This window comes from Parasteatoda tepidariorum, chromosome 10, assembly GCF_043381705.1.
Source record: "Parasteatoda tepidariorum isolate YZ-2023 chromosome 10, CAS_Ptep_4.0, whole genome shotgun sequence".
NCBI classification, from domain to species: Eukaryota; Metazoa; Arthropoda; class Arachnida; order Araneae; family Theridiidae; genus Parasteatoda; species Parasteatoda tepidariorum.
In genome coordinates this window covers 64,327,444-64,397,204 of record NC_092213.1, presented here as the reverse complement: position 1 = coordinate 64,397,204, position 69,761 = coordinate 64,327,444, and the positions used below count along the sequence as shown (strand labels likewise).

General features: G+C 28.1%; 2 protein-coding genes across 3 annotated transcripts in view; one reads left to right on the top strand and one right to left on the bottom strand.

Annotated features, from left to right (window-relative positions):
* Positions 1 to 13,828: 13,828 nt before the first annotated feature.
* LOC107436511 (paired amphipathic helix protein Sin3b) lies at positions 13,829 to 56,324 on the bottom strand. The gene is made up of 25 exons (XM_043050337.2): positions 56,003 to 56,324; positions 55,340 to 55,412; positions 52,764 to 52,912; positions 50,279 to 50,483; positions 47,376 to 47,477; positions 47,180 to 47,251; positions 46,949 to 47,074; positions 44,824 to 44,877; positions 44,368 to 44,457; positions 44,114 to 44,232; positions 42,424 to 42,560; positions 39,933 to 40,030; positions 39,233 to 39,349; positions 38,680 to 38,837; positions 38,079 to 38,159; positions 36,906 to 37,089; positions 32,990 to 33,107; positions 28,565 to 28,690; positions 27,765 to 27,985; positions 27,003 to 27,159; positions 24,981 to 25,147; positions 22,977 to 23,156; positions 20,424 to 20,602; positions 18,176 to 19,397; positions 13,829 to 14,183 (listed from the first exon to the last, which is right to left on the bottom strand). Exons 2-25 carry the CDS (start codon positions 55,400 to 55,402, stop codon positions 13,950 to 13,952), a joined length of 4,359 nt encoding a protein of 1,452 aa, XP_042906271.1. The 5' UTR covers positions 55,403 to 55,412; positions 56,003 to 56,324; the 3' UTR covers positions 13,829 to 13,949.
* A 3,240-nt stretch (positions 56,325 to 59,564) lies between these two features.
* Positions 59,565 to 69,761, top strand: part of LOC107436506 (uncharacterized) — a 13,583-nt gene continuing 3,386 nt past the window's right edge. The window contains exons 1-4 of one of the 2 annotated variants that reach the window (XM_071186826.1): positions 59,565 to 59,682; positions 63,369 to 63,440; positions 65,748 to 65,891; positions 67,947 to 69,350. In XM_071186826.1, coding sequence (XP_071042927.1) covers positions 63,416 to 63,440; positions 65,748 to 65,891; positions 67,947 to 69,350 — 1,573 coding nt within the window. In that variant the 5' untranslated portion in view covers positions 59,565 to 59,682; positions 63,369 to 63,415. Of the gene's footprint in view, positions 59,683 to 63,253; positions 63,441 to 65,747; positions 65,892 to 67,946; positions 69,351 to 69,761 lie in introns of both variants that reach the window. The other variant, XM_016048251.3, reaches the window with a different exon arrangement.

Below are 69,761 nucleotides of genomic sequence, written 5' to 3'. Positions count from 1 at the left end.
GTATATATATATATATATATATATATATATATATATATACTTTAAATAAATGCATCGTTTTGTTTTTTTAATATTATAATCTTTGCATTACTGTTTGAATAATTAGTAATGAAATTATTTGATTTTAAACTACATCTACACTAGGACACTTATTAATTTGATTATAAGTAGTATACTAGTAATAGCGTTAAACAAACTTATATATTTTTTATAACAGAAATTATGAACACATTTAACCATTAACTTCTTTTTATAGAGTTAATACGTTTTGTAAAACTTGTGTAGCTAATTCAAAAAGAAACATTTTAAGGTTTTTTGTAATAAAAACAGTAATTGTTATTCTCTGTTGAAAGTATATTTTATTCTATTCCAATTTTTTCTACTCTATTCATATTTTTTTCTACTCATATTCATTCAGTACATTTGCATTTGTAAGAAACAGTTTTTTTTATTTATGTACGTAAAAGCAAAGTTATTTTATTTTATAACCGTCTTTGAACAGCCGACCCAATTTTTCTAATTTACGACAACTAATGTTCAACTCCGTAGACTTGTAATTTTGAACAAAATCCAGAAGACAAGGGAACTTCTGGATCAAGTATTGGGAGAAATTTGCATACTGGGAGGACTTTTTGATGGAACTAACCCACATTTGCGTTACAGGGAGGGAAAAACTACGAAACCTCCCAGAGTCAGACTGACGGCAAGGGGACTCTAACTCATGATCCGCCTACCACTGAGGATATTCTATGTCAGCACTGTGGTCGGTGCAAGCCGGGTGCGGAATTCGTATGGACCAGTCATCGCTGGGATTCGAACCCAGTTCACTTCATTGAAAGCTCTATCCCCTGAGCCATCACGGCTCCAGCAAAGTCATTAACATTAGCAACAGTGTTTCGTTAAAGCAAAACAAAAATAATTACAAAAAACAAATTCGGAAACGCGGTTTGTTGCAACGTAGTGCCCAATAAATTTAACTGATTTGTTTAAAATTAAAAGCTTGACAAAACTAAAAAATGAAGGAAGCACAAAAAATATTTTAAGTTTAAAAACAAGTGTTTTCAGTGAACAACGTTTGTCGATAGCTTTGAAGCAGTTTTATGTCTTAACTACTTATTTTGTTTTAGAGCTCATAACGTTTTAATTTAACACATCTGATCCATGCAATTATTTTTCAAATTTTGCATGTCTAGGAATTTTAAATTATCCTACACAAAGTCTTGAAGCTAAAACACTGTTTTCTCAAAACATACCACTGGGTAAGCCTGTGAAAATTTTTAAAGAGTTCTGAACGCTCAATCGGAACTTTATACATTTCAGTAGGCTAGTTTTTATTTACTGTTAAAATATAAAACAGAAACACTGTATCAACAGAAATAAAGCATATGCGCTCATTATATCAAAGTAAAATATCATAATATTTTAATTTCATTTATTTACGTATATAAATAATAATAATACACAAATATATATAAAATATAGAACAATGGCAAACTAAGAATAAATTCACAAAATGGTATTAAGATAAAATACTATTACAACAACGTTAAAAAGTAAATCACAACACTTACCTTATGATATTTTTCAACATCAGCTGGAAAAGCTGTCCTGTACTTCAGCAACAAAATTAAGCAATTATATAAATTGTTTTAAAATCGTGCTAGTCATAGTATTATAAATTTTGTAGAAGTCATTATTAATTGATAAAAACGATCCTTTGATTATTTGCTTCTTTGAGGTAAAGGCAACTAAAGTACATCAACAGCAATCAATTTATTTCTTAGATAAATAAAAATCATGCGAAATCAAGTTGCTTAGTTGTTGTAGTTCATTTACGTCACACTAGAGCTGCACAATGGGCTGTTGTTGTTGTTGTTACTTTACGTCGCACTAGAGCTGCACAATGGGCTATTGGCGACGGTCTGGGAAACATCCCGGAGGATGATCCGAAGACATGCCATCACAATTTTGATCCTCTGCGGAAGGGATGGCACCCCCGCTTCGGTAGCCCAACGACCTGCGCGCGAGGTCGAGCACTTTACGGTAGCACAGTTTAACGAGGACCAATACCGCACACCCTCGGTCCCTACGCAGACTGATCCAAGTGGTCACCCACCCGCACACTGACCGTAGTCAGTGATGCTTGACTTCGGTGATCTGCTGGGAACCGTGTCTTAACGATCAGTCCACTGCGGGACTCAAGTTGCTTAGATTAAATTGGAGGTGAGAAGAGGTCTAAGCTATATACTATGTTTATAAATTCACGAGAGCCCTCATGGCCCGAGAGGTATTGTCTTTCCACTGAACACTTTGAGGCATGGAGTTAACAGGTTCGAATGTCGCCATATCTTTGTATGCATCTTTAGGATGTACTTTTATGATTTATATACATTTGAAGGCTCGTGTGCTTAATTTAAGCTTATAAACCTTTTGACAAATCGAAGGACAGATAGCGCAATACAGAGAGGGACAGCACGAAGATACATCCAGGGTAACAGCGGGATTCGAACCCGCCACCTCCATGCGTTGCACAGCGTTTGGCAAGTTGTCCTTTTATTAGTGCTATCCGTTTTCTATTTATTAACTGTTACACACAATCGCAGGCTTGTGCGCGCATTACAAAGATCGGTTTTTAAGCCCTTGTTAAATAGAAGAACAGATAGCACAAGTTTGAGAAGGATATCACAAAGATACATTTAGGGTTAAGGTGGGATTCGAACCCGCTACTCTACGCTACAGAGCTTTTGGTGGAAACACGAGAACGCTCAGCCAGGGAGGCCCCTAAACGTTATTCAACTTATCAGACGTTTATAAATGATTGTGTTATCTGTTTCTTTAATTTTTATAAGGGCTTCCAAGCTGTTCTTTGTAATGAGCCCGCATATGATTATGATTACAGTAATTATAAAAGTACTAACCGCATTCAGTGACCAGCTTAGTCACCTTCCCAAATTAGCTTGTCCAACATATAAACTTTAGTGATAACCAAGATGGCCGTACAGCAAAACAGTATTCAAATATACCAATTCTTCAATTCCTACCACAATGCTAACTAGTTTTAAACAGTATATTAAGTAAATTTTTTCACTGTTGTCTGCACGGAAGTACTTAAATTTCAATTTTAACAATTTTCAAGATTATAAAAGTTCCTTATGATTAAATTTTAATAATTATTAAAAATCTGTCCGGTAGTAATGAAATCACCAGAGTTTGAGAAATTTTAACATAAAGGGCAGAAGCATTTAAATTATTTCCATTTCTGTTAGGGGATAAGGTAGAGAAGTCCTCCTAATCCTCTATTACAGTATTATTTCAAAATCGGATATCAAAAATCGATTATTTGAATTAAATATTTTTTAACTTTCGAATAATTGTATAAGCAGGGTATCTGCTACATTTTATATTTTCAAATTCATGACTTTCCATGACTAATTCCAAGAATTTTTCATGACTTTACGAAGTTACTATTTCAGGGTGGCCACTCAAAACAGATTTCAAATTTCCCTGATTTTTCCAGGTAAAAATCTTAAAATTTCCAGGTTTGTGTTTTTTTCCTTTTTTCTTATAAAGTGTAGGATGTGTACAAGAAAAGTGTCTGTATTATAAAATATCTTATTCAAAATGTCATTTTTTTAAACATATCTTGAAAAAAAAAATTTTTTTTTACAAGATATTTTTTTATTATTTTTTAATGTTCTGGTACAACATTAATTTTTAAAAAATTAAGACGTGGAGAAAATAATATGTTTAGCTTGCAGAATATATTGTTTTTATTGAATAATTTTAATTGTTTTTATTGAATTTAATGTGTTACTTTAAGTAGTATTTGCTCAAAGTGTACCTACAAAATGACAAAATCAGAATAACCAATAAAACCTTGTATAAGTATTGTTTAATATATTTTCATTAAGGAAAAGAAAACCGTTTCAGGTGATTATATATCAATAATTTTTAATAATTACAGTGGCTCCCAAAAGTGCTCACTCACTTATAACTTATATTGAAATAGGAAATAAAAATTCAATAATTAAAATGAATATTTCACAATGGGTATTTGATAATAAGATGTATAATCTATTCTTAGCAAAACTGCACGGAATATTTTAAAAACAAAGCAAAAGTTAATTTTTTAATCAAATAGTAACAAAAATGTTACCCCACGAAAGTCATCGTACATTTAAATGTTTTGGATCTCAGAATTAAAATTATCGTCAATTGCTTTTTTTATTTAATTATTTTTCATTTAATTTTTTATTTCTTTATTAGCAATTTAGTATCAAACCTATAATAGCAAAATTATATTTTAATTTTTGCTTGCTAACTCCGTAATATTTTATTTTATCATTTAAAAATGACTTGTGGTCGTAATAAAATAGACCAAATTTGATTATTTGTCTTCATAAGAGGTAAATCAGTAATGAATATGTTAAATTAGTTTACTGTATTCAATTGAACTGTGCAATATGTGATAAAATGCTTAAAAGAAGGACTTCATATCAGAGATTAAAATTATAAATTTTGTGGAAAAATTCATAAATTTGCAATTGAGTGTTGTAAAAGTTTCTGTAAAAATTTTAAAAAAATATTCTGCACGAATTTCACCTGAAAAAAAAAAAACTAGTTACACGTATTTTCAACCTTTAAAAGCTATTGTAGATGCTAAAGGAAACTCCACTAAATGTTAATTTAACGAAAAATTAGATTTACTAATAGACTGAGTTTTTTCTTTAAAAGTGTATGATGACTTTTGTGGGATAAAGTTTTTGTCACTTTTTGATGATTGATTCCTTAAAAATAAACTTTTCCTTTGTTTTTAAAATATTTCATATTGTCATTTAAAATATTTCAGTTTTGTTAAGATTAGAACACATTTTTTATCATTAAATATACATTCTGAAACATTCATTTTAATTAATGGATAGTCTTATTTCATTGAAAGTCATAAGTGTATCAACACTTTTGTGAATCACTGTAATTACATTTCAATATAAAGCTGTACTGTATACTGCATTATACTGTATTTCATCTTACCAGTGCTTTTTATAAAATTCACTGATCATATTTTCCTTAAACCAATATCTCAAGTCAAATTTTTAAATAATGGTATTTTGAAATAGCATTTTTATTTTAAGAGATTCAGTATAAAAAAATAAATGTCAGAAATGTAAAATTGTCTAATTTTTAGTTCTATACTCTATAGAAGAAAAAAAATAGATAAAATTCCTTAAAATTTATACTTTTTTGATTTTTTTTCTTATTTGAAATTAAAACATTTAAAGAATTCCAATCTAAACACACAGTTTTTTAGTTTAGCATAGTTAATTGTTTTTGTTTGAACAACTGGAATCTTGTACAGTGCAGAACTAAAACACTAAGTTTCGTTTTCCTTCTCCTGACTAAACACATATGAATAAAAAAAATTATATTTTATGTATATACATCATTTAATATGTTTCCTATATATTCCTTAGTCATTGTCAGCTTTTTTAGGTAAAAAGAGGAATAGTTTTGAAATATCATCTCTGGAATGCAAGCAACATTTACGAACTTTCGATATTGTGATAACTATACAATTCGAATTTTGAATCAAAAAACTAATATTTACCAACAAAACCGTAAAATTTGATATTAATATATTGTTAGTTCTAAAAAAAACTTTTTTCAAAATAAAAATATACTATAAAAGGTTAAAATGAAATAGAAAAAATTAGCATTAATGCAAGAATTGTAACAATTTGTCGACAAACATTGCTGTTAGTGATGGGGAAAAATGCGTGATTGGTACGTTTACTTAGAAAAAATAATTTACAGATTTCTTTGAGTTCAAAAGCTTTCAGAAAAAGAGTGCAATATAAAATCTATTATTATTAAATTATAATTTTTAGAGAATTTAATAAAATTAAAAATACAAAAACATTTTGACTCATTTTGTCAAAATAGAAAAAAATTACCACTCTCAATTGCGAACAAACTTGAATCATTGTGTGAACACGGACAGAATTTAAAAACCGAATCCTAACCCTGTCTTCCACCATAATCTTTGCCTTTCCTAAATTGCACAGTCTGCATAGAGATCAAAGACAAGCATGGGAGAATTTTATGTTGTATTCTAGTTTAACAGGGTTATAATGGAGCAAATTTTGATGAAAGCAAAGTAAGTTGATGATATTTTAACTGTTTGGAGATACATTTCCGTCTAAAAAATGTGGGTATAATGGATGAAACAATTTAAATTAAGAAAATTAGCAAATAATTTAAATTAGTGAAATTAAAAAAATATATAAGAAAAAATTTCCAGTTTTTCTTTAAAATTTCCAGGTTTTTATCCATATTTCCCTGATTTTTCCAGTATAAAAAAAATTCCCTGATAATTCCAGGTTTTCAAGGTGGGTGGCCACCCTGTATTTTCTCCGACAAAAACACAACAGTAGATTTAAAAAAGCATCATAACAACATTATTTGAAATTATAGGTGTAACCAAAACTGTTATACGTTGCATCTTCATATTTATAGATTTTTAATTTAAAAAACAGAGAAAATAAAGATTTAAAGCAATAAAATAGCTGAAAAGTAATTTTTTTTCTTCTTTTTTCCGCAGAATTATATTCTAAAGATACTTTTCTTGTTCAAGGGAAAGGAAAGAAATACTTCTGATTTTTCTGTTCTCATTTCGGAATAAAAATAATTCGCCAATCACTGGCTTGCTTCAGCTAGAATTTCAAATCGATAAAATAAAAAAATAAATAATAAAAATTCTGAAATCACAGAAGTTTAAAAGATAAGTTGCTCTAGAAATGACGTTTTTCTTTTTTTTTTCTTTTTCTGAAAGAACACAATTTTTAAAGAACATGATAAAAACATTTTATATTTTAATAAAATATGGCTATGAGTGGGGAATTTGTTACAAATTCAGATATTCGGAACACCAAGAAATTGGGGGAGCGGTAAATTCCAGTTTAATAATTAGATTTTTTGGCGACCTAAATTCATGACTTTCCATGACTTTTTTTAATAAAATAGTTACAATCATGACAAATTTTGTTCAATACCAAAATTCATAACTTACCATGATTTTTCATGACTTTCCAGGTGCGCGGATGTATAAGTAGTAACTGTACTGACATTTTAAAAGTTATATATCAAATACTTAAAAAAATCAACTTATTTGTAACAATGTCAGTATCTTTGCTTTTTCATCTAAAGTTACATTTTGCTGAAATTCTTCTCTTTATCTTCCCTCTTCAATTTATTTCAAGATGCTTGACCTTGTAATATTTATGATTCTTGTCAACCTCCACACAATCTAAAATATCACTGTCCATAGTAACTGCTTCCTATTATGAAGATAGATAGTTATTTCCCATTTTAAGAGCAGAAAATATTATTTACTCACACACATCACTTTTTTAGGAATGGATAATTCAGTCAATTTCTTTTCAAACTATTCTATATTATTAGGGTTTCAAGAAATGATTCATAAAACTGTTTAAGTGAAGTTTTAGGCCGGGATAGAATGGTTGGCAGGGTGCTGGACTCACGTCGAATCCAGCCGGCCAGACTCCCCGTGTAGTAGATGGTGACTGGTGCACGTTAAATCTGTCGAGTCACAAAGTCCTCCATATTCTCATAACAAATCAATACTTCTGTGGGTACTGAAATGGAGATTGATCGTTTTAAGGTCAAAACTACGATCGGTGGAAGAATGAATGAATGAGTCCGTCTATAAACAGGTGTGGCAGAGAGGTCGAATTCTTGGCTATAGATGGCGCCACTGGAAAACAAAGAACAATGACACCCCCTCTGCCTTAATGGCCTAAGAGAGTGTTTCCCAAACTTATGACTTTTGTGTACCCTTTCTAAATTTTTCATAACGCTGTGTACCACTAATAAAAAAATGAACATACTTTTTACTATAAAAAAATTGCAATAAAGTTAAAAATCACAACTGGCTGTTGATACTACTAATTATTAACTGCTAACTCTGCTAAAAAAATAGCTAATAGAAAAATCCGTAATCATAAATTTTCATTGTTAAGTTTATTTTAAAATAAAATTTTTTGAAATTTTCGTTTGTTGCAAGGTATTTCGCATAAGAACGCGTACCCCGCTAAACTGTTCCCGTACCCCTGGGGGTACGCATACCTCACTTTGGGAAACACTGGCCTACGACAACAATAACAACAGTTACGTTCTTAAGAGCTGTATTTCAAAAATCATTTTAAATTCTTCTGAAACCAGAAAAAAATTTTGGAGCTCAAAACTATTTTGTAAAATTGAAGGTCACTGAGAAATGAATTTGGAGAAAAGAGTTTTTTTTCTTCTTCTATTAGCAACATAGAAAAGGTTAACTTTTTTGTGACATGAAAAAATTTGTTATTGAAGTTTCTGAAATCAAGGTTTGGCGGTATTTTGGAACAAACTTATTATTTTTATTTAACTTTGACGTGAAAAATAATCGAATCTTGTTATTCAAATGAGAAATATATTTATCAAGTACAGTAAATGCTAAAATTTAATAATATGACAAAAATATAATACAAAAAATTTAATTCCAACAAATTGTGAATAACAAAAATGAAAAATCTTGTTAAGGTGTGACCAAAGGAGATTCATTAAGGTTACATTGCGGTACATATGTATAACTAAATATTTTAAACAAATGAGTTCTCCTTAAATTTTTATATTTAACTAAAAATATTCTAAAATAACTAATCAGCAAAAATGAATATTATTTGAAACAATTCATAGTAATGATTACCAAATACAGTTTTTTATTTGTAAAGATATACAAAAGTGACACAAATTTAAACCAGTGGTTAGTGTATTACTTCATAGTTTTTTCTTCTTTTTAAGATTATTTCCAAATATTTATTTTTTTTAGTTTGGTTTAACAATAAAAAAAACGGCTTTTTGTAGCGATTCAGAAAACCGAAAAAATCAGTTATCCGGAATAGCGATGGTCCCGATCGTTCCGGATAATCGGTTCCCTACTGTAGTTAGTTTATTTTAAACTAGATACTAGCACTAATCAAATAAGTGTATTTGGCAAAATAGACACTTTTTACTTTTATGACCATTTTCTTGAAAATTAACCGATTGTTAAGGGGATAAAACGAACTAAAACCAATTTATTTAACTAAGGAATTTTTTTTTGCTCTCTCAATGTTGACACTTGATGATTACAGAACCATTCTAATCTGCTCCAGCATCTTGTTAAATTCAAATTTTTAGTTTTTTTAAAAAAAAAAATTTAAACTCTTTAAAAATGTATAAATACAAAAAATTTTAAATATTTTTTAATATAAACTTTCATAAAACATTACAGCTGTATATTCCAGTCAACTTTTCAAACTATTAAAATGTTAAGTCAAACAGGGGGTCGACTTATACGCCAGTTGTAAGGTTGGACATTTGTTGATTGTGATTATAAGCAACGAGATAGATATGAATAACCCTGTTTCAGTTTAAACCTTTCAAAAACTATTTTTAATATAATACACACAGTCAATTTTGCATTTTTTTTTCATCATACTTTCTTTTGATCTAAAGGTTTCTTAGAAACGATTCTTTAAATTATGCTCAGAAAAAATTATTTTGCTTTATTTAAGGGGTGCTTCATAGCATCTTAATTTGAGATTATCCAGAGAGAACAATGTGAAATATGTTTAGCTTGAGAAAATTTTGTAAATTTAATAAATTTTTTTTCTAATTTTAATATTTGGTATTTTCAACTGTCTATTTCTACAACCGACGTACCACAAATTTGCTATCTCATATTCAAAAATAGGGAATTGACTTCTACATTGGGATATACAGGGTTAACTTTTAAATTATTAAAGTTTTTCTACTAGCCCTTTGCAATTACATGTTGAGCAATTCTAATATAAAATAACTAACCTGTTAAATTCAAATTTTTATTAACTTATTTTTCAAATTATATTTTCTTTTTACATTTTTAAAACATGCATACATACAAAAAAGGTTTTGTAAATAAAAATGAAAAAAAAAATACTAAAAAGTTTCAGAAAATATTATTAATATTTATTTTAAAGGATTTTTCATTTTCAAAAGCAAGACTCTGGAACAATTCTACTTCAAGAGGTGTGATGTGCTTTTTCAGGGACTCTGAGGCATGACACACTGCAAAGTTAACAAATCTTTATCTTATCTTTTATCTCACCTCAATTTGATGAAACTGAAGCAGACCTGGCACATGCACAAAAGTGCAGAAGGTCTTTGGATATGAAAATATACAATAGTCATAAAATTTTGATGTTTTTGTTGTAATTTTTTTAAGTTGTATGGGTTTTAGAGCTATTTAAATTCAGCCATGTTAAACACAGTTTGAGGAAAATACTATAGCTCACATATAAAGTAATCTTAATAATAAAAACTATTTTTAAACAATTATATGCCCAGCTTTTCTTTATAAAAAAAAATTTAAAAAAAAAAAAAAAAAACATCTTTCAACCAAGTTCAAATACCTAAATCAAATTTTTTTTTGTCTATGCCATAAAACTTCTGAAAATTGATAAAGCTGAATTATAATTACAAATACTTGAGATTACTAATGATCTGTATAGGGAAAATAAGCAATAAGCACAACAATGAAAAAGATAATTAATTTGAAGATAAAACAAAATTTAATATTTTGCTAACAGCCTCTTGATGTTTCTTAAATTCTAAAGCCATTTTTTTCCAATTCCACAAAAATGCCATCGAATATGTCGATACACATGGCAGTCACTCTCAAGAAAAACCTAAATTTTTCTGAGATTTGTACAATATAATTTGAAAACTTTTACAACTTAAAATAGCATATTTTTAATATCAACAGAAAAATTTATGTATAATATGTGCATACATATATTAATCTATATTAAATATTTACATATTAATTCAGATATTTTTCTTAAAATTCCAATTTTTAATTATTCTATCAAAAATTTTCAATTTAAATGAAAAGAAATGCTTGCTAAGTAAGAAGTTAACGTAATAAAAATATTACTTATGAATATTTATACAAATAGAATTGATGACAAGAAAAATAAATTATAATACTCTAAGATTTAACTTTTTAGAAGAAATAATTGACTGTATAAAAAGAGCTCAATAATAGATTGAAACACTTGTGAAGTAAAGTTGTGTGTGGTCATTATAAAGCACACACTCCAAAAACTTCAAGAGTTGATTGTGATTTACCTTGAGAGTTTCAGATTTTGCTACTTTAATATTCTTTGAGAATTTTATGTTCAAATAAAAATGCCCCCTTCCAAAAAATAAATAAATAAATAAAAATAATTAAAGCTACCATATTAAAACATATATCAAGGTTTAAAATTAACAAGATCTGTACAGGGTATCTGCTACATTTTAGCTTTTCAAATCCATAACTTTTTATGACTAATTCCAAGATCTGTACAGGGTATCTGCTACATTTTAGATTTTCAAATCCATAACTTTTAATGACTAATTCCAAGATCTGTACAGGCTATCTGTTACATTTTATATTTTCAAATCCATAACATTTTATGACTAATTCCAAGATCTGTACAGAGTATCTGCTACACTTTAGATTTTCAAATCCATAACTTTTTATGACTAATTCCAAGAATTTTTCATGACTTAACATACTATTTTCTCTGACAAAAACACAACAATAAATTTAGAAAAGCATTATAATAACATTAATTGAAATGATAGGTATAATCAAAACTGTTATACTCTGCATCTTCATATTTATAGATTTTAAATTTAAAAAAACAGAGTAAAATTGAAGCAATAATAAAGCTGGAAAAAAAATACAAAAGCAAATAATTTTTTTTTCTTTTTTTTCTGCCAAATTATATTTTAAAGATGCTTTTCTTGTTGATCCGAGAGGAAAAAAATACTCCTGATTTTTCTGTTCTCATTCCGGAATAAAAAAAAATTCACCAATGACTGGCTTGCTTCAGCTAGAATTTTAAATTGTTAAATTAAGAAAAATAAATAGTAATAAAAATTGTGAAATCACAGAGGTTTACAAGATAATTCGCTCTAGAAATGGTGTTTTTTTCTTTCATTTTTTAAAAAACAATTCATATTTTAATAAAATATGACTGTGAGTGGGGATTTTGATATAAATTCAGCTTCTTGGAAGACATGAAATGGGGGGGGGGGGAAANGGGGGGGGGGGGTAAATACCATTTTAAAAATTTGATATTTTGACGACCTAAATCCATGACTTTCCTTGATTTTTTTTTTAAATAGTTAAAATCATAACAAATTTTGTTCAATACCAAAATTCATGACTTTCCAGGTGTGTAGGTAGCAGATACCCTGTCTGTAGGTCCGAGACCGCTAAATTTGATTTGGACCATCATAAAAAAAATATGAGTGATAATAATCAGTCAATATATATGGATGGTATGCTGTTTTGGTACTTTTGATTTGTATGAAACTTTGCGATTTTGCCACAAAATTGAATATTTAGTGATAATTGTGACAGTACACATTTACCTGCATCATAATTTTCATTTGCATTTAATTTATTATTTTTCCTTTCAATAAAATCTAATGGAAAAATGCAAACACAAAAGTGTAAATATGTGTATAAACCAGTAATACTTTTCAGTTACCAATCCTTTGGGCCAGCGAATTTTTTTTAAAAATTTCTACCATTGTATAAGGAAAATAGAATCTGAAATACTTTTATTTTTACATTTTGCTTAATATCCCTATGGTAGAATTTTTTCTGGCTTTCTGTGACAAATCTCCATAGCACTAATAATAATAAGAAATATATCTGTAACTTATAAAAAAGGAGCGCTTATAATAGAATGTATCTATATGTGCTATGTTCTATATCAGGGGTTTCCAACTTACATGAGGCCGGGGGCCAGAATTAAAAACACAAATCAAATGGGGGGCCGCAACTTTATCAAAAGTTTTTGTAGGACTTATGTTTGAAGAAACAATAAATATTACTGTGAGAGTTTTACCAAGTTGTACAAACAAAAGTATTGAATTACAAATTAAAATAAGAAGTAGATTTTTAAAAATATTCAATTGCTATTAATAATAATTTTAAAGACATAAATAAATAATAAAAATTCGGACTACAATAACTTTAATGTGCACCTATGTATTAAACAATTAATGTGCAACAGATATCTAATTGTTAAGGCATTAAAACTTACATAGCAGCACACAAAATATTCAATGAGAAAATTGAGCTTTGTCTGCTGCAACCACCAGAGAATCGATATTTACATTTTAAATTTAAAAACGTGTGTGTAAATATTTTCGCCCAAAATGAGTGGTTTCAAGAAGTTAAATTGGAGAATTTCTTCGAGAAAATTTTTGATACGCACGTGCTAAATTATATTCACAAAACAAAAAAAAATGAAATAAAAAAAAGCAACATACACGATTATTTTTGTATTTGAATGGAAAATTTTTATTTTCTTGGATGGAAAACCTGAAAAATAAATTTTTTTGCACCGCTGGTATGCTAAATTTTACAGAAACGAAGAAATTAGGTTTTTATTAACGAGAAAAGTATTTTAAACCCATATAGAATTTTTACGAAAATTGTCCGCAGAAAAATGACAACTGATATATTTTATTTGAACTAATATATTTTATACCCGCCAGTTGGAAACCCCTGTTCTATATGAAGTTTCAACTTTTGTTTCTGTAAACATTAAACTTTAAAAAAAAAATTCAAATTGAAAATTTTTCTAAGATAACTCTAGAAGGTTCTGCAACTATGTAACCACAATTCAGCCACAAGGTTTATTATTAAATATCATTATCCTGTTATTATGTATTAAAAAAAAAGACAGAATATTGTGAATTTCATTTATTCCAATCTACTAAATGATATTATGATTGTGTCACTGGTAATTGTAGGGGAAAAATTTGGTACAAATTATAATTTTGGAAACCACTGATTAATACAATTTTACTCAGTCAATTGTGATAACCTTGTAATACTTCAGTTTATATTTATTATAAGGAATATAGGGAGTTTTGTTACAGTCACTTATGGTCAGGCAAACAACTTTGTATTTATCTTGATCGCTTTTGAGAAACCATGAATTACAAGATTTAACCATGTCCGGTGTAAGATATCGATCCACCCAAATCCTATGCCAAGCATTGAAATTTGAAGTTTTTATTTCTGAAATTTGTTGATGAATCTAGAAAAAGAAAGTATAATTTAGTTAGAAATAAAAAGATATTTTGTGGAAGTTTTTTCGTTGGAAATATTATTGATTTGCTGAGAAAGTACAGATTGAAATTACACACCATTACATGCATATTAGGTTTAAACTAGTGGGTTGCACCCCCTGCTCGCTAACGCTCGCCAACCCCCGAAAATTGCTACGCAATCTTATATGGTTTGCTTAGAAAACCAAGCTTGCTTCGTTCGCTACTAACTTAGGTACATTGCAAATGCACAAAATTCCAAGAATTTAAAACAATAATTCAAATCCATATAAAAACTTTTTTTTTTTTTTAAATTACATCTTTTTAGTAAAAACTAAGTCAATAAAATAAATTTGAATTCAAATAAAGACTCATTGACTGAGACTCATTTCTCAATGAATAACTAATAACAATAATAAAACAAATAAATTTGTGATATAAATAAAAAATCGTCAAATAAATTCGTAATATATAAATTCGTGAAAAAAAGCGCTTTCGACAATACTAAAATAGAGATCTATCAACAAAGACTACTCACTTCTGCCTAGCTTAATAGTATGAGATTGCCGCAGCTGAATTGTTATTTCAGTTTCCGTTTTTAAAAGCGCTTTATGTTGAGCCACCTCAGCTAGATTTGGCATGTGACATTTTTAGCGGGAATCATTGGTCGATTTTCTAGCATTGCCATTCGGGGAGTTGTTTTTTTGTCGCCGTGTAAGAGAAATATATATATAGATAAACTTGCAAGATAAGTTAATTAAGTTGAATAAAATATGGACTTAATAATGGATATAATATGGATATATAAACTTTTAAATACATATTTTAAAAGTTTATTTTTCCAAGGGGAAAAATTCACAGTTTGCATACCTTAAAACAAATCTTTAATTACAAACTATTCAATGCTGAAAAGAATTGCCTGGACAAATTAATATCTTCGAAAAAAAAAAAATTTCGTAATTTAAAATTATATAGTTAAAAACTGTGTAAAAATTTGAATACACTACAATTTAAAATGTCTTCAACCAATTTCTAAATAAATAATTACTAAAAAGTTTTTTCAGATGGAAGTATTTTTTAAAAAGTGAATTTTAAATTGTTCTAAAATTCTTTAAATTTTGCAAAAAAAATTTTGATTTTCTGAAATAATTTCAGAAATCTAATGAAAAATGCAAAAACAAAATTAAAATAAAGGGGTATAAACTTTAAACTGTTCCTTGAGTAAACTATTTGAACCATATTTTACAAATTACAGTTACATCCCTTATTTGGAGGAACGAAAATCAAATTCACTAGGAAAAAGGAATGTAGGAGGTAGGGCAAGAAGCAAAAAAGCAAATCTTTGTTAACTGGCAAATTTCTTACATCTCCTTAATTTAAAGTCATAGTTTACCGGACAACTTAGACCAGGAACAGAGTTATATCTTATGTTCAATAACAAAGATATTTGATATTTACAAATAATCTGTGGGCATCACTAAAAAATAAACAAGCAAATCTCATTATCTAAATTATTACTATTATTTTAAAACGACACATACCTTTATTTAGCAAATAAATAAAGGGACATTGAATAACGTGAACTTAAATAATGGAACATTAATTAATTAATACCAACTTATACATAAATGCCTACAGAATTTTAAAAAAAATATTAACAAAATGTAATGAAGCTCAGACATAAATTGTTCCGCAATGTATATTATTGTTTTGGTTAAAAAAAAGGAAATAAAATAAAGTAATTTAGTATAATTTAAGGTATGGTTTCAGATATTAAAATGCAATCTAATCATCATCAATCATGATATTTGTCAATGTCTAAAACAAATTTCATTGTGTTGACATAAAATTTATGACTGATGTTCAATCTATTACAAATTTAAAAAAGTATTACCGTCATTGATATGCTACTCTTTATCATACCTCTTTCATTTTAAGTCAGCTAATTACTGTTACTAAAATGACAATTATCATGAAGAATATTAGATTGTTTATTTTAAAACATTTATGAAACCCATAAATTTCGATTCGTAAATGTTTTATAAATAAAAGTATACAAATGAGCCCAGACATCAGAAAAGCTTGATAAGCAAGTGATCTCTGGTTTTCTTTTACTTTAAGTGAAAATAATTTTTACAGAAGTTATTTTAATTTCCTGAAAGCAAGTTACCATTTGTCTGCATCTGATAACATTTTTGCTGTAGGTAAATAAGTAAAAATAAAAAATAAAAAAAATCTGGGAAAGGATATAGAGCTATGTAAAAAGACTCAGAATAGGATTACAAGTAATGGAAATTTTAATGAGAAACTGTATCAAGATTTGTAGATATTTCAAAAGTTCAAAATGAGACAATGTTACTTCTTACTTATTTTCAGCAATGTAAAAATTTGTTCTCCCATTTAAGAAATTAACTTGAAATGGTAAAAACTAAATTCATACTTTTAAAAAACAGCTATTCAAAAAGGAACAATGGCAGTTAATAAACTCATTCTATTAAACTCAGCGGCGCGACAGCCCATAGAGGGCCAAGGCCTACTGTGCCCATCTCAGTTTTCTTGACCTTGGGCTCTGGGGTGCAGAAGCAGATGTTCCGGTCAGGTGGTCAGCCGAGCGCGGAACCCCCAGTGTTTAGTTCCCAAGCATGCTTGGTACTCATTTATCGAACCACTGAAGGGATGAAAGGTTGAGTGAACCTTGCCCGGCCCGAGGATCGAACCAGGGACCTGTGGCACAACAGCGCAAAGCGCTACCACTCAGCCACCAGGCGTCAACTCATTCTATTGCAAATACATTATTCATATTGACATAATAATACATCTTTGAGCAACAACTTAATTAAATCATCAGAAATAATTTTTAAACCTGAGAAATTTTCCTATGTCTGGAATAGCAATTTTATAATAAAACTAAAAATAAATAATCAAAGGGATGCCATTACAAAATCATGACTATTAGATTTTTTACAAAAAATATGAATAATGCAAATAAGAATCAGAAACTAGGTACTAAGATTTATGAATTACATAGACATTTAGATTTTGAAACTAGCCATTTTGCTCGTCATTCCAAGTTGAGCTTTAAACATTTATTGTGTCTGCTTAGATTAAATTCTCGTTGATATTAATACTGCATTCACACCAAAGTAGAAATTTATTTTCTGTTTTAAAATGAAAATTGTGAAATTGAATTAATATCTTAAGTAATTAGTTGCTATAAAAGCATAATGCTCTCTAACAGTTATTAGCTTTCTTGCAAATACATAGTAGCTGTTTATTCTAACCCTTTGAAGCAGGTGGGACATCAGTGTCCATTTTATATATTTTTATTCTGATGCTCTAATTACAAGTAAAAATATTTTGTGGCATTTTTTAATTATATAGAACAGTTTAATAGTTAATAAAAAAAATCCGTTTGATTACCTGAATTATAATTGTACTAAAATAAAATTTCCAAAAAAAGCAGTTTGAAATTTCCCCCTTTCATATTCAAATATTCAACAATAATTGATTTTATAATTTAAAGACATTTCAATGATGAATAACTGTTTCTCTTAAAACTGAATAACAGCAAATTATTTCTAATTAAATTTCTAAAAAAATTATTTCTTGGAAGTGAGGCGAGTTTGGAAAATTTTACCTCTAACGCAGAGAGAGACACCTGCTGTATTTCATAACCATAAATTATTAAAATGCTATATATAATAATTTTTTTTACTTATTTTGACCTAAATTAATACAAAATAATGAAAAAAAAGTAGGAAAAGTATGTCTAATAAAAATTCTGTGCCAATAGGCTAATATGCTAATTAATATGGTCGTAGCAAGAGCTTTATTTAATGAAAACAGTGTAGAAATCTAGAGAAGTGGCTAACGTGGGGAATAGTTGCATTAAACAATTAAAAATTAAAACAAGATAATTGATTTCAACTCAAGAAATTAACAGATCTTGATATAATGAAAAAGACTAAAGTGCTAAGCTTACCTCCTTTGATTTGGTCAAAGAATTCTTGCGATAGAGAAACGAATCTTTATTGTGAAGAAATTGCATTTTATAGCTCCCCTTTACAAAAGAAACCTCAGTCTCATCAACAACTATTACAGATTTCAGAGCCAAATATCTATATTTATCTTCAGCAGATAGGGTAGAAAAATGTGCATACTCAAAGAGCACTTCATCAAACTCTGACTCTAACATTTGTCGCTTCTTTTTCTCTCTCATCAATTGAGCAGTTCTTGCTTTCTTTGTTCTCCTTCTAATATAACTGCTAGCAAGTCTTCTTCTTGACCTAGGTGTCCCCCCAGACACTCGCCGCTCTTTCGACCTTGAAGGTTGTTCTTCGATCCTAACTTCAGAATCTGTTTTAATTTCACTACTGGTATCCATTTCTTCATCTTTTTGCATCGCTGATTTGTCAGAATCTTCAGCAACGATTTCTTCAGCAACTTCTTCAACGTTGATTGTTTCTAGAGCAGCTTCTAGAATATGAGATGCTCGTTCGCTTTCTAGGTGAATCTGAGCGTTTACATCATCTTCAACAACATCAGGTGGGGGAGTTATTGGCTCTTGTTTTATTTCAATATTTTCAGGAAGTGCACATTCTTCTTCGGGATTATTCTTAGATTCTAAATAATCATTGGCAACAGTGCTATTTTCACTTACAACTTCTTCTTTAAGCTTTTGTTCATTATTCAAATCAACTAATAATACTTGATCTTTGGAATTATTTTCCTCTTCATTAGCTTCTTCATTTTTATTTTCATTAGCTTCTTCATTTATAATTTCATTTACTTCTTTATTAATAATTTCATTTGCTTCTTCATTTCTAACTTCATTTTGGTCTTGATTGCTTTTTTCATTTTTGTCTTCATTCGTTGCATTATTTTTAGCAACGTCGGTTTCTTCATCTTTATCTTCATTGATTCCTTTCTTTCCCTCATTAGATTTATCTGTTTCAAGTTCTGATGTAGGTTCATCAATGATTTCATTTGTTGTTTCCATTGGTTCAGATTCCTGGACATCGTCTAAAGGCTTGTCAGAGAGTCGCCTCATTTTATTCTGTAAAGATTTTGCAAGGATGGCAGCTTTTCTCTTTAAGGAATAAGGAAGATTTTTCTTTAAGAAAGAAGACGAGTGCCGAGTTTTCCACAGTCTTTCAACAATGTCCACTTTCCTCTTCCAATATTCTTGCTGACGTTTAAGATTTCTGCAAAAAGGAGATTTTCTCAGATAAATTTCAAAGTAAAATATGCCAAATAAATCTTTTCCGCAAAATACAATTTATAAAACTTATAATATTTTTTTTTTGTTATACCACAAATTAGGTAGATATTTAGTTCAGGAATATAAAGTAATAACCTGCTTAGCAAAATTTTAAAAATTTCATAAAAAAAAAACATATACTGTGTAACAGTTTGTATAAAACGAGTTCAAAGTTTATTTTTCATTTGTTACGAAACTGAAGTTTTAATAATGAGCAAGAAATAGTGTATCATTGAGCATTAATTAGTTTTCTTCACATGCATTGATTACTTTTTTCTAATTAAAAAAAGTTAAGCTCAAAAAAGTTTAAGTTATTATGAAAACAAAAATTTTGAGCAAAAGGAAGCAAGTTGTATTTTAAGGGTGAAGTTGTTTTGTGGATTTCACCCAAAAGAGTTACAAAATAAAATGTTGAGCATGAAAAAAAATTTTTTTTTCATTAAAAATCAAACTCATTCTTTCATAAAAAATTTAAAAAAAAAAACTTTTTTTTGTTGTAATTTTATGGTTTTTGATCAGAATAATTACATATTTTTCATTATTGATATTTAAGCTAAGACACATTTATTTCAAGAAAACAAGCAACAATATTTTATAAACCATATATAAACCATAACCATATATATATCAAATAAACCATATATATATCAAATCGCGAGTAAAAATTTTAGAATGAAATAGATAATAATAAAAATGATAATTAATAAAAGTATATATAATTTGATGAACAAAACAAAAAATTCACAGTAAGCATAAAGCATTTAAATATGTTCTGAAATGCCAGAATAAAATTCAATATTAATTTAAAAATTTTATGAGATTTATTTTTCAATATTTTATGCATAATTTGATATTATATAAGAGCCTAAAAAAGTCTTGAATAAGTACCTATCCCTTCAGAGCAAAACACAGTTTGAGAAATTTTATGTTAAAATAAATAAACGAAATATATATAAAAAAAAGATTTTACCTAGGTAGAAATACTGGTAACCCTGCAGTCTCAGCTAATATTTCTTCTGAAACAGTGTCAACTGAAACATAAGATTCAAGGTATTGAGACCATCTTTCTGTCTCGCAAGGATCAGGAATGCTTTCATCACATTCATCCTTTTCAATCAATTGAATGGTGAGGGTCAGGTGTTTCTTATGCTAAAAACAAATATATCAAGGCTAAATTAAATAATTGATTTTAAAAGTAAATTAAACATAACATATTCATTGTATTTCGAAACATAAAATTTTGTTTATGAAAACTTATTACATTGAAAAATCATAGTTAAATTTATTGAAAAATCCTTAAAGCTTCAACAAATGGTATCATTTTAATCAATGACAAATTTTTACTACTTAAAATAAAGCAAAGAGATTTAAAGTTTGGTTTGAAAAATTATCCTCTAATTTGCTGTGAAATAAATATTGAAATGGAATAAAGAATAATTAATGCCAAATTTTTACTATTTAAAATAAAGCAAAGAGATTTAAAGTTTGGTTTGAAAAATTATCCTCTAATTTGCTGTGAAATAAACATTGAAATGGAATAAAGAATAATTAATTTCCTGAGAATACGAGGTTTTACAAAGTAATTTTAAGAACAAATATTTTTTCTAAAAGGGAATGGCTGTCTTGTAAAGATATTTTACTAAAGAAATTAGCACATAAATTTTTTCAGTTTCATTACAGTTGATTCTTTTTGATTCTAACATAGAAAATTCAAAATATTGGGTAATTCAAAGTAGTGTTAATTCCCTTGAACTTTGTTTCTAACCGCTTCCCTGATTATCCCGAGTTAACTCGGGTATGTATATCTCTCAAATATTCATTATCATGAGTTAACTCGGGTATGTATATCTCTCAAATATTTATTATACCGAGTTAAACCGGGTATGTATATCTTGCAAATATTTATTATCCTGAGTAAACTCGGGCATAGCAGAATTCATCAATACTTTTAGTTTTATCACATTTTTTTTTTGGCCAGAAGGAAAACAAAAAATAATAATAATCTGCTTTGACTGGAAGTTTGCCAACATTTGTTTGGGAGTTTTGTTATTTGTGGGACTGAAGAAGTGTTTTGGACAATTGTATATATAATGTTTGATGAATTTACATAGAAAAAAAAGTAAAAAAATGGCGCTTGTGAGCGAAAGTAAGGCAGATAATAGTTTAGATTATGAAGATGTGAACATATACAAAGACTAATATTTAACTTTTTTTCATTTGCCTGTGATAGTTTGGGATAATAAACTGATGATAAATTAAATATTTTTTACGCATAAAAAATTTTAAATTTCAACTTAGAACTTGTGTATTATGTTTTGTTTCAGTTCCTTGCATTTATTAATAAAAAAAAATGTTGATATTCTGCATCTTTTTTTGAAAAAATTTGGTAACGGAAGAGGTTAGGACTAATGTTAAAATTTCCTACATATTTAGAATATGATATATATATATATTTTAACCATTTGGTTAATTCGAAATTGAACTAAGCAAAAATCAAAACATTTAACCAATTTCTTAAGTTCTTTTCCCTATGCAACTGTCAACAATCTTATTTAATCAAAAGAAGAAGAAAAACTAGTATTAATCTGCTAAATGCCAGTAGAATGGTTAGCAAAGCATGGAAAGAAGTGATTTGCAGCATAATTGATAATTGTTTCTGCTAAGTAAATTTTATTTTTAAAGATATCTTTGAACCAAAGATCTCTCGGTTTCCAAGGAATTAGATCAACATTTATTTAAAATATAGCAAGAAGTTTCTTCCGTAATTGATTATGATGAAATTCCAGGTTAGAACATAGATGATCCAATAGGTGTCCTTTCTGAAGCCATAAAAATGATTAATAATCTAAAAAAGTTTGTGGAAACTCAAACAAACTTTAAAAATAACTTATTTAGTGCTATTGATGATATTGAACATTTTGTTAATAATGTAAAATTGAATCAACTGAAATCGTTATTATGGAATATTTTAAGTGAATCCATTAAGATTAATGCGCAAGTAAATTATGTGTTAAATTTCCAATCTTTCCACTATTTAATAAAATTTATTATAAATATACAATTTGTAGGTCATCATTAAAATTTAAGAAGATTTTAAGGTAATTTTATTATTTTTTTAATCAGTTCTTATTTTCGATTTTTGGAAAATTTGAATGACGTTAATTGGAACTCTTTCCTCTACCCTACTGAGTTTAAATTAAAAAGAAATCTATTGTGCTTCTGTATTTTCTTTCTTTCTTCTGTTTTTCTTCACTTATTTACAGCTACTGATTTGAATTCGACAGCCATATGGCATTATTTTAATGAAATCCCTAAGTCAATTTTAAAGAGACATAAAAAAAGCTAAGGTGATATTAGCTTCTTTAATAAATTAATAAGAAGAGGAGCAAGATGAACCGTTATAGAATGTAACAAAAATAACTAGATAATAAAAACTGCAGTAAAACAATGCATTTTAAATATTTTTAAGAATACTTTTAAATATCATTTGTCAAACATCAATATCAAAAGTACTAACACATACCCATACAACTTGAAAACAATTTTCGTCACATAATTCAGCTTCCACTTTCTTTAAGTAATCAGATCCCATGTGAGATTGTTCAAGCAGTGATATGTAAGGAGATTCAGATATGTTTTTCATGTGCGTAAAGAACAATGATGTACACACTTTACAAAGTTCGTCACTTACCACAAGCTGCAGCTGAAATTGCATAAATAACATTACAGGAAAACTTTTCTGATCAATTGAAGCTAAACATTAATTTTTTTTACAGAACTTTTAAAGTAAGGTTCAAAAATAATGAGAAGACATACAACAGCATTAATGCAAAGATATTGAAAAATGCTATTAGTACTTAGAACTAAAGAAACAAGAAATGAAGAGTAAAAAAATTACATTTAGAGTTCATAGGTAGAAAAACAATTCCCAAAAATATGCTGTTATTGCTCATTTGTAAGTACTAGTCAGTAAAATATTAAGCAGAGTAAAATCAATTAACAAAGTTTAAATTAAGAAAATTATACAATGAGCTAAGGCGAAACTAAGCATTTTATTTCATTTTTACATGAATTTAAATGTTTTTTTTCTCTATATGCAGTATTTAGTATTCTAGTTTTATTATTCTACTCTTTTATTTAATATGCTTGCATTTTTTACATGCATTTGCTAACATAAAATTCAGAAATAATCCTTTTTTCTGAATGCATACACAATGTACCCGAATAATTTTTGATTTAATGATCGGTTCTTCACCTTCTAGCACTCAATCCTATTTATTCAAGGGAGTTGCTTAACATATCGTTTTAAATATAAAATACCTTTTTAAATATATGAATGTTAAAAAAGTCATATGCTTAAAATTCGATTTATCAGGAAATATTTAATAGATTTTGCTAAAATTTTTTATTTTGACTTTTACATTCTATAAAATCATGTAAAAAATAGTATTGTTTGACTATTAATAGATAAAATAAGAAAAAATAATCAATATTTACTAAAAGTTATTTTTTGCATAAAATTATTCTTGGATGGCCTTTATAATAAAGTGCAAAAATTTTTTCTATTTGCGTTAAAAGTTCTCGAAATATGGCGAAATACACAAAAAGTAAAATTAAAACATTAAGTGGTATAAGCTTTGGGAATGCTCTCTTGAGCAAACTATTAGGACTATATTTCCAAGACTGTGTCTACCTCTATATTTTAGGGATCAAAAATCAGAAACTGCCAATTAAAAGGTATGTTTATACAAAGAGAGCACTTTTTTATGGCTGATTTCTTAACTTAAAATATCGTTTGCACTGATTAATTAGCATATTTGCAGTCACCTCTCCTAACTCAAACCATTAAGAATGAGTCCTAGAACGTGCAGATTCGATCATTAGATCGAGAGTTATTCAGGGTGGTTTATTTTTTTGTGCACTATACACAGTAAAGGAACAATTTTGACAAAATAACTTTTTCCTTTACTACACACCTAATTTGGAAACATTTCTTTTATTAGAAGGTAGAAGAGTAAATAAAAATAATTGTGCAAGAAAGAAAGAGTAATGAATTTCAATTTTTTTTCCGGATACATTTTTCAAATTGCACTAAAAAATCCTATATCTCTTTCTTCAGAAAATTTAAAATTTCTTCGATCCTTTGTGGGTTTTCCAGAAGTCTGAACGATTCCTTTACTTTTCAAATTATTTAGATAGCTTGATCCTATTAAATTAAATGTTCAAATTTATAACAAATTTTGTTGCTAGTTATATTTAAATACATACGGTTTCAATTTAAAGTATATTTTATATATATATCAAAAATAATTCAAACTAAATCAATAATAAAACCACATTCTTTAATACAGAGTCATTATTTTAAGACGTCCGCATTTAAACATATAACAATTGTTTCATTAATATTTAGAAGGAACAATGAAGTACAAAACTACACATTTCCTTCTTTAAAAAGAAATTATAGCTCATATGTCACATCACTATTCATAATGGAATTAAAATAAAATTATAATTTTATCATAGTTACTTGTCTGACAATGCAATTAATGAGCTTATCCATGGTGAAGCTCACAAAACAATGAATTCCAAAAAGTGATCGAGCCTCCTCTTCAAATTCAGCATAATCAATAGAACCACTTAATAATTGACTTAACATCCTAATCAATTCTGAGTAAGCTGGCTTCATTTTAGACTCTTGATGGGGTAAAAGATATAAATACAAAAATTTATTACTACTAAACAAACATAGTATTTTTAGAATATTTCACATCATTGATTAAACCCAAAAAATAAACAATTTTCTTTTCATTCAATAAACAAGTATTTTAGCAGTTCTTTGAATCACAAAATGCTTATATACTGTAATCAAACATAAATTTTAACTTTCCTCTGTACTGAATACTCTGAAATTTTCTCTGTTTACACTCTGAAATTTTCCTTTCTTATCATTCTCATTAAATAGTCATTTAAACTAAGAAAATGATTTATTTCAGCACAATATACAATAAGAGCCTAGAATATCTGAACGGCAATTTACTGGATTGTCCAATTATCTGAATCGTTTAAGAACCACATGTTTTTCCTACATTTTTCAAAAAATAATAATAATAAATAAATAAATAAAACAATAAATAAATAAATTAGAATGCTCATTTTCTGAAAGAGGTAAAAAAATGGCTTCTTTTGTTCCTTGGTCACTTTAAATAGAGCCTCACGTCCTTTACGTCCAGTTTCAATAAAGGGTGGCAAATCAGGAAACAGTTTTCTAATAAATTTTTTTTTAAAATTAAAACGTTTAAACACACCATCTGTAATATGCCATAACAAGCACTACTAGAATCGTCAATCATAAGTTTGGAAAAAGTGTGAAGGGAAGTTACTGACAAACATTCGCATAACTGTTCCTTACAGATGTCCAATTATTCGAATTTTTCATTATTCAGATCGGCTTTGATCCCAATTGGTCCACGTAATCAGTACTCTATTGTATTGTGCTTTACACATTCGAAAGAAACATGCTGACTATTTCTATACACACATTTTAGTAACATAAAAATGTTAAAAACCACGTTTTTAAATTATGTCAAAGTAAGGGGTGTAACAAAATCATAAATAGCAAGAGAATTTATTTCTTATCTTTGCAAGTGTTTTCCTTCTATGGCTTTTATAAAAAAAAGTACATTAATATAAAAGTTTCTCCTCTTTAAACATTTTTTCTAGAAATTTGTGAAAAGTTTACGTTAGGGAATTTTTTTAAACATGGTAATTTTTAATTTAAGAAATTCAAATAATCATGGATTTACTTTGTACCATGCAGCAACACTGTGAAAATGAATAATGAATTAGCATTTATAGATACAAACTTAGTTTGTATCTTTCAATAAATTATAATTACGCTGCAATTCTAAGAAATTGGTGTGAATATTTTTTGCAAAATATTCTCACAGCACAGTTTGAAATCATCTTTACAAACTTTAAGATAAAATAATATATAATTAAGCTGTAAATTAATACAAATAGTTTAGCTAATTTTAGTTAGTACAGAAGATCACTTTAATATTTTAAGCTTTGTCACAGTAAAACTTTCCTTTGGTTTCAGCCAATCACATTATAATACTCTGATTGGTGATTCTTTGAAATAAAATGTTTTGTTAGGATGAACTTTCTTGATATATTTTTAACCAAATTTAGTGCCTATCTACGGATGTGTTTGAGTAAGTCTAGTTTAATTATAAACACATTGTATAATACCTAATATAACATAACATTTACCTAATATTAAATACCTAATATATACCAAATAATTGCAGTTTTTGTGAAAAATTGTAGCTGTAAGCATTTCTGCACAAGTTAACCGAAAGTTAAATCGAATTTAGTTTTAAAGAAATGCCTAATTTTAAAAGTAAAATTATGTTATTTAAATTTAGTTTATGTTTTTAAATTTTAAAAATATTACTATTGTTTTGTTTTGTCAATAAATAAAAAAAAGCAAAAACATTTAAATTTTAGGAAATAAATTGGAAAGAAAAATTGGAACTTATTATCATACCATGCTTTAGTTTTTCATCATTATCTCCTTGTCTAAGTTCATCATCCTTTTTCAAACTTTCATATAGAAGTCGAGATAATCTTTCACACAAAATATGAAATTGTCGAAAAAAGACAAACCATGTTTTGCTGACAAAAAACAAACTATATGGAGCATTCTAAAATGAGAACAAAATTATAATTTAGATTGATATTTGTATTAACCATAAAAAAGTGTCACACATCTGAAGGTGCAATTTTAAAAAATTAAATTTAATTTGACCCAATTTGTAGTCAGTCTAGTCAAAAGAGTCAGATTACAAAAAAAAAGATATTGTGATTATAATCATAAAAAGTTTTGCTATAAAACTGCAATTTAAGAAAATTATAGAGAACAGCAAAATTTTGATATAAATTTTAATGCAAACCCAAGTTTGTCTAATTGATATTAAAATTTTTGTATTAAACTAATATGAAACTAGATAAAAACTATTTCTTCTGCAAGCAATAAAAAAATATTAGTTTTATTTAGTTTTTTTCTACTAAAAAAGGTCAAAGCATCTGATACGATTCTATAAATATCATGTATATACATTTAATCATGCAAAAGCAAATTTATATTTTTAATAAGAATGATAAACTAATGTGGTAATCTAACATTTATGTAGTGAAGAGAATGTTTCATTTCAAAATTTAATTAGTTTATCAAATTTTAAGCATAACAAGAATAAAGCCTGGCATTTAAAGTGTAACATTTTCAATACCTTTACAAATATATTAATACCTTAACAATTGGTAGTAGAGATTCTCTTTTGTCAAATACATCAATCTCTTCAATCGAGCTACTACTTTTTTCTGATGCATCAGACAATTCATTTTCATCAACAGAATTTGATCCTTCTTGATCACTCAACACTTCTTTAATGCCTGTTCCATTTTCAGAAGAAGAAGTATTTCCACTTCTTTCTTCATTGGGTTGATCAACTTCCATTTTATCATCACATTCTACAACGAAACACAATTATGTTATGTAGAAACTATGTTTCTGTAGGTTAAATAAAGAAAAAATAAAAAAATTAAACCTATAAGCTAAACAACTGAGTTCAGGCTATTTAAATTTAAATATTTTTTTAGATCCATGAAAAATAATTTTTTTATGTGTTCACATGACAACAAATTTAAACTATAGATAAATATGCATTTTTCCTTTATTTTTCAGATTAATTGAATAGATTCCTTTTCACCCCACCATTAATTACACTGTTACACACCTCTTTTCACGCGTGTCTTACCTGGAGTTTTACTATGAGCATCTACATGTCTTTGTATGCCACTGAAAATAAGTATACATTTAACACAGTCAGCAACAAAATAGTTTTGAAGTGTTACATTTTGGAAAATATCAACAAAAACACTCAGAAGTTTATATCACCAAATAATACAATAAAATTCTCTTAGACATTCTTTTATGTTATAAGATATGGATATTGTGTGTAAAAGAGAGTCTTCCAAATTTAATTATTTGTGACAGTGTCATAAGAGAAAAAGAAGATAATGGAGGAAATGAAGGTATCAATATTTTACCTGCGACACTTTCATTGTCTGTAGCATTATCTTCTTCCTTTTTAGAAGTATTAGGAACTCCAAAGAAATCAGGAATAAAACTTCTGATAAGATATTCTATCCGACTTCGATCATTTCGGTATACACCTGAAGAAATAAATAAGAGTGACATCACGAAATATTTGATTAGTTGATTTTTATTTAAGGAATTGCATTTACCATATTTGCAGCATTAAAATTCTAATTACATCGTACTTTTAAGTATTTAAAAGTACAGTAACTTCCGGTAGATAGGCGATGGCCTATCTCTGACTGTCACGATGTGTGGCCTATGTGCTGATACGGCCTATTAGAAGAATTTATTTACCCCACAGCGTGATAATTTTGAAATCACAATGGGTGTATTTAAAAAAAGATTTTTTACAGAAAATTGTCCGAAATTATGTGCCTATTTCGCATTGTTTGCTCTGAAAACGTTTCCCCCCCTTCTTATGTCTTATTTTTTATATTGAAATATAGGGTAGTAAAATTAGTTCTTGATTAACGAAAAGCCGCCTGACATCATCACTAAATTGGGTAACAAATTCCGCCTTGTAACTTAAGAATAAACTAGTATGCTATATTTTTTACACTCTTCTCTTCATCTATAAGTTTCTTATAAATATTTTACTTTTAAATTTTCACAAACCTAGAAGATAAAATCTTTTTATTCTATGCATTGATCCCATTTTTATAGATACTTTTAGTTAAAATTCTTTTTCATTTATTTTTCAGCGCTAATTAAGAATTTCAGCCCAAATATGATTTATATCCATTACAGGATTTTATACGCTTTTTTTTACTCATGTCCCTTTTTACGCTACGCTATGCATATTAAACTAATATACTACAAAATTATTATTTTATCAACACAAATTCAGATTTTACAATGTTCATCTCTAATGCTGCAATAAAAATATGTGAAATTTTAAAATTTCATGAATTTTTCATGGAATAATAGTAGTTTAATATATATATATATATATATATATAAANAATCAAACTTTCTCTATTTTAAATATATATATATATATATTGTTAAAATAGAGAAAGTTTGATTCATAATTTAGTAAAGTTATGAAATAGGAAATATTGGATATAAGTTAAATTTTGTGGGAAAATGTGATTTGAAAAAATTTCGTGACTTGGGGCTGCAACTCAGTAGTTAAAAAACATATAGTTAAACCAATATTTACAAGGGTCTAAGGAATCCAGAAAAATGAATATCACAATAATTTTTCAGTTTAATAGGTTATAAAAGCAATCAGTAATCGGATATCAACTAAATGGTAATGCTTAAAGCATTAAAATTTATAGTTAAAAAGCCCATACCTTAATTTAAAATTTGTCTTTTAACATGTTTTTAAATCAGGGTTCCCACTCTTTTAACAAAGCAAAAACTCTTCTTCTTTCAAATCCCCATTTCAAGCCTAGCTAGACAAGGTCCATGAGATTGTTCACCTTCAAAAAGTCTAAAACAAGTAAGGGTCTTTCAATAAGGTGTTGTTTTAAAAGACCGAGGCAGTCCAGTAGATGTTCAGGGGATGCCTGGGCAGAAGAGCACTCGGTACAGAGGGCAAAGCACTTTTCTCCTCCAGAGTACCTCAGTGATTTCAGGTGTCCACAGCGGAGACGTGTGATGGCGGTTTGAGACTGACGGTCTTTGTCAGCTGTCAAACAGCTACCTGGTCTGGTACCCTGGTACCAATTGTGACTGGGTGGAGTGAGCCATGCTGATTTATTTTTGGCTTTAGCAATGGAGAAGAGCTCTGAGGAGGTAAGAGACACTAGAGCGCAGTGGCCTCAGCTGCACCTGCTTTGGCAAGACTATCTGCCATTTCATTGCCTGATACATCTACGTGTGAGGGTATCTATTGTACATGAATTCGACAATATTTGGAGAGGTGTAAAAGTTTACAAAGGATGTTCGTGCTAGTATTGTCCCTCACTCTGTGCCAGCTAGCCAAGTGCTAAACAGCGCTTCTACTGTCGGTAAGGATCCAAATCTCTTTCGGAATTGAAAGAGACAGTATTGGGGCAAGTCCATCATTGATGGCAATAAGCTTGCTCCTAAAAACGGAACAGTGGTCGGGATTCCTTTTCTGGATCTTAATTTCGCTCATCTGAGATTTGATGAAGATCCCACTCCCGGTGTGATTGTTTTCGTCCTTGCTTCCACCCGTATATACTTGAACAGCCTCCGTTGGGATAGTGTAGATTCTCTCAAGTGCTGCTTGTCTAAGAACTGCAGGGTAAGCAAAAACTAAGCACTTTTAAGGACTTTTTTTTTGAAAAAATTAAAGACTTTTTTGAAAAATTAAGGGCCTTAAAAATAGTATGATTGTTTATCATCGAATATACACATGTAAATCAGTGACAGTGGCAATTATTTACCTTTCTTTAAAAAAAAAATCAATCTATAAAAAAATTATAAAAAACAATTTAATTATAGTGTAAGTACTGATATAACTCTACTAATTAACAGGGTTCACCAAAGTAGATCAGGCAACTTTTGCCCACCCGGGTTGGGTTTTTTAAAAAAGTATTTTCAGAATGTTAAGGGTTAATGACATCTATGAAACTAATCCGTATTCCATTTTTAATGAATTCATTGAAATTAAATTGTAAAATTAAAGAGCAGAAATTAAGATTCACACTTTTTTCCATATACTATTAAAAAAAAAAGAGTAAATAAAGAAATTTGGAAAAAACATAGAAAAAATTATAAGAACAAGTTTTTATATTTCACTGCATCATATATTTAGATGGAGGCAATTTTGCTAAATATTCAGTTATGCCAAAAAAATTCTTTCTTTTCCATTAATAGAATGTTACATGGGTATATATTAAAATATATAATACTAAAAAGTTCAATTAGAGTTACGCATGAAAGCAGTTATCTTAACTATGTCATGTTAAATTAAGTCCTATTTCAAATAAATACTGGCCCTGCTAATATCTAAGCACCTTAAATCATTTCACTATTTTTCCATTAGAATTAATTTAATGTTTTTTAAAACTCATTGCAATAAATATTTTTATAAAAATTTATATAGAATAAAAATACACTTATGCTTGAGAAGATTTATAATTTTTAAACCGATAGGTTTTTTTATATTAGTTCTGGCTGGAATATATAAATAAAAGGGTCAAAAATGATTTTTCAAAGTTATCACCATATTCCTATGGCCAGAAAATTGGTAAGGTAATTAACAAATACTGATAAATTATTTATTTTTTCATCATTTACAGATATTTATTTGTGATATTTCTTTATCCTCTATCATTCTTAATATTATTCTCTACTATTATTATGATTTGATGTTTTATTTTTATCCCAAATTAACAGTATAAAACTGAAAGTGGTATTAAGTTATCCGGTAATATCATTTTATCAGGAAATGTTAGTGAAAAAATATTGAAAACAGTATGTCACTTAACCATTTTAAAATTATTGCTAAACAGCAAATATTTTATTTTTATTTTTATCATGAGCTTTACATAAAATTATTTACAGTCAAACCTGTTTTTAAGAATTAACTTTACATAATATTACTAAACAATCTAGCAAGAAACATGCACTAATTTTAAAGGAATCAAAAATTGTATAGAATTCTTTTTTTTAAAAAGTACATTAAGTTGCAATATTAATTGAACAAAAATATTATTAAAATCTAAGTTTAAATTTTAATCTAATAGACATTATTACCAAAAAGTTTGGGATCTTTTAATTGAGTAGCTTTAAATTTTTATCTAAAAATCTGCTTAATTTTAGTTATGGATTCTAGTTCAAACATATTTGCTGATACTTCTTATCTTAGGGTTTTACTTTGTTCCCATAAGCACATCCGCTACCAGTAGAACCGAATTTCTTGAACTATGTTGATTTCACCGGTTAATGGTCCTCTACTTAGAACTAACTGTCCCCCACACAAAAAATTACATGATCTCTTCCATGTGCAGTATCCCCTTAGTCCACACTCTATTCTTTTATTTTTGAATGCTTCACTCTCCTCATACAGTATCATTCTAGGCAAAAGGAAGAATATATTAATGAAAGAACAAGCTTTCTTGCCTGTAGCTCCCCCCCCCCACACACACATTCTTTCTAGTCTCTCTAAAATGCTCTACTCTGGAGGTATGGTTACATAACTACTTTTGTAAAATAACTACTTTTTGCTTTAAATATTTTTGTAAGACTAAAAAATTGTTCATGTCAACTACAGTGATGCTGAAAAAATAAGCACCTTTAGAAACCTTGTACCGAAATTTAGTACTTTTAAAAGCCCTTATATTCCAAAATAAAAATTAAGCTGTTTTTAAGGACTGTGGGAACCCTACAAATGTATGTTTCATTATAAATTGAATCATAAGTAAACGTAATAAGGAGTAAAAGCAAAAACATACCAGGTAATTTTTTCAAATATTGGCCCATAAGATTAAGAGCATCAGAAAGTACAGTCAAGTCTTTGAATTCTAACAGAAAGTGAGGAGCACTGGAGTCAAAACCATCATTTTCTTTTTTCTAAAAGAAAATAACAATTCTAACAAATGCAGGGTTCATACAAAGATCAGAAGAAGAAATCCAAGGAGTATCTAAGGAGTCCAAAATTTTAAGGACTTATCAAAAATTTAAAAACTTTGTGTAAAAGATAATTTTTTTTAAAAATTAAAAAGCAGTTATTATAAGGAACTTGCAAAAATGTATATTTTGAATTTAATTTCTATCCCTTTTGAAATAAATTTTGACTTTGTCAAACTTCAAGAAAAATAAATTAAGTTATCACTTTGACACATAAATACATTCTCCAATTTCAAATATTTTAATAAATCTTGTTAAAGTACAGATGTTAAGGATTGACATAAAAACCTACCAATCTTATATTTTTAAATTTGAATACATAAGAAAATCGAAGGCATTTTATACCAACAAAAAAAAATCACAGCAAATTAATTAACTTTGCTTGTAACATGTAAAATCATTTGCTATTATTTTTCTTCTTCTAACTCTTGCAATTCAATTTTTATTCTTTTAAAAGTTTTCTTAAACTGTTAGATTTTGACAGCTAAATCATATCCAGTGGTGTAAGTGGCTAAACATGGCTTTGGAGTAACAAAAAAGTAATTTTGGAGCAGCAAAACGAAGATTTGGAACATATGTAATAAAAAAAATTAAAACAAGAATTTTCAATTTTGTTCATTAATAAAATCTCTTATTTTTTTTATTTTTATGAAGGTCCCTGCATTAAAAAATTAAGTTTCTATTTGGTATCTTCCAATGCTGTTAAATATTTTGCTATCCTCGACTTTTCCTCAGATAAGAGGATTTGTTCGCTTTCTATAACATGTCTTTATTATTTAACCCATCTTTAATATTTTTTTCAGCTGTGGCTAAGAGATCCTGAGAAGCCTTCAACTTTTTTTTTGCAAATCAATTTCAGCAGCTTTCAATCTGCTTTCCTCAGTTTTAGTGTTTTCACATTCTTTTCACTTTCTTTTTTCTCAATCTCTAATCGAGCAGAATAATTTTTAAATGCTGCACGAGCCACTGTAATCATATCTTTGTCAACTTTAAAGTTATTTAAACCCCCTATTTTGTTGATATGTGACACAGCTTGTCTCAAACCATTAATACTATGTGAATTTAAACTTGCCCTACTGTTAAGTAGCTTTTTGTTCACACTAAAACTTCTTTCAACATCGGCATTCCCATGTGGTATGCACAAAAGAGATTTAAAAAGCTTTGCTAAAAGCTTTCCTAAATACATAAAAAAAAATTTCTGAAGATAAGGATGTCATCACATTTGTGGTATCTAGTCCAACATCTATTAAATTTGAATTTTGTCAAATATCTGTGTTTTCTACATACAATGATTTTAAGTCCTTTCCTGACAAACTAAGAAAAGCAGAACTCTTTAAAAAACGCCCTAACAATGCCTTAACTAGAGACACCATTTCATCATACAGCAAGTGAATCAATGGTGTCTCAGTTTGGAAAAGACCTAAAAATTAATTTAATATAGCCAAAATATTTCTTTAAAAAAAAAAGGAAAAAAAAGAGATTTTGGCAAAAGCAATTTAAATAAATTCGTGGCTCATACTATTTTCCAAATTAATAATTACTTTATTTAATTCTGCAAAAGGTAATTCAAGACTAATTAATTTAACTATTATTTAAGGTTATCGAGTGTATTTTCCTTTAAAATTTTAATAAATGTTATTGGTAATAGCATATTCAACAAAACATTAACAAGATTAATATTGATCATACTGAATTCATAAAAATATGTAAAGAATTAAGCAAATTAAGAAAACTTCAATAAATTTTTATTACAAATGTAAATTAGTGAATGGCCCCTAAAAATTTTTTATTAAAATTGGTTACCTAGTACAGTATTTCATTAATGAAAAGATTAAAAAAAATTAAATAATTTTTAAATGCAAATTCAATGAGCATTAAAGCTAAAAAAACTTGTCAGAAGTAAATTATTATATTGTCCCTACACTCATAATATTTCACAAATCTGTGATAATTAAAATTTCTGTATATCAATTGTTTTAAATCATTAAGAGATGAATTAAAGTATTTTTGAATGACAAATCTGAAAAACATAAGATTTTTTGCTGCATTTAAAATATTGAAAGCCCCTCTCTTCATGCTTGCCTCTAAATATTATTAAGTTTTTTCCTTGAACAAATTAAGAGCACCGAAAATTTTGAAAGTAATAATACAATAAAATGCAATAAGTAAAAAACAGAAAAATATTATTTAAAAAAAATCAATTAAGTAAAATCAATGTTTAAATACAATATGCAATTAGTGGATAGTCCCTCAGATAAAATTATTATGTTTAAGAAACTCAATTAATTTTTATCTTTATTAAATTAAATGAATAAAGGGGAGATTGAAATTTTGAGGTTATGAAGCTTTGTGATTCTTGATTGCTCTGAGGATCAACATGAAAATATGTACTTAGTGAATGGTCCCTCAAATTAATTCAAAGATCATGGTACTAATCTATAAATAGAATAGCGCAAGAAGGCCATTAGCTTGCCATTGACGAAGTTGATAGCACTTCAATAACTATGAAATTAACAAGAGAAATAAAATTTTCTCTTGTTATTAAAATTTGGCAATGTTTAGTTGATCCCCGAAATTTCGAGAGAAGTTTCGGTTCCATTTCAGAGAGTGGAAAATGAAGCCTGAAATTGAGAATATCTTGCAAAATAAAGCAGAGCTGCATATGAAAGTGCAAGAATCCTTCCCACTGAATCCAGAGCAACCCACATGGCAGTAGCTTGGTTGCCGCAAAATTGTGACTTCACGATACCCAGGGGAAAACATCCTTTTTGGAGCAATTTAAGCCAACTACTTCAATTTGGAGCATGTTTCCACAATTGGTGCAGCACTTGCACCACTGCATATCATTTAGTTTCCCAGCTTGGACAGCAAATTCATCAGCGGACTTAGTAAGTTCATCTATGCAAAGCAATAATCTAAGGAGTTTCTAAGGACTAATTTGGAAATCTAAGTAGCTCCAAGTACTCCTTGGAGACTTTTTAATTTCCAAGGAGTATAAGGAGTCTGTACGCACCCTGCAAATCTAACATCTGCAAAAACTTATTTATTTTACAACTCAATAGTAATTTCAGTCCAACTTTAAATTCCTATTCAAATTTGAAGAACTTAAATGTAAACAAATATCAAATATTCAATTTTAAAACATAGAATCAAGAAAAAAAGTTTTGTTTTTCTAAAAGAGAACAATATTTTTACCTACAGCAAAATTTAACAATACTAAAATTTTTTTACATTTTCTTTTCTTATTCTCATATTCTTTTTTTTTTTGCTTTAAATTTTTATCNTATTTTTTTTTTTTTTTTTAATATTTTTACAAGACAATACTATAAGAATTCAGCATTTAATTATAAAAAATGAAAAATTCTAACTTTGAAAATACAGCAAGCAAATAATTTTAATGCAGACAAAAATAAAATATCTGAATTAAAATTGATGAAAAAACATAGAATAACAAATTATTTTTCTATTTCTTCTAAAAGAAAACATTAATTTTAACAGCAACAAATCTAAACACTTGGTAAAAAACTTTTGCAATTTTTTAAACACATGCCTTTTTTAAAAAATTAAATTTATAAATCAAAGCTTTAAGAATGTAGTATTTTATCATAAAAATATTAACTTTCAATTTAGAAGAAATTTTAATGTAAACAGATTTCAAATAATTGATTTTTAATTGATGAAACAAAATGCACTAATTCTTACACAAAATAAATTTATTCTATACATTAAAAATAAACTTACTTCAGCATAAACCATTTCCATTTCTTTCAAAATACCTTTAGAACGGAATGATTTGCAATCAGTCTGTTTAAAATTAATTCCTTGATGATCAAGTGATTTAAGGTAATAATTGTCAATCTGCAATCTCCAATGATTATTAAATTCTTTTTGCTTTTCCTTCCATTCTTCTTCTTTCCCTCTGAGTCTAAAAATATGTGCAAAAAGAATTTTTTATGTATCATATATTATCACTATTTTTTTTCCCTTCTAAAATATAAATTTTGAGCCAGAATAATTTCAAAACAATAAAAAATGAAATACATAAGGAACAGCTTGGGAGAAGGTAACTGATATTAAAATCAGGAAAATGATATAAACAGGACCAAAATATAAGATAGATTTTGTTTGTTTTTAAAGGAAATCAAAATAATTTTTTATCGTCAAAGGCATACTATTCACAAAATAACATATTCAGGGGTCTGTCTAGGTTTTTTTAAAAGGTACCTATTTTGTGAAAATTAAGATATAATTTGTGAAAATTAAAAATTATATTAAAAAATCAACACAAAAATGGGTAAATAAAAAAATAATTTTTAATACAACAAATAAAAATAATTTATGACTGGTAAATTTCCACATATATTTTTCCCGTATGTTCAAAAACAATTTTTCTATTGTAAAATTTTTGGCTTAAAATTGTATCCAAATTTAAATATCCATAAAATTGATTATCCATAATTAAATTTAAAGTTGAATTTAAAAAAAAAACATAAGAATCTTAGAATTTGCTCTTTTAAAAGTATTTTGTGAAACTACCCTTTTTCCTTAAGCTGATTTTGTGAAGGTACCGCTAAACGGTAGTAAATTTGCCCCGGACAGACCCCTGATATTGAAAAAAAAAAATTATTTTTTTTTTTTGCAATCCTTATTTCGATAGCATATTATTTTGTATTAAAGGAAGAGCATTTTGAGTGCTTCAGAATAGTGCACATTTGATCTAATTTTTGTATAAGTTAAGTAAAAGTGTTCAGTTTAAGGCTTTTCTTTTACAGTTTTGTTTTTCCTTCTTTAATGAAATACAATTAAGTTTTAGAACATACACATCTTACTTTTTTTCAATCTCAGTCAAAGTAATAAAATGACTGAACAGGGAGAAAAATCTCTTTAATTTCCAATTAAAAATATTTCAAATACCTTTTTAAAATTATAGGTACAGCCACAACAGGATTTCGCTTTAGTCCTACCAGAAGTTCTTCTAGTTTATCTCCATATAAGCTAGAAAATATTGTATAAGATTAAATCAGTATTTATATTGTATAATAAAAATATCACTTTTCCCAACAGAAGTGCTTTAACATTTAACAAACAACATTTTAATAAAATGCAATTTTCAGAGTAGCATTAATGTAAGTTTTATAAAGTAAAACCCAATTAAATAAAATGTTAATCATAATCATAAAAATTTCTTAATGTGATAAAATTTCAATAAAGCTAAATTTTATAAATAAAACTCTGTACAACAAACATAAAAATTCCAAGTAAAAAAAATGTTAAATAAAGACATTAAATTTAAAATCAATCATGTTAATCAACATGTTAAGTAAGGTATTTTCAAATGAAAAAGTTTCTAATTTCCAAACGTTACAATAGTTACACAGATAAATTATATAGATACACACATACATTCCAACACTAAAATGTTCATCATTAAATATCTACAGGTTGCCTTAAAAAAGTTAGGAATTTTCCTAGTATTGCTTTATTGAAAAAAAATACAAATAAAACTTGAGTTTACCGATGGAGAGCTCTTTGATATAATACAGTGGACGTACCACCTAAAGTATCATCTAATGTCATCACTGTTTTATCTTCAGCACTCATTTTAGATATTTTCTTCTGAACATTTTCAAGCAACTGTATAGCATAAGAATTTGATTGAATCGCCATATCCATCTAAAAATAGATATATAATTGCTAAATTTATGAAAGAAGCTTACAGAATCTAATCACATATGATTAATATAATTCTAAAATGAAATTAGAAGAATGAGATAATGATAAAATGAAATCAGAAGAATGAGATAACGATAAAAGGAAATCAGAAGAATGAGATAATGATAAAAAGAAATCAGAAGAATGAGACAACAATGAAAAAAAATTACTTTAGAGACATTTTGAAAAAAATCAGAGTTGTTTTAGTAAAAGAATAATAAAAGCAAACTGAATGAACAGCTATTTCATAACTTAACAGCAAATATATATATAAAACAGAATGAATGAAATTATAGAAATTATGTTACGAATAAATAAATAACTCAACAATTTGATTTATAGATTTAAATTCTTACTTCAAATCTTTCATCCTCACATCGATACATAATTTCCTCAAATTGAGTTTTGCAAGAGGTAACAAAAGTAGAATCTTCTGACCATGAAGGAAAAGACACCCACACATCATTTAAAACCTACAAAAATTACGAATGTCAACTATTTTATTGACTAGCATACTTAAAATCGAAGAACAATATAAAAAATTTTCGTTTTAAAACTTTTTCTGATTCAGTACTTTAACTGAAATAGAATAAATAAATTTAGCAAATAGCCTTTAAAGTTAACTGAAATTCTAATTTAAATTTTTCTGTATAACTTATACAACAAAAAAGTGTGATCTAACAAATATAATACTATAAATAATTTAATAATGCTAATAAAAACAATTTTACAATTTAAAATGTATATTAAAGAATAATGTTTTAAAAGAAACAAAACATGAAACTACTTTTACAAAAATAAAATTTGCCACTATATTTTATTTATTGAGTTTCTTAATGTGATACATATAAACATGTTTTATTATTGTTTCAATATTTATCAGTGACTTCAGAATACTAACGTCAATTTTAGAAACCATAAGTGAGCCAAGAAATGTAGATTGATTAATATTCTGAGGATTAATTTTTGTTAAATAGGAAGATATTTAAATAAACATTTATGATATCTTAGAATGAAAAGAAAACAAAACAACAAAAAAAAAACCACTTCAAATACCTCTTTGCACAGTGGCGTTCGTCCAGAGCATACTGGTTCTTCATTATCTTTTGGCAATGCTCGATAACTAGCGCCATTTCTACCATCTGTTGCATAATCTGTAATAGAAAAATTAGAAATTATATATTTTATATAAAGTGAGGAGGAATATTTAGTTGTTAAAAAAGTCATTTGATTGATAAATCTGTTTTATTATTCAAATGTTAAACTACTTAGATACCAGTTAAAAAATGCATTGCGAAAAGCAGAAAATATAAATGCATTTTTATTAATCACAATATAAATAGAAGTAAACACAGTTACTTATTAATTTTTTGACTAGTCATCTAATATTATTCACTTGCCAGGACTGGCAGGTTTCTGCCAAGGCGGTTAAAAATATTGGTAGAAATCCGTTAAAAGCAGCATGGCAAAAGCCCCTTTCTATATTTGTAGCGAAAACTCAGAGAATGACATAAAGTAATTACTGACATACAATGCAGAGGAATACAATATATAATGCATAGGAAAAACAATTAAATGTTAACAAAAGTACAACCTTATTTATATTAATATCACCATTCAAAATCAAATATTATATTGTTCGGACTCTGCAATCGCCTATACCTATTAAATGACAAGTTTATGTTTACATTTATGAGACAGCGAATCTAACAATCGTATTCCTTTTTATATACAGCAAAGATTAAGCCTGCATTAGTGTATATATGGTTGGATTGTTGACCGTTGCAGTGCAAATCACAACTTGAAAAAAAGCTTCATTCTGTTACATTAAAAGATAAATGACAATGAATTCACTAAATTTTAGAGTTTAATGTAAAAAAAAACTAAAATCTAGAGTTCATATTGATAATTACATTACTTTTTCACATAAATATTTGATATACTACACTTTATATTTAATGTAAATAAAATAATATATTTACAAACAATAAACAAAAAAGTTTGTTATAATAACAAGAAGATTACAAGGCTGAAATTTCTAATACAGAGCAATTACACCAATGATTAAATCAATTGCTTTGGGTCAGAAATTTCAGTCTTGCAATTTTAAAATTTTTATGATGATTAAATGGAGTTACATTTTCTTAGTTAAATTAACTTCGAATGTCATTTAGTAATTCAGGGGTGATTGTGAGCCCAAGTCAAAATTCTGGAAAAATACCTCGAGTTAAAGAAAGAGAAAAAAAAAAAAAAGAAGAAAAAAACAGTTTAAATTGAAATATTAGAAAAAAATTTAAACAAGGTTTTTTTCCTTTTTCTCAACATTTCTTAGTTTACTTAAAATATATTTAAAATTTTACACATAACTATGATGACCTGGAGAAGTAATTAAAATATACAAATATGTCTTTATTTACTGATAAAAAATGAATATTAATCATGAATATAATCTCTCCCTAACAAACAAACAAATAAAATAAAATGTATTTTTAAGTTCCACCTTTGAAAATTTGATTTCCGGAAACTTCTGTAATCAATGATTTTTTGAAATGTCTGAATCTTCAATCTCCGGAATTCCGGATTTTTTTCGGAGCACAGTCAGCCCTGAGTAATTATTAGAATTATCAAAGATGTCTGTAAGTTTCTGACAATTTCTACCGGTTACAACCAGTTCCTGTTACTAGCAGGGCAAAAACTAGTTCCTGTTAGCAAAAAGCCAGCCCTGTTCTCACATTAATAAGTGAGTAGAAAAATATAGTTGATCCAAAATAATGGAAGAAAGCTCTAAATATCTTTTTTTTAAAAATTTATTTATTTATTTTTTGAAAAATGAGATCATTTTAGAAAAGATTTTATTTTAAATTTATTTAAACCTCAAGCATTGATTTTATGTCTTTGCCAGGTCACTAAATTTGGGAGATCACAGTAGAAAATACTGAGTGAGAGTTATTTCAGGAGTAGAAGAAAGAGTTCCAAAGGCAGCCTACAAAAATCTTATCAAGCCTCTTATCAAAATGAAGTACATAATATAGAATATCACACAGTAGCAACTTTTTGATGCCATGAAGCTACTTTTCCTAATGATATTAATTGGCATTTTAAAAAAAAAAAATAAGCTGTAACATATTTAAATGCATGGTTTGAAGTGTGCCAATTAGATTATTACAGCTTCAAGAACAAATGAATACATTTGTCCAAAAAAAAAAAAATCAATGCTTGTCTACAAATCCAAAATAATAATAGAAATAAATTATAAATTGTTCCCAACTTTAAGAAATAGACAATTTGAAATTGTTAAAAAATTGGCATCATCCGGACTGTTCTATAAGTCATAAAAAACAGTCTAACAGCACTAAAATCTGAAAAAAATATATAAGAGAAAAAATTATAGTAGAGATCTTTAAAGATAAAACATAATAATAATTATATAAAAACAATAGCATTTTTAATCACAATATCAAAATGCTTCATAATAAAAATACTTTTTATTATGAAACAGAGATATTCAATGATAATAAATTTTAAAAAATAATTAGCAATATGGTACCGATATCCAATGCGATTTCTGGATCACTCCTTTTGTTTTCCAAATTTACAATCTTCATTGGTATTATTTCATAGTTTTCACCATTTTCTTCAAATCCCAGCATATCTTTAAGTTGCTTTAATAATTCTGGGTGTCTCCTAAAAAATTTCTTAAAATTATTTATTTATAAAACTAAGATTTTCACTTATTTTATGACTACATTTTAAATGTTACCCTCAAAGTGATAAAATGAACTGAACTGGTTATTTGCAAAAAGGTATAGATCTCACTTTTGAAATTTTCAGAATAAAACAAAAAATTTATATTTATTTTATATTGGAATTATATACTGCAAGTATATTTTGCAGTACTCTAGCCATAAGTAAGAACATCATTTTAACTTATATCCTACTATGTTCTGTCAGTTAGAATAATACATTTTTTTAAAATTAGGTATGCAATAATCTAATTAGGTATGTACCTTTATGTTATCAATAACCAAATAGTTTAGATAGGAGTACTAAAAATACAAGTAAAATTAAATAAATAGATTTATTTTAACTAATGAATTATTAAATTAAAAATATGTAAATAAAATTTAATAAAAACTTGTAAACTGAAAATAAACATATAATTATTGCATGATTTAATTATGGCTACTCAAAGTGCTTAATTGTGATGGCACTAATCCTTTTTCAAGACCAATAAAATTTCTCTGCCTACAAATAAGTAAAAATCACTGCTAACTCAATTTCAGAAAAACTATGACTGAAACAACTGATTCAGGTATATCTAGGCATTACTATCCATAACACTTAGCAATTTCATCTCATTTAACTAATTAGAATTTTTGAATAATCCAAAAATATTAGTTTGATACATATACTGTAAACAATGAGAAATTAATTTAACATTATTTCTAAATAACTATAATACAATAAGGGAATCAAATTTATTATGCTTATTTGAAAGAATTTTTTCCAAAATTAGTTCAGAAAGTTTGATAAAATGCAATTAAAAAAATGGACCGAACTGATAATTCACCAAACAAGTAGAAATACTAGTCTCCAAAAATTAAACATAATTCATGTAAATTGTGCTAGATTATGCTAAAGTTTTAGTAATCTTATATGAACATTTAAGAAGCATTTACACACACATAAATGTTATTATTTTTTTAAAATGAAGTCTCATGGCTATATCTGATAGAAATGTAATTATTTATATATTTAAAAAAAAAATTATGATCATTAATTTTAGTATAATTCTTTCATGTAGTAACATTATAAAGCAATAGTTTACAAAACCAGTTCAAGTTTTACAATTATTTTTATATTATTTAAGCTTTATACTATTAATAGCTTCTCAAAACAAATTTGTTTTCCTTTTTTAAAATCTTATGGTTAATCTTCAATTTTCTTGATCAATTCTGACAAAAAATAATGCTAACAAAAAAAATAAAAACTCAGTCTTATCTGGATAAAAATTGTATTAAAATAAATTTGTTTCTGCTGCAAAATTTATAAAAAAATAGTCTGAATGAATATTGAGATCAAATTCCTAACCAATATAAAACATTAATAATAAATAACTACTATTTTGATATTAATAAAAGTGAACTCTTTTTTCAAAAAGGATTGATGATTTTAGTGATAATTAAGTTGAAAAAATTTTCAAATTTCATTTGATAAGATTAGACAAAAAGTATTACCCTAAAAATGACGTGCACACTTTCACCAGTTCCACATTTGTAACAACATCTTCATTATACAGATTTAAGCAATGCAGGAAATTATTGTAGACTTCTTTGTACACAAGTGCAACTTTTACCTATAAAGAAAAACATATAATTTATTTGGATGCAGAATACAATGAGCTTTAAATTTCAAAATTTAATAATTCTATCAAAATAATATTTCATAAGTTTCATGAAAGTAATATTAACACATAAAAACAATTACAAACCTTGTCGAAAAATTTATGTTCTTCGTAAGTGCCATATTTATAAACATTAGATATTGAAGGATCTTTTACTTCATTATATTCAATAGCAACCTGATGAAAAGAAAATTAAATATTAATGTTTTAAAACTCATAAAAATTAAGAAGAAATTTAATAAAAAATATACAAATTTAAACACGCTAAAATAAACCATTTATGAAAGATAAAACTGTTAATAATTTCCGACAGGTAAAGTTTAACATAATTTAACTATCTATAAATAAAAAATATTTCAGCATTCTAATAAGCATAAACCAGAAATAATTTAATTAAAAAATAAATCTAAACTGAGAAAGCACAATTTACATAGACCAACACTTTAAAAATGAATGTAATTTCAGGTACATCAAAAAATAAGCTCAAAAGTTGTTATTTACTGAAAAATACAACTATAACATTTCAGAAAAAGTAATTCTTACATCTTCATCTTCTTCAGTGTCAGATACATTTGTTAAAGCCAAGTTACCAAAATTCTGGAAAACATTAAAAAATACATGTATATAAATAATTTGTAAAAGAAACATAAAAACTTAAAAGAAATAGAAACATAGAATTTTTATAATTAAAATAATATAGTTTCAATAGCATCTATTAAAAAATGAATATTTAGCAATTATACAGTCTAAAAGTATAAAATCATCAATATGTAAGGGGAAAAAATATCTGCATTGAACTCAAATATGTTAATTAATGCAGACAATATATTAAGTTACAAAATCAGCCACAGAAACATACTTTCTCAAAATAAAATACACTTTATGACAGATTTTGATCGATCTTCAAAATATTGGCACAATCACATTCTGAGAAATATGGTTCCAACAGTTTGGTCAAGACCGGGATCTAAAGTTTGGACAAGTTTGGAAAGTTGGAATGCTAATTTTACTTTTATAATTATTTATAATTTTTCAATATTTTAATTTAATAAAAAATTTTGAATTGTAAGGCACATAAGTTTTTTACACCATTTTAAAAAATGCAATTTTATGAAGCAAAATATAAAGCTAGAACCAAATTGGTCAAATAGTTCCTGAGATATCAAATTTTTAACAAACAACTACCTTAAAATTATTAAATAAAATAATACAAATTTATAATTCATTAGCTTGTAAATTATAATTTTGAACATGGAACATAAAATATAGTTAAACATAAAACAAATTTGTAACACTTTTATATTTGCAGATTTTTACTATGAAAATTTCAAAAGCAGAAGAAATTGTTCAAGAAATTATGCTACGTTTACTTTCATTGTGTTTTAACTATTATAACAAAAAATATATAAATTTTATATGAATACAGTTATTTCAAATTAAATTGTCCAATAATTTAATTTTTACAACATCACCAATGACTAGCTACATAGTTGCATATGGGACTAAAATAAATTTGATAATATGGAAAAATATAAACAAATAAAGAAGCAAAAATACTTGTCTTCCAAAATATTTTGCAATCTTAAAAATAACAAATATTCTACTTTTAAAGTTATTATCAACTAAAGCTATAATTAACTGAGTTTAAAAGTCAGTGCTCAACTTTTTGAAATCTTGGGTGAGGCTACACGTGGAGGTAACATAGATTAAATATTGTAGTTAGTATGACCAGCAAGTAAGCTACTTTATTAACCCTTTGACGGTTAGAGAAACGGTTAATTTTTGGTTTACTTAATTTGCGCAGTATTACGAGTAAACAGTAGTTTAAAGTGGCAGCTGTTTTCCCCCGTCGTTCTTACGGAAATGGCGCCCTTCTCTGGCGATGCCATAGATAGCTTGCCTCACGCGTTTTAAAAATTTCTTAAAGGATTTGTAGTACATAAATAACAGTTTTTACGTACTTTAAAATAATTAATAAATGATAATTATTAAATAGTAAATCATAAATGATTATAATCAATTTTATAAATAATATAGTTAATTATAAATCTAAGACAAATATTAAATTGAAAGGACTAAATAAATACAACTAATGTAAAATTTTATGAAGCATTTAAATACAGTAATTACCTAAAAATCTTTCTGTACACGCTATAAAAAAATTACAGTTATTACCTTAAAATCTTTAACAATCATAATCATCATCTTAATTATCTAACTTTCTCTTTTGAGCCATTTTACTTTACAAACAACCTAAAAACGTGCCAAAATACACATAAAAAGTACAAGGTAAAAAAAAATCCCCCTTCATTATGAAAAGAAATTCATGGAACCCGTACTGCCATCTGTAGACAGTAAAACTAACTACATTTCGCGAGTAGGATTCTTTTGTAACATAATCAATGCAGAATAATAATGACCAACGATCTCAGCTCCTCAGCGCCCATTGGGGAAAAATTTCACCATGCGAGAAGTGCTCGTTTCTAACCATTTTAATCGAAATCTTGCTCCCGAGTGGTTCTTCCTCGTTCATAACCTCCAAAGGGTTAATATAAAAAATTTCAATTGATAATTTTATCCAAAATAAGGTATAAAAAAAATATATATATAATATACATTTGAAATTTCAAACACGAAAATTAAAATAAATTCTTAAAGTACTTCTTACTTTAATTTGATAGCTGTAGTCTGCATTGGGAACAAAGGCTTTGAACTCATCGATCAAATCATCATGATCTTGAAAAAGTCTACATATCTCTTCAAATAACTGAGTTTCAAATGCAGGATCTGATTTCTGAGATGGAATTAAAATGAAAGAAATGCAGATAAATCTTATGAGAACTTTTATATAATACGGGTTAGTGAAACAAAAAAGTTTTGAGCAGTATTAAGTGCTTACCAATGAATCTCTTAAAGATGGCAACAGTTGAATGAATTTTTCATATGTTTCTCTATCATTTTTAAAACGTTCCTTTAAAAAAAAAAAAAAAAAAAAAGCATATATTTAAACTAATTTCCCTAATTAATGTGCAAAATTAAAAAAATATAAAAACAGCAACAAAAAAAATTGACCAAAAATAAAATAAATCACAAACCTCTACTTTATGCAGAAAACACGAAGCATACTCTGCAGAAATGGTATCCTGTTTTCTTATACTACTATTCGAATCCTGTGAAGCCAAATAACTAGTTGAGTCCTGCAATGAAAAAAAAAACTTTCTTTTTAAAAAAATCATACAATATAATATAATCAATGAATAACAGAATGAACTGTGATATTTTTATAAATGAGTCTTGACTTTAAGTTATTGAAATAAACTGAATTCAACCCTTTTGTATAGTGTAACCCCACTATAATATGAACCTGGAATATAGTGAACATTGGTTGTAGCGAACATTTTTAGTGATCTCACAGAAACAATTGTTTAACTAATGTTATTTCATACATACATATATAGAAAAACTAAGAAGTTGATAGTTCCTTTATAGTAAACTCAAAATTACGTTTTTCAGATATTAAAACTTTTAAATGAATTTTTCTTCTAAAATAACAGAAATAAAAACATATAAATAATTAAAAAATTTCAGAAAAGAAGAAAATTGAGAAGATAAAGGTCTTAAAAATTTGTTATGGAGAGAGAATCACTTTATTACATGGAGAGTTAGAATGTTTTTGTCAAAAAATTTTATTATAGAAAGAAATTTGCTTTAAGGAAACTATGTTGTAGAGAGACTTTATATATCTAGTTAGTTAAAATTTATAAAGCAAATTAAGTATTATAAAATTACTATTTCTAACAACACTACTTTATAGTTGCCAGCATCACAAAACCATAATTAAGGAGGGTTTTGGGGGAAATGCACAGAAAAAATTTATGGTATAGGGATTTTTCAAAATAAGAAATTACAATATAAAAATACACAATTTATACAGAAAAATATTCATTTATTAGAGGAATAAAAATGGACAAAAATCTAAAAATATGTTTATGTATTAAAAATTACAAAAGACATTAAAAACTAAAATTAGCATTACATTACGATCTTCACTTGAATAAGTAAATCATAAAATTACAGCTAATTAGAATACATTTTCGCAAAATGAAAATGCAGCAAAGATTTAGCACAATAAAAATACATTCTTTATACAAATAGAAAAAAATTAAAAAAAACAATTTTGCATTCTTTAAAGACAGTTCTGAATTATAAGTGGCAATTTGAGTTTTTGTAAAATATGGTTACTGAAATCTTCCTTAAAACATTTTTTATTAGTGGCTCATTTTATGGACATAAGTTTTTCTAAGTTCTAATTAGATCCAGTAGCTCTACAATAGTTTGATTTTTCTTCACTAAACTGTTCACTTGATCCGTTCACATTCAGTATTTGAATGTAGTATTACCAGCAAGAAAAGCATAGCCAATTTATCAAATTTTCTTCCAATTTATAAAAATTCACTGTACTTTCATCAATGATCTCTGACGGTAAGCTCTCCACCTCTAACTTTCTGTCTAAGCAGGATCCCGACTCGCATAAATCTCTTCTCGAGGGCACATGGTTTGCAATTATTTTCATGCTTCAATCTGAGTGCTTCAATTTTTTGTATGGATTCTTTTCCATAAAAACTTTTTACATTTTAAAATCCTTTTTGGGGGAAGGATTTCCAGATTTTTAATGAAATTCGGGAAATTTAGAGTCGGATCGGAACTTCAGGAGAAAGCTTCAGAATTCGGGAGTCTTTCAAATGAATAAGGAGAGTTGGCAGCTATGCTACTGCAATATGCTAAAGAAGATTTTCTGACATTTTGGATAGAATGAACCATCATTAAAAGTGATCTTATTGCTGGGTCTGCAGACAGTTCATTATACTGACTGTATATATTTTCTTGATTGTTTTAAAACCAATACTATTCTTTAATTGCTATCATAAGAAAGCAAACTTAAAATTTTTTGTATATTTTATGTTAAAGACATAAAATTCATTAACACAGAAAAAACTAGTATGGGGAAACATAGAGATGACGTTTGTTGAAGAAGTTGATGATTACTATTTTAGTGGAAGAAGTTGGTTGATGTACTTTAATTCAGAGGGTTCACTATTTTAATCCAAAGAGATAAAGACTAGCAATTAAATATTAAACATCATAAACAGTATAAATAACGAAATCAACATATAAATAATAAAAAACTTTTTTTTTTGAAAATATACAGACCTCCGAAGTAAAGAAGATTCTTCCTATTTTTGAAAATATACGATTTATAAAATATAATATAATAAATTTTAAAAATGGCCCGCAGCGAGCCCCACAGGGTACCTTCGTTCACCAAGAAATCAAGAAGACCATTGTTCATATAGTTTAAGCCAAAGAAAGTTTGGGAATCCATGCATTTGCTATTAATAGATTTAATTTATTGCCAAGGCTCCTTTTCTTAGCCCTACGCATTCAAATGTGTTAGTGGAAAAGAAAATGTCAGAAATAATAACGAATCTTAATGAGTTCAAAACACTAGCAATCATATTTCAGTTTTCGAATTCAACGCTGATGTGTTACGTGGATATAGAGGGAATCTCTAAAAATAGATTTTATTTTTCACTCAATTCATATGAATACATTCAGACAAACATCTCATACATGAGGAAGAAAAAAAGTTTCGCTAAGTTACATCCTTAAAAAATAAATATCAGGAAATTTCCAGAAATGCTGCATAAAAAGTTTTAATAGATGTTTTTCACAGAAAAATATTGAAAAAAAATGAAAATTTAGAACACTATTAATTTTATCAACTGTTATATAAACTCAGATTCACAAATTAATAGATTTCTTCTTAATTTCATATAACTTCATTGATTTTAATTCAACAATAAGTAAATTAAAACCTCAGATTACAAGAATTAGATATTTATTTTAAAATTTAAATTACATTAATTATACTAAAGAATTACATAAATTAGCATTTTTACTTAACTGTAAATAATAAATACTTTTCAGAATAACTTACAGGTTTCATTTCAGAAGGAGATTCAGTTGACTGTTCTTCATTTTCTACAGCTGAATCATCAGTTGCAGCATAGAATCCAGTTTGAAATTTCAAATTTATATTAGGCGGTAAAAACATTCCAAAAGCTTGTTTGATTTCAGGATGGTTTTTTAAGATACAGTATATTTTTGTGAGAACTCCAACAATATTTGAGTTAATATTTGAACTAAAAAAAAAGAAGAGAGAGAAAAAAACTAAAACTCATAAACAATGAACTATTTAGCTTCATAAGAACATTGAAACATTAATAATAAGTAGAAGAAACAAATTTTTTTAATTAATTAATTTTTTTAATTTTAAATTCTAAAATGATAGAAAAGAGAAACACATTAAACTTTCTCCATAGTAAAATGTGTTGAAATGAAATTTTTTTTATTGCACACAATTTTTACGTCATAGAAACACTAAAGAAGTAGTTAAAAATATTCTTAAAAAATTATTATCCTTTCTAAATTAGAAAAATATTAAAATAGTTCTGTAAAGTTTGAAAATGATAAACAAAGTAAGCAATTTATAGTTTTGCTAAGATTAATAAAAATGTAATTACCATAAATAGAAAACTTGTAGCTAAATTTGGCACTGCCCAACTTTTTTTGATTAAACAATTTTTAATAAAATTTGCAGCTTAATTTTTTCTGATTCCCTTACTCGCTTATTATAGATCTGTGCAAATCTAGAGAGATTTTCTCTCCCCTATAGCGAAAGTATTATAAAGAACATAAATTATTTTTACACATCACTTCTTATTCAGCACACCCATAGAAATGATTTATTCTGTACAAGATTTCTCAACACCATTAACACCAGTTATCACTTCAAAAACTTAGTATTTTATGCTGGATTTTTTTTTTTTCAATTTCTCTTGTCCATTATCATCTTGTACACTATTATTAAATTTTTTTCATAGCAACACTAAGCAGTTTAGAGAAAAACATAGTTTTAAAACTCCCTTTGCCAAAGACGAAAAAAAAAAATTCAATTTGCAGCAAAGGTAAGAAAAACAAGTCTACCAAAGACTTGGATCAAAAACATAAAAACTATACAAGAGTTCAAACATAAAGTTAAATATCAATGACAAACAAAATACTTTATACATGCTTAAAATAATTTAATCCCCAGAAAAATGATTCCACAGTGTATTTTACAAATTAGCCGAGTCTGCTGTTGTTCTTCTTAATATTAATTTATACACACACACAGATATATATATATATATATATATACCTGGATATNTATTCCTATATATATACATTTTGTGATTTAAAAACTTCATAATCTTCAAAATTATGAGGATGGTAAAAAAAAAAGTTTGCATGTCTTGAATGCTTAAAAAAAAATGAGTTAACTAGAAGATTTGAAAAACGTGATTCAAAGTCCAAAGGTAAAGTTACGTCTCTATGACAAACAAAATAATACTTCATATATGCTTAAAATAATATAATGATAGAAATCTCAAAAAAAAGGATTCCTCAATGTTTTTAAAAATTAGGAGAATATTTCCAATTCTTAGACAAATCAGCTGAATCTGTTGTTGTCTTTAATATTCTGAATATAACAAGTAAAAAAGAAAACTTTATTCATTTTTAAATTTAAAAACATTATGAATCATATCATGCTCCAAAATTATGAAGAAATGCCAAGATAGTAAAGGAAAAGTCAACATATTTCAAATGCTCAAAGATAGGTGCCCATTCTCAAGACTTGCTAGGCACGAATGCAAAAACAAAAGTGATTTGAAACAGAAAACAAAGTTACCAATGAAAAAATAATGGTGAAAAAGAAAATTAGAAAAACCACAAAAGCCAAGAATGAAAAAAAATGAAAAAAAGAAGGGAGAAAACAAAGCTAGAAAAAACTACAGTGGCAGAGGGAAGCAAATAAAGGCGAACTGCATTTCCACAGGTAATGGAAAGATGGTGAGGAACTCCCGTTATTAATAAGGGAACTAGCATTCAAATAAATGAGACAAGATTCCAGGACATGAAGTTGAGTTGATATTACAGGGATGGAAAAAATTTTGGCATTATCAAAATCAAGTCTTGAGAATGAGCAACTATCTTTAAACTTGCAAAACATGTAGACACTTCATACCTCCTTCATAATTTTAAAGCAAACGGAGCTTTTAAATCCTTAGGTATATCTTTTTGCTTTTAGTTTCTTGGGATTATCCTTTAACATTTTGAGATAGTTTACATAGTTTTTAGGCTTAAAATTTTTAAAACTATTTATATATTTACAAGTTTTGTTAATCAATTATTGGAACACTGGTAATATTTAGCGACATTGAAAAAGAGTCATTTTTCATAAATGAAATGGCTTTTTCTTGATGGCAAGTTCAGCACATAATATTGGGGAAAATATTAGCAAATAGACTCACATAATTACACATTAGCATAATTGGTATTGGATAATGAAAATAATATTAATAAATCTATAATTTAAGAACCTGTTTGTATCCTTGTAATGATACATGATTGACATTAGTTCTGTAAATTCAGATTCCTCCATTTTCGATTTAGCCAATTCTCGAAATGAAACAGCACCACTGACAGTGGGTTTAAAGGGTTGTTGCTTTTCAACAATTTGTTTCATTGCCTATAAAAAAAGTAATAATGTGAAACATTACTACAGAAAGTATTTCAATGTACACATAAACTGCAAGCATAAATTATGAGTTATTATCATGTCTATTAGATATCAATGAATCAAAGATTTTATATATATATATTATACAGGGTTATTCATAATTCCCTCCGGGGTTTCGAAGCGTTATAGTAAAAAAAAGAAGATGAATATGAAAAAAAGAAACATTTGAAATTATTCAAGTTTTACTTACATACATTACAGGTGTTCTATGTGTGAACCCTTGGTCACACTGCATACATCAATGTGATAGTCCAGCCAGTTCATGCCCGGAGGGAATTATGAATAATCCTGTATATATATTTACATTTNAGCTAGTCTACATATATATATATATATATATATGTATGTAATGATACATATATATATGAATTTATTTTTTGCTAGTAACCACAAAGACACTTTTGTACAGAAAAAGAAAACTTAAATAACTTATGTTGATAAGCAGTGTAATATGCAGCAATAACCTAATAAATGAAGTTCAAGGATCAGGACATGAGAGTAATCTAGTTTTCTTCAATATTTTGATACATTCTTTCAACTAAAATGTGCCTAAAATTGAATTGTTATCTTTCTCTTTCATTAAAACAACTAAGAGGTAAGCATACATATATTTTATTACTTGGAATATTCATTTTAAAAGTATTATATTCCTGAATTAAAAAAAAATCAATGAAGAAAAATTGTCTTTACTAATTCATAATGTAAAATTTTCTGTCGATTCAATGCATAACATTTAGTACGAGCTGAAATTTTAAAGTATTCAATAATTTATTTTTTATTTACTTGTTGGCAAACAAAGGTATTTGATAAACCAAGGATGAACTACATTAGTGCACAAAATGTTGCAATTAAGTTCAGCCTTTGTTAACTAAACAAAATTCAGTGGAGCACCAATGCCGATTTTGCCCATGGTAGTTTTTTTGACTTTTCGCAATGGGGTGTAGAAGCAGGTGTTTCGGTTAGGTGGTCAACCGAACATGTAACCTCCAGTGTTGAGTCCTCAAGTCTGCTTCGTAAAGGCTGAGTCAACCTTGGTTGGTGCAAAAAGCTAACTGGCCTTTAGCCTTGGTTTAACTTGTGATAAATAATAATTTTTGATACCAATGATGTGTTAATTGTTAAAGCATATATCAGCATGATGTAAGTATATAATTCAGATAAGTTTCTTTGTTTTGAATTCAAGAAATTCAATTTTTTTTTCCTTTAGCGAAAATCAATAAGTTTATAAGTTTTTTATTTAGTAAGTTTGATACATTTCTATATAAAAATAATCTATATTTATTTTAAGATCTTAACTATTGCATGTACTACTTTGGTCAATAACTTAGGACATGTTTGTTGTCTGAGTACTTTCAAAATGCCATGTGTTTAAGCCTATGCAGAAGGACATTGCTGAAACAAAAGTACTAGACTACTATAGGTTTTAGAATCTGGAGAACAAACTGAGCCAGCTCAGATGATGAAGTGATTTAAAAGAAAGCATGGAAGTTATTTCAGATTTGGTGAGCGACAAGCAGGTGTGGAAACCGCTACTAATTAAAGATAATTTTAATTTTATATTTAGTATTTGATAGATATTCAAGTGCCACAAGAAAATTTAAAAGTTTTAGTTCTATAAAAAATACTTTTAATACACAAAATGCTTTAAAGTTTTTACTTTACATTTATTTTCTCTTATATGGGCTTCTTAAAATATTTTACACTAAATATTGTAAATGACTTTGAGAGGATAAAAATGTCTCAAAAGTTTTTATGTGAGACATTTTTATAATATGGTAGCAAAATAAAAAAAAAAATTAATTACAAACAATCAGAATATATCTTACAAAATGATAGTAAGTTAATTTTTTAAAGCATAATAGATGTATATTTTTTTTAATTAAACAAAAATGTTTGTAGTTATTGTATAGCTAAACACATTTTTAAAAAAAATAGAGCTATTTAAGAAAAAGTATTTGATACCCACAAGAATAACAACGAACATATTTTAATATTCTAAATAAAAAGGCACAAAATCAAGAAATAGTTTGACTATGTAAAAGTGGTATATGTACATTGTTTATTGATTCATAAGACAATAATGTTAGATAATTTTAACATAAATGTTAAAAATATTTTTTATTTGAAAATAAAAAAAGAACATTTATTCTTTAAGACTTACACACACAAAACTTTGGATTTATTTATACAAACATTAATTTTTAATATCACATCTTACATAGAAAAGCACCCTTTTAAAATGGATGGCTAGCAAAAATGCTAAATTTATAGAGCTTCTATTAATGAATAAAGTTTGAAGTTTCCGTGATTTGAAAGTCATAAACAAATCCATTTTAAAAATTCATTTAAAAAAAGGTAAAAAAAATTTAATATTACTTCAATATGAGCATGATTGAGAAGAGCTATTCGTTGTTTCCGCAAATTTTCGTGAACCTCCATTATGGCCTTTCTGAAAAATAAAACAGATAAAACTAATTTTATAACAATTTAAAGGTACTTTTGGGTTATCTGAGCACAAGCGAAAAGTTGACAAAAATATAAAGAGCACTGCCCCAACTTTTTTATTTAATTTCATTTTATTTACTTTTTTAATCACTTCACAAATCTCAAAAAAATTATACATTTCCTTGAGCCTGACTAACCAAAAATACTAAAATTAAAGTACTTTCTTGACATAGGAACTTGTCAAGAAAGCTTCAGAATTTTAAATATAAATTGACCCAAAACTTAAATGCCCCTACAAAATAATGTACATAATTTAAAATTACATTAGTAATTCAACAACTTCTAAATAAAATAATTTAAACATGCATTAATTTTTTTGTATCATACGTTTTATCGAATTAATGTTCAGTTAATTCTTACTACCCCTCATTCACAATTCGGAAAAAGAGTTTAATTCTTCATAAGAAATTTAAATTGATTAAATAATCACTTGAGACTTATTTTGTAGAGATTTCAATAATGAGGGCTAAAAAAATTTATTATGACAAATAAGCAGCAACTTTGTTGGTAACAAAAAGCAAAAATAAAACATACCTTGATAAACTACTCCAACGACATTTATACTTTATTGTTAGGGACTTTGAAGAATATACTTAGCACAACTAAGAAGTTGTGATGGGTGTACAATAAATAATTGACATAAAATAAGATTTGCTATCAAATTTTAAAGCATAGAAATGGCATTAATTTGCGGAATGATATTGACTCGAAAATGTTTAAGAGTTTCAACTGTTTAAACTGGAAAATATTTTAAACTACAAAAATAATATTTGAAAGTGAAACAAATATTAAAAACTGGAAAAACTGATTGAAACGAAGCTGTGATGCATAGTTTTCGTACATAAAACGATGATATGGAGATTCATTTAAAACTTTACACTTTTATTAAAGACTTGCTTTTAGCTTACTTTTTAATCAACAAATTGGGTGCTTCAATGTGTATGGACGGTTCTCACTGCATAAGAGAAATTCAATTGTGCATGCGAAGTTGTGACGAGTCGAATATGCGAACTATGGGTATTCGTATTATCCCGATATGCGAAAAAAAACCTTCAAACTGTACCCGATTCCATTGCCCTACAAGACGAGAGTAGAAACTCCATTAAAGGACCATTCTCACTGCCTGCAATTTTTTCAAAATTTTTATTTAGTTATTTATTTTTTATTTTGGATCAATTCGTCGTGGCGTCAATAGGTTGTGCACAATTTGTTAGGGGACGACAATTCTTTATGAGCACAGCTCTTCGCCTCGAAGCATTATCGTGGACACAATTTTTCTCGACAATTATTTGTCATGGGCACAGCTCGTTACAATGATAATTCGTCTTGGGCTTAATTTGTGGCTTGCAAAACTCGTTGAAGTGACAATTCGTCATGAGCCCAATTTCCTGAGGTTTCGAGGTGGGTCTTTGGAAATATTTATTCTTAATATATTTCTTGTCAGTTGTTGTTGTAGATCATTTACGCCACACTAGAGCTGCGCAATGGGCTATTGGCTCCGGTCTGGGAAACATCCCTGAGGATGATCCGAAGGCATGCCATCACAATTTTGATCCTCTGCAGAGGGGACGGCATCTCCGCTTCGGTAGCCCAACGACCTGCACGTGAAGTTGAGCACTTTACGGTAGAACATTTAACGAAAACCAAAACCACACACCCTTGGTCCTTACGCAGTCTGATCCAAGTGGTCATCCACCCACGCACTGATCGCAGCCAGTGATGTTTGACTTCGGTGATCTGCTGGGAACCACGTCTTAACGATCAATTCACTGTGGGACATATTTCTTGTCAGAAAGCTATATAATAAATGATTCCTGAATTCCCTTCTCTCTTCTGTACTTTTGTTGGAAAAAAAGGGTGTGATTTGTGGGTGAAAATTTAAATTCTTCTAGACAAGCAAGTGAGGTATTGTTTCAGATATATTTTTTCACACTGAATTGAATGAAACCAATCTACAGAGGATCGAGCTAATAGTTCAGAAGTTATAAGCGTTTTATGTACGAAAAGAACAAATTTGTACTTATAACTATTTACCCCTCTGAAAAGAAGGACTAATTTGCTATGTGCTTATATATACTTTGCACTGATATGCAAATGCTATCTGAACATGCAAATATTCCGATGTAATTTTTTAAGCTAAATTAAATGTGACTAATTTCGAGACTATCAGACTAATAGTTAAAAAGTTATACGTGTTTTCTGCATAATAAGTGCAATTCAAAAATAATACTTTTTTATAAAACAAACTTCATTTCAACTTCTGAGATGTAAGTCCTAATTTTAATTTATGTTTGGTCAAATAAGATAAAGCAAAAAAAANAAAAAAAAAAAAAAAAAAAAAAAAAAAAAAAAAAAAAAATACATATAAAACCAAACCTTTTTGTCTGTAAAACAAACGTAAGGTGCTTAAATAAGTACATTTACAATATTTCGTACTTTCTGTATACAAAAGGGTTGGTTGGTGTTGTATCCATGGGGAGAACTATAGATATACATGAGTGTGCAAAACACTGCCGGCTAACTCCTTGATGTTGTCGGAGTACAGACTCTCGATATCAAAGGGGGAGAATTTTTCAAGCTGAGTCAGGGATCTTAAAATCGCAGGGCAGTCAAAAATATGTTTTGGTGTTAGTGGAATATCATCACAGTTGCTGCAGAGAAGGTAGGTTCTACTATTGCCATCTCCCAGGATCTTCATACCTCGATAGTGATAAGTTCTAAGGCGGATGATAGTTTTGGTAAGGTCTCTATTTGCATTTATTTCACAAATTTGAGAGTCTTTTTTAATGGTGTTTTCTCTCAGACGGAACCTTGCGATCGCATTAACATCGTCAAGAGAGACCTTGACGATATTTTTATTATTGAGATTTCTCCCTTCCTTGGCAAGTTGATCTGCCTCTTCGTTTCCAGGGATGCCGACATGCGCGGTCATCCATTGCAGAATACATATCCTGTTTAGTTTGTCAATTTCTTCCATTTGGTGTTGGATATCATGTGTTAGCCTTGATTGACCTTTATTTAATGCTTCTAAGGCAGCTTTGGAGTCATTTGTCAGTGTTGTTGAGTAAGCTGTATTCACGCAATGCATTATATATTGCTCTGAGTTCACTGATGAAATTTGAAGCGATGGAACCAGTGCCCAAAGAATGGTTTATGGTTGCGCCTTTTTTGAATAGTTTCGTCAGCTGAGCCTTCAGTAAATGCGTGGACAATGCTACTTTCCGACATTGCATTGATTGTTTGCATGCCCTTTTTAAAGATAACTAATGTTAATTCCTTTTTGGAGCATGGGACAATGAGATTGGTGTTGATAGTTGTATTCTTGGGTAAGCATTTAGAGAGTTTCCATGGGGGATCATGTATACAAAATAACCCTTATATATAACTTCTTAATTATTTACCAGATCGATTCCAATTAACCATTAAAAAATGAATCGGAAAATATATCTTACATGTTCCAGATATTCTTCGGATAGCAATGTGAAGTACGTACAAAAGTCTCATTCGATTCGACTTGAAAAATACTTTGGAAACTTGTTTAGATAGCAGTATTAGATTCATAAACAGGTACTAGGACAAAATTGTACTATTTGTTCATAAAACACGTACAATTTATAAACTATTAGTACAATCCTTTCTGGATTGATCTTTGTAGTGATTGGTTCACGACAGCGATGACTCACATAATTAAATAATCAAGAAAGTAGGAGTTTTATCAATTTCCTGAACTTTGTAAACGAATTTCCTTGAAGAAGAGGAGGTTAGAAAAAAAAGAAAATATTTGATACTAAATTATTATTTTTTCATTCATTTTGTTTCTCACTTAAACTTTTTTTACTTTTAGAATTATTGAAGGTTAAAGATGATTGGAAAAAAAAAATTCAGATCAAAATAAAGTATTACACTGCAAAAAATTTGAACGACAAGATTCGAATGCAAATTGAAGATATTTGCAATATAATTTATAATGAAGCATTACACTGCGAAAAATTGATATTGAAAAGCCATAGTCATTACGTTAAATATGAACTGATTTAAGCTGTGATTTGGAGCGAAAAAACAAGAAGAAAAATAAGGTTAAAAATCTTTCACTGGTTAAAAATTTAAATGGGTCATGTTTTTAGAACAAAAGGATAAATTCGCTCTTCAATGTTAATACAAATGCTATGTAAAATTAGGTAACCAAACTATTTTATGGAAAAGGCAAAATAAAAGTAAGTTTCTTAATTTGATTTTACGAAATATATATCAATTATTTACTCTATAACGCGGTCAGTTTTCTTGAAATAATGTTACTAAATAATGCATTTATTCGTCACAGAGAAAAACAACACATGAGATTGAAATAATTAAATGAAAAAATATTAAGCATAGCACATTGAAAATAAGTAAAAGAAAATCTAATGTAGCAATAAATTTCTTGTTACTTTTAAAAAATTAATTAAATTTTTTAAATTAATTTTTTTAACAAATAAATTTTTTTAACAAATTAATTTTCTTTTTTAAAATTTGCTTCGTTTTATAGTGTTTCGATTTAACTTATTATTTTAAGGAAGTCACTTTTTACAGCAAAAGGTTTTGAATATTTTTTCTTTGTTTTTTTAAAAATCATGAATCTTGAGCGAAATTTAACAGAGGATAATTTAACTAGTAAATGTTTACATGTGAAATGGGCGTTCCGTGAAGACTGCACTTAAAAATACATTATTAGAAATCTTGTCAAAAATGAAGCAAAGAAATGTATGCACATTCGGAGTTACAAATTATTATTCAAGAACCGTGGTGGCTCTGGAGATAGAGGGTTCGCCTTCCAATGAGGTGAACCGAGTTCGAATCTCAGCGACGGCTGGTCAATGCGAATTCCACACCCGGCTCTCACCGACCACAGTGCTGACGTAAAATATCCTCAGTGGTAGACGGATCATGAATCCCCTTGCTGACAGTCTAACCGTGGGAGGTTTTCGTGGTTTTTCTCTCCATGTAACGCAAATGCGAATTAGTTCCTATAAAAAGACCTCCAGGAAGGCAAATTTCTCCCAATTTTTGATCCAGAAATTTTCTTGTCTCCTGGATTGGGTTTCAAATTACAAGGCTGTGGAGTTGAACATTCGTAGTCGTGAACCCAAAAATTGGGTCAGCTGTTGAACGGCTGTTCTGAAATTATTATTTAGGGCAATAAAAATATCTAAACCTGTTTGCTTGCCGGTTGGAACAAATGAGTTAGAAAGTCATTCCTAATAAAAAAATAATAAAAAAATTAAAAAAAAAACACTTTAAATTTCAGCAGGTAATAAATATGGTTTTGATGTTTTCCACCACGTTTTTTTCACTTATAGTTTGATAAAGTTCAACAGCGTTTTTGTTACGTAATTATTTAAATAGTAATTTATGAAACTTAGTGTGTATACATTTTTATTTCCTTTTTGACAAGCATTCTAAAAAAAAAAATTGATGTTACGGGCGTTTGTTATGATTCTGTTTACTTTTTATAGAAATTATTTCTTATTTCTGTGAGAAACGCAGAGCAGAGTAGAATTTGCATGTTAAGTCTTTTATGCGTAACAGAAGCTATATTAAATTTAATTTAAAGTAGAAAAAAATCATCAAATCTAGATGGCTTAGAATGATTCATATATTTTACATCTGAATAACAATTTCTATATAAACCATATTTAATTAGTGTCCTTTAAAAAGTAAATCCGTTTAACGGAAATGGACGTTTCCTTATATCGAAAAATAAAAAAGAAATTGTCATACAAGTGTTTCATTAGGATTTATTTTGCAGAGACAGGATAGTTCTGCTTACCATAAAATATAATTTATGTTATGGCTTATATTTGGAAATGCTTGGATTTGAAGTCAAAGCCTATCATAATAGATAATTTATGCATAATATATAATTCAAGCAAAGAGTTACATTTAGATTTGAAGACAAAGCCTACCATAATTTATAATATATATCATAATATATAATTTATGCATGATGTATATTTTGTAATATATACCATAATATATAATTTATGCAAAGAGTTATTTTTGGATGTGATGTCAAGGCTCAGTAGTTTTTTTAAAGCTAACACGTGATCAACAACAGAATTTTTTTTTCTTTGTACAAATAAATATGCACTACCACTTTTTTAAAACGGGTGGTTTTCATATATAGATCACTTTTACCACTTTTTTTCATCTTATTAAGTACAAAATGAGTCTATAAGATTTGCATTATTTGTTTGAAAAAGTAAAATAATAACAGCGTCATTTTTTGTTAAAGAAGTTTAGGAGTAACTCTCTTAAACCACATCGGAGTGACCACATTGTGTAATTAACAGACGCTAGATGCGGCTAAGCTACGCCTAACTTAATAATTTATAATAATTCATTCTAAAGGTAACAAAATCGAACAGTGATGGAAACTATATCGTAAGCACAAACAGAGTGGACAAGAACCAGGAAATGAACTAAAAATTAAAGGGAGGTTATTAGGGCATCTTGGGATTGAAGCCCTTGACGTTTTAGATGTACAGTACGCAAAATAAAAAAACAGAGTACCCTATTTAATTTTCGATTTAGTAATCGTATTTTCAAGTGCTAAACAATCTGAAAGTTTAAAGAATCTTACTTTGGTGATCTAACTAATTTTTGTAGGCGGTACTTTAAATTACGAAATCGGACAGAGGAACATTGAACATTTTCTAAAACAACTCAATATTAAGTATAGTTACAGTTTTAAGGATTCGGTTAATTATCACGCTGAATCAGTTTTCGGATCATATTTAATTGGATACCCGCAAACGACGTCACACGTGTGTCGAACCTGATTGGCTTACCCACGCATGACGTCGCTTGAAAGTATCCAATTGTTACAAATGTTTTTATGACGCAAATTGTTCCTCAATAACAACTCTTATTATATATTTTTAGAATTATTGTCAAAATTAAAAAAAATAAATAAATAAACGTTAGAGATTTTAAAGTAATATTTAAGTGAGAAATAAGAAAACGCTATCAAAGTCTGACTATTGAAGAAGACAGATGTGATAAACATCAAAATTTGTTAAATTGTCAGAAGAAACCGGAAGCAGTTGAAGGATAAGAGGCAATCAAACATGTTTTGATGCTTTCTACATTTATCTCCTACGACAGTCATTTGTCAGACTTCGATAGAGCTTGTTTGTTTTTCCTCAAAAATAATAATTTGAGCCTACAATGCGCTGAAGCAGAGGGTTTCGGTCCTGTTGCCTTTTCGGCCCCCGTTGTTGTTTCAGTTCCGTTGTATATAAATTTTAAAAAAATTACCCAATTTGCAAAACGTTCTAATGTAATCGCAATGATCTTTATTGCTACTTTATTAATTTTTGGCTGCTAACAGGAGAAACAAAAATGAAGGTAGTTAGCATAGCGATCGTTATTTATTTATTTATTTGTTTTCCAAATTTCACAATCATAATACATCATTACATAATAATTAATTTCATTACTCAAATTATGATTAGGGCCATTGAAACATTACCACTGTAATTTAAAAAAGTAAGAAATGGGACATCAAAATAGACGAATTGAAAGAACAAGGGACTGAATCGGGAAAGGGACCAAAATGACAAAGGAACCGTAACGGCAACGAGACCGAAACGGCGGGACCATAATGTCATGAACCCCATCTCTTATATTTTTTTTTGGTCTTCCTTTTCGGAAAAAGTTTCTATATGTATATACATTAAGGTGACCACTACGGAACATCCTTTGTATCATAAAACATTTGGATTAAGCCTTTTTCTCATGTTATAGAAAGAAGGCATGGAAAACAGCAGAAAATGGATTGTAGCTTTAGAATGTAGCTTAATCAGTTGCATAGTACAATGTCCATACAGATTATTTGGTTTGCTTTATGTTTCCTTTATAGACCGATATGAGACGGAGAGAGACAAAGCAGCTATACCCATTTTCACGATGTATTTAATCAATAGCATATTAGGTAAGTGATGCAATTTTTATCTTAAATATTATAGATTAATAATAAAATGTGCACACTCATAAGATGACCACAAAAATTAAAATCTAGTTTAAGTAATTAGCAATCTACTTTCTGACTTCTACATGTACAGTGCGTAAAATAAAAAACGAACCACCCTGAATAAGTATTGATTCAATAATCGGATCTTCAGGTTCTAGGACTCATGCTTAATGATTCAAGAAGGTGACTTCAAATATGCTAATTAATTTGAGTAGACAATATTCTAAGTTACGGAATCAGACACAAAAATGTTCTTTCTTTGAATACATCTACCTTTTTTTCGAATGATTCGGATTTCTGACCCTCAAAATATAGGGGGTAGCCGCAAAATGGGAAATATGGTCACTATAGTTTGGTCAGGAGAGCAGTCCAAAGTTTGGACCCTTAATGTTTATTTTCCTTTTTGCGTATTTCGCCATATCACGAGAACTTTTATATCAAATTAAAATATTTTTGCTCATAATTATAAAATTCGTTTATCCAAAGATAATTCCATGCAAAATATAACTTTTAGTAAATATTTATTATTATTTTAATTAATAACATTCTAAAATTTTTGAATTGCAAACTATAAAATTTTTTACACTATTTTAAAGGATGTAGTTTTACATGGCTAAATTCAAAAATTGATCGAAATCGGTTGAATAGTTCCTGAGAAATCAAACTTTAAAAATAAGGCTTCTTTAACACAGTATTATTATAAGGTTAAATTGCTAATCAAAACAGTGTTCATTTTTGTAGACTCCCCACATGGAATCTTGAGCGTTTTGTAACATCTCGGTAGCCATTTTAAGTTTTAAAACAGCTGAGAGCCCATACCTTACACCATGTTTTTAAATTTTCGAGTTTCTAATTATCAAGCATGTCAGGAGATAATTTTATGATTTTCAAATGTTAGTTCCAGATCCCAATAAATTTATGTTTTACATCCTATAGGATTAGAATTGTAATCTCAACCAGATATTATAATATTTCGTTTGGAATGCATTCTTCAAAACAATACAGAATCCACGCTTTTGTATTGTTTTGAATGCTTTAGGTGTACCTTACCTTACGCTACCATTAGCTTTAAAAGGATCGACACAAACATATTATCAATGAAGAAAGATGGCTCTCTTTGTTTGACAGCCAATGTGTGAACAGCCAGTGTGGCAAGAGGTTTAGAAAAAAAGGTCTGCAGCAATATGTTTCTCGTGCGCAAAGAAATGCACTGGGATATTAAGTGATAAATGTCTTACTCTTGCATGTCACTGGCAGACCTCATAATGCTCGTGAAACTCAGCCCAATGCTGAAAAACCTTAAGTATTAAGTCTGGATCCATTCTTCTATAGCCAAGATATAGCATCAAGTGACTATTGTCGACGTTGAAAGAAAATTTGTCTTGAACAAGGTTTTCTTTAGACAATGTTGCAAAAACAACAGCCTATAACTGAATCAATGAGTTTGAAAGAGATTTCGATTAAGACTTTCAACTATACCCAGATAGCAAAATAAAGCTTATTTTCTCTCAGCAAAAGCCTTTTAATGTAAACCTAAAAAGGTTTTTATACGATTTACGTGTAAACCTTTTAATCTTAAAATGAGATCTTTGACAATCTGCTCTATTCTACGCACATTGTCCTAATCCAGAACTTTGGAAAACAACCTTCTTTATAAAAACCTTAAATCGAGGTTGTCTTAGGGTTATCAAACGTGAAAAGAAATACTTGAATAAAGCTAGTCTTAAGGTGAAAATAACCTTTAATTTAGATAATTATAAGGTTTCTTTTCGTAACGTCTTGTATGCTCAGCTAAAATCCACCTTGTCATGAAATTTTAATGGACAATGCAATTTGATCCTATCGCTAGCTTTACGTCAACTCAAATGTCAATATGGACCTAAGTTACCATTTTAAAGTGACAGTACTTTTTTTAAAAAAACTTTAAAAATAATTTTTAACCCTTTTTAGATGAAAGGTTTGAAACTGCAATATTTTTGCTTTATTGAAAAAAGGTTTTTAGTGCAAACATTTTTGTGACAATAAAATGAAAATTCTGACCCAAGGTTTCCATAACGGTACATGCTTTTTGGAAAGTTGGTCCTTCTTTCCAATAAATGCTCGAATAGGTTTGGCGCTTGAGTAGAAAGTAATTAACAAGTTTTCCTTCTCAACTCTCATGTTTGCAATTAATAAAAATGCTTTACTACCGTTGTTATTACCTTAACTTTTTTTTATGTTAGGGTCTTATATTATGAAACTAAAATTAAAATTAAAATTTTTTTTCAGGTCCCTTCATAGGCTGGCTAGGCCAGAAGTTTGGCCCGGAGCGAACTACATTAATTGGATGTCTAATATCCTCAATAGGATTTGGTGCAACGTTTTTTGCTGAAGATATTATGGTTGTTACTTTTTTTATAGGCATTGTTCACGGTAAGAATTTAAAATAATACTTATAGTTTAAAAAAAAAACTTTTTTATTTTCCTCTTGATAACCAGCCGTAATAAACTTTAAATCCTATCCTAAAAAAAAAAAAAAAAAAAACCCTACCGGAAGTCTTGGGGCCCACTTCTGACCTCATAGCATTGACGCGACTATTTCTTTTTTTGACGTTCCGGTTTGTTCGCATATACTCGGAATACTCAGTTGTTCTTCTCAGTTGTTCATATTTTAAAATATAACATGAAGATATGAAGAAAAAAAATATTTTGTTGTTGTTAATTTACGTCGCACTAGAGCTGCACAATGGTCTATTGGCGACGGTCTGGGAAACATTCCGAAGGATGATCCGAAGACATGCCATCACAATTTTGATCCTCTGCGGAGGGGATGGCACCCCCGCTTCGGTAGTCCGACAACCTGCGGGTGAAAAATATATTTTGGAAAACTGATCGTTGAGATGCGGATTAACGCAATTTACTTTAACCAGCAGAAATTCTTCGACCAGAATCTTTTACCGGAAGTTGAAACAACCTATACTAATACTGCCCCCTACCGTAGAGAACAAGAAACACGGTCGGGAATATGGTAAATATACATTACCTTATAGTAAAGAATTATCTGAACTTTAAAATGGATAAATAGCTTTAATTTTTAAAAGAAAAGATATGAAACTTTTTTGAAAAATCAACTATTTGGCAAGATTTCCAACCTAGACAATAATCATTAAAATAAATTAACAACTTTTAATTTTCGTGAATATTTATGGGCCTAGAAAGTGCATGGTTGGAGAATAACTTTGATTTTCCTTCATATTGGCATTTTGCGTTATTTTCCTAATTAGAATTGCGAACTCTAGTTAATATATACTAACGAAACATAACAGACAATAACAACTGTTACAAACTCATAAAAGTTATAAAAACAACTAGCTAAACTATTTTATTAAATGACAGAGGTTTCGAGGAATAGCCTGAAGCTGCTATTCCCTATGTTAAAGTATCAGTAAAATAGCATAGACATTTTTCGGCAATTCGGAATAGTAATGGTAATAATGGTCATATAGTAATGGCGTGACTGATTTAAGAGGGATTTTACCTGCTTTCAAATTAGTTTACTTTAAACATTCAATTAGAAATATAAATTTTTCAAATAAACTTTCTTTACTGATTATAACGAAACACTATTTAGTGAAAAAAATTTTTACTTTAATTATAAAACTTTTATTTTGTAAATCAGGAAATCAAGATTACAAACTGTCTGAATATTAAAATGCATGACTATAACAAAAATTCTTTCTCGAAAATTCACATTTCAAGCCAAAAAAGTAGTAACTGTGTTCATTTTGCCTATGTACCTATCCATAACGCTAATACTATTCATGTTCTATGTTTATTATGTAATACAAATACTAATACTATGTAATACAAATACTAATACTATGTAATACAAATACTAATACTAATATTGTACCTATCAGTTTAATATTTGCCAAAAATGTTTTTAGTCGAAATTGAAAAACATTTAGATCTCCTAAAAGGGGCCTAAGGTTAGGGGGTAAAAACGTAAATTTTAGAATTTTTTTTAGAAAAGCATAAATAAATACAATAAAACTTAGCTTTTACACTCAAAATCTGCTATCCAAAAATCTACTATAAAAATATTCCGTATGAAATATAACGTCTTAAAATCTAACTCGAAATATTCATAATAACCTAACCCAAAAATTGAATGTATCGAATAAAAAATCGAATCGAATAAAAATGTACATGTACTGTCAGAAAAAAATAAAAGTTTTAATGATGATTTCGAGAGAACTAACCCTTATAGTTTATAAATAACTTGTGTCTTTCACAAAAAAAAGCTTTAGGCCCATAATAGGCCAGTCAAAATGTGATCATAGAGTAAACTTTTTATCAATTTGCATTTTTTTAAAAATAAATTCTGCGATGAACTCAAACAAATGCAAGTATTTAAGTTTTTTTTATGACATATGTATTTAAAGAAATGTTCCTTTCATTGTTCAATAATTAAATTTATTATTTCAGGCACTGGACAATCACTCAGCTCAACTTTAATTTCAAATATTATTCAAAAACACTTCAACGAAAACTTTAACACTGCTAACGATATTTATAAAGCCGGATCTTGCATTAGTGGTTTCATTTTTCCTCCAATTGCCATTTATTTACTTAATGAGTATGGAACGTCCGGGACATGCCTTATTATATCCGGCATTTTGTTAAATGGACTCCCATTAATCTTGTTGGTAATGAGAACTGATCTAAAACTCAAATGTGCAACATTATTTCATGAGACGCGTAACTCACAAGAATTTTCAACAAAGAGAAGTGAATGTACTGTGCTGAAAGATGATCGAAATTTGAGCCTTCAAAGTAGTTTGAAAAAGGAAAGCTCAAGTAGTGACAGAATTGAGAAACGCGAATCATTCAATACATTAGAATTTACAAAAGAATCCATTTTGCACGATACTTGTAAAACAAGCAATACATTAGAATTTACAAAAGAATCAATTATACATGATGAAACAAGCAAAACATTAGAATTTACAGAAGAAACCATTTTACCTGATAATCGTCAAATACGCTGTAGTTTAGAATTTATTGAAGAATCCATTTTTCAAGATAACGGGGAAACAAGCAATTCATTAGAATTTACAAAAGAATCTCTTTTACATGATGGAACAAGCAAATCATTAGAATTTACAGAAGAAACCATTTTGCCTGATAATCGTCAAGCAAGCAATAGTTCAGCGTTTAAAGAAGAATCGATTTTGCGAGATAATGGTGAAACAAGCAATGCATTAGAATTTGTAGAAGAACATATTTCACATGATAATAGTGATGAAAATAAGCAATTAAAAATATATACATCTTCAAGTTTTTCTGCGAAAGGCTTGAGAGATAATTCAAAACAAATTTCTACACCAACAGATACAAGTAAAAACCATACAATATATTTCTGGAGAACTATGAGAATTTTTAAGAATTCTACCTTCTGGTGTATATCCACACTTATAACACTTGAACACTTTGTTACCTCAATAGTTTTCACTACTTTAATTGATTACTCCAGAGATAAAGGAGTACCGAGCGAATACGTAATATATCTTGTGACATTTCCTCCTTTGTTTGACATGCTGGGTCGTGTTTCCCTGGTATGGATAGTGGATAAAGGCTATATGACATACAGTTCATTTGTGGTTGTCGCAAACTCCTATATAGCTATAACTGTTTTAGGAATGATACTGTCAAGTAATTTTACAGAGCTCTTAATAGGAACTTTGTTCTTTTCCTATGGAACAGGAGCACTCATAGCCATTATAGCAGGGCAAATGTTCGATGTTTTAGATAAAAAGGATCATATTATGGGCATGTCTTGCAAAGGTATTCTATTTGCTCCAGTTAGTTTTGCCTCACCTCAATTAATAGGTAAGTAAAAAAAGTTTTTCAAAAGTCATAATGAAACGAAATTATACAGAGTAATTGATTAAGAAGCATAGTTTCAATGCACTATAAATCAAGAACAATGTAATATGTTATTTTTTACCTACAAGAAAAGTGCATGGGATTATTTTAAGTCTTGTTAGAGACAGTCGCAAATGGTTTTTTGTGACCCCTTTGTCACACAACACACAGCCGGTAATGCATTTGCGCCCTAACGCATCTTAAGGTATCAGAATCAAATCCATCGATAGTGATGAATTCCGCTTAGTTTTCACTAATGATGCGACATTCCACGTCAGTGAAAAGGTAAACAAGCGAAATGCTTTATTTCGAGAAACGAAGAATGGCTAATTCCCAGATCAACATGTGAGAGTTTTCCCTAAGGTAAATCTGTTC

What these genes read in the sequence shown, in the direction of transcription:
- LOC107436511 (XM_043050337.2), bottom strand. Translation starts at nt 55,402, where the DNA reads ATGGAGGTTCACGAAAATTTGCGGAAACAACGAATAGCTCTTCTCAAT. An exon ending in ACACTGAAGAAGATGAAGAT is followed by an intron (nt 44,458 to 44,823) that starts GTAAGAATTACT and finishes TCTTTTCATCAG; the next exon opens with GTTGCTATTGAATATAATGA. An exon ending in CTCTACTACCAATTGTTAAG is followed by an intron (nt 27,160 to 27,764) that starts GTATTAATATAT and finishes TTCTCATTTTAG; the next exon opens with AATGCTCCATATAGTTTGTT.